This window comes from Artibeus jamaicensis, unplaced genomic scaffold, assembly GCF_021234435.1.
Source record: "Artibeus jamaicensis isolate MK-2021 breed Jamaican fruit bat unplaced genomic scaffold, CSHL_Jam_final contig_475, whole genome shotgun sequence".
NCBI lineage: Eukaryota > Metazoa > Chordata > Mammalia > Chiroptera > Phyllostomidae > Artibeus > Artibeus jamaicensis.
Window position 1 is genome coordinate 1,666,960 of NW_026521852.1, and position 65,938 is coordinate 1,732,897.

A 65,938-nucleotide genomic window follows, 5' to 3' on the forward strand; every position below is an offset into this window, starting at 1 on the left:
TGAAGGCCAGAGGGCAGAGGATTACTGGGGAATAACTGTATGGTTTAGGTACCCCTTCTCTTGGTGGCTGGATCAACCCAGGGTCCTGAAGCATCACACTAATGATGCCAACCTGAAGGGTTGGACCTGTGTAGGCCTGTGTGCTTGGTCCTCTCCAACCTTCCCAAGATCAATCAAAGGTACAAACAGGAGTTCTTTGCTGCCGATGGACACAATTCAAAAGATTTATCTAGTACCTGGGTGGTGTAGCTCAGTGGATTGAGCACGGGCCTGTGAACCAGAGTATCGTGGTTCGATTCCCAGTCAGGGCACATGCCTGGGTTGCAGGCCAGTTCCCAGCAGGGGACACATGAGTGGCAACCATACATTGATATTTCTCTCCCTATCTCCTTCCCTTCCCCTCTAAAGATAAATAAATAAAATCTTTAAAAAAACAGATTTATCTGGGGAATGGTTATAAGAAGTGCCCAATGCACTTCTTGGTTCCTGACCTATCTATACCATTACCTCACTGTGCAAACTTGGGCAAGTCATTCTACTTCTTTGCCCTCGGTTCTTCATTGATCAGTGGGGAGTAACTCCATGTTCAGAAAGCCTGTGCTCTTCCACTTATCTAAGCTGAATCATAAGCACCTAGTAGGTACCAGCCAATACACATGTTATACTTAACCTTTATAAGCTATCTCTGGGTAAGTATAAGTATCCCATTTTATAAATTAGAAGACTGAGGCCCAGAGATATTAAATAACTTATTAAGAGTCCTCTGGCTAGCAGGTGGCAGGGCTTGGATGTGAACCCAGGCCGTGCTGGGTCTGGAGATTGTGAGCTTTCCACAAGGCTATGCTGCCTCTCCACACCGGCTGCCACTGGGCTGGTGTTCTCCTTGGCAGTAGTGGTGATGCCAAGGTGACGACTCTTCAGTTAGACCGCATGCCTCTCCTGCATGTCTTGGATCTGCCTGGACCTTAAATTGGTCATGCACATGGTAGATACCATGGTAGGCTGAAAAATGCCACTCCCCCAAAACATATCCACCTCATGATACCTGGAATCTGCAAATGTGACTCTATTTGGGAAAAGGGTCTTCGCAGATATGATTCAGTTCAGGATCTTGAGATGAGATGGTATCAGATTATCCAGATGGATCCTAAACACCATCATAAGTGTCCTTATGAAAGAGAGGCAGAAACACATTTTAGACATACAGAGGAAGCAATATGAGAGCAAGGGCAGAGATTTAAATGATACAGCTACAAGCCAAAGAACGTGAAAGAATGCCAGGCAAACCAGAAGCTAGGAGAGGCCTGAACAGATTCTCCTCCCTAGAGCCTCCGGAGGGAGCATGGCCCTGTCCAAACCTTGATTTCTAACTTTGGGCCTCCAGAACTGAGAGAACACATTTTTGCTGTTTTGAGCCAACACAGTTACAGCAGTTTGTTATAGCAGCCACAGGAAACTAATGCAGTGCTCAGTCAAAACAGCGTCCTAGAACTGGAAAAGCCTTGGGATCCATTTGGCCCAGTCCTCCCATTTAACAGATGAAGTGGCTATAACCCTAAAGCAGGAAGCGGTTGTCAAATTAGAGGCAGAGGCAGAACCAAGACACAGGAGCTTTGACCCCAGGCAAGTGCTTGGCATACCCCCACACTGACTCTTGTCAAGTCCCAGAGCCGTGAAAGTACAATGAGGAGTTGTTCTTATTATTATGTTTCTCATATTATTAATTTAAAAGTGGGGAAGTGTTTAAACATATGAAGTAAGTTTAGGAAGGTAAAATGACTGCTCTTATCCTCGTTATTATAATAGTTAGGCAGTTGGACCCTCTTGGCCAGTCCCTCCTCCCCAAGGACTGGGATGCAGGGGTTATGTTTTGGGTCCACTGAGTCCCAGATGGGGAAACCACTGTGACAGAGGGGAAGCTGGGGGACTCCAATCATACCGCTAGAATGTGGCTGAGCTCCAAATAAGGCACAGGGTTTTGACTTCCTTGTTCTTACCTGGGCTCTACTTCTCATTTTCCCCTTTCCCAGAGTTGAGTGGTAGGCCAGCTGGGCTTCAGAGATGTGTGTGTGTGTGTGTGTGTGTGTGTGTGTGTGTGTGTGTGTGTGTGTGTGTGACACAGTCTGCTAAGATAATTTGGGGGACTCCTGGGAACATAGGACCTGGGAACATAGGAACCAGGACACAAGGAAACTTCCCACCATCATAGAATAAGAGAACACGGGTGGGGGTAGATCTGGGGCCCCTGAGGCAGCATGAGAAGCAATAGTTTGATGGGTGTGCTTCTTCCCTCCCTACATTCATCTAGCTTCTGTCCTAGGATTCAGTGGGCCCACTTACCCCAGACTTAACATAAACTCCAGAAGAGAGAAGGAGATGAAAAGGAAAGAAAATCCAGAACGAGACTGAGTTTCAAATCGGGAATGATGTGGCTGAGATACCACTGAATTGTAACTAGTTTGCCTGGAAGTGACTAGGTCATTTCTTACATTAGTCAGATGGCACGTTTAAGGTCTGGAATTAAGCTCTGTAATAGAAAACATGGTTTCTTTACTTGCCATCCAAACTCGTGGTTATGGATAGATACCAACCAGGGAGTGAGTGGTAAGCTAAAATAATACGAGGGCTCTAACTGCCTTGTGCTTTCTGAGACTCTATTTCTTCTTTTCTCCTTCCCCTTCTGGGTTTTGGCCTGTAGGATGCTTCAGGGAGAGCCTGGGTCAGCTCTGCACAGTTAGGAAAGGTCAAGATTCTGTGTGGAGTAGGGTAAGCTGTGGGGAAACGTGTGTGTGTTTGTGTTGGGGAGTGGGCTTCACTCTGTGACCCTGGGTTGCTAAGATCATTTGGGGATCACCTGAGCATTATAACCAGGTCATGAGCAGAAGACCACCAGGGATGAACTGAGTGAGGTAGGGAAGGAGGTTTCTACCCCAGCTCAGCAGATCCACACCTTCTTTGATGTGGCTCAGAGCCCAGGTCATGACAAGACATGGAAGTTCGCCATTTTCAAGGCAGCAGGTATCTTTCATTCCTCTAGGGAGTGAAAACAGCCATAGTCCCCCAAGTTCCTGGAAATACTGGACCTGGTCAGGGGGCACTGAAGGAGATGTGTAGAGTGGGCTCAGTCCAGGCCAAGTATCCTAGAGATTGGGTGGCAGTGTTCCCAAGTGAATAGGACCAATTCTTACCACCTGTGCCCCATCCAATGCATATAAATTTCATACCATGCCCTGGACCAGATGTTTCGCTGCTAGTATTGAGTTATATCTTCAGCCTACAGGTTTAGTGTTAGTATTCCTGTTTTCCAGGTGAATAGAAACACCTAGTTGCAGCTAGAAAGTGGCAGAAACGGCTCTTCATGTTTGGGTACCCTGTCTCAAACTTTGTAGCTGCACTGATGGAGGGTCCCCAATGAACAGTCTCCCCAAGGTCAGGGGGAAGCAAATGGAGGCAGTCAGGAAAGTACAAAGGGAAGGAAAGCAAGGGATCTGTGAGAGTCACGTGCACCTGGCTGGCCGCCATGCCTGTGGGAGAGTGTCCCTTTAAGAACCCAGGTGTGGGTCAAGCACTGTACATAGTTTCAGTTTGGCAGCAGCATCCAGTGTCCTGCTGGCAGCTTCTAGGAAGGCAGGGGCTGTGGACTGACCAGCAGGCTGTTCCTCTGAGACTGAATCAACGGGAGAGAAGGAAGCATCTCAAAGTAAGTGTGGCTACTCTAGGATCCCCAGATGGGATGCCCTCTGGAAGGGCCTGGGATGGTGGCTTAGGCAATCACCTACATTCAAGACTCTTGGGCTTCCAGAGTGGGGTGAGGACAAGGGCTGCAGCCTGTGTGAATGATCATGTGCTTGGGGAGCAGAGGTGCATATCCCAGAGAGATGGGTAAGGGTGAACGTGTGAGGAAGCCCTCAACCCCTTTCTGCAAAGTATTAGCAGGTGGGAAGAAGGAATGTCTGTGGTGAGCATGTGTAGTTACTCTCTGAGTTTGGTTGCTGAATTGCCTACTAATTCCTCCATGGGTTAACTGTGTGACCTTAGGCAAGTCACCTAACTCTTCTCTGAGCCTTAGTCTTAAACCTGTAAAATGTGGATAAAAACAGCACCTATCATCATAGGGTTGATTCGAGGTTTAAATGTGAGGTTCAAACATGTGTGAAATTGCTTTGAAAACTCTACAGCATAAAAACAATTGCTTGGTATTTTTCAATTTAGTTTACTTATTCAAGGACTTGTTGAGCACCAGATCTGGAAAATATAATGCACAGAAAGTGCCAGGCTACTCTCCCTGCCTGACTCTTTCCCCTTCCCCAGCTTTCTGGTGAGGATTCATGCAGCAACTTTCCCTGGGCTTCGAGGGGGCTCAAAGAGCCTTTCCAATTCACCCCAGCTTTGCTCCATAATGTATATCGCTGTATCCTCCTGCCCTTGCTAAGGTGGGGGAAAATAAGGTCCTCCCAGTGTAAGCAAGTAGTCAGTACCCCCTCCCAGGCACAGGCAGCTTTCTGGAGTCCTCATGCTCCCCCCCAGCTCTGCAGCCAGGAGGCCACAGTCATAGGCCTTTCCTCCTTCTATGCCCTCCCATTGCCCATCCTGATGGTGTCCCCAAGCCAGCCACAGACTCTCCAGCACAAGCACGGCTGTACAAGCTCCATGCCCCACTGCCCCAGTTCCCTCTTTGCCACTGCCATGGCCACCCAAGCTGCTAGCACTGTTTTGGACACTGCTTTCACCATCACTCTCCCCTTCACTAGGGGAATCACAGCTTTCTTAACATCTGGAAAGGAGATGTGCCAATTCATGGATTAGGGTAGAAGTCCTCCATCTGGTCTGCCCACCGCCAGCTCTGGAACTCTCCATCCAGCCTTGTACTGGCCTAGATGTGGTGCTGTAGCACAAAAGGCCATGAACCAGAAGTCAGGAAAGCATTTAGCTCTGCAATCATTGCCTGTCCTTGAGGCCCTCCAGATCAGCAGTCCCCAATCTTTTTGGCACCAGGGACTGATTTGCTCACTCGCCTGCTTGCTGTGTAGCCCAGTTCCTAACAGGCCACGGACTGGTGCTGGTCCATGGCCTGGAGGTTGAGGACCCCTACTCTAGATCTCAGTGAGTGTTTAATAAAGACAGTGACAGCATCAGCTTCCACATGGTAAATCTACCTACCCTGGCTTCCATCTCATTCCCACCCAAAACAAGCCTCGGAGACAGGCAAGGTAGGTATCACAACCCCATTTTACAGCCAGGAAACTAAGACTCCTTGAGTTAATATGGATGGTGTAAGGTCACCCACAATACAAATGACAACATTTCAGCACAGTCATTTTGATTTGGTCATTGGGATATTTTGATACCACCTGAAAACAGAATAACCAACATTTTTAAAGGTAGTATTATCCACACATGTGCTCAGCAGAGACTCCCTGCATCCATGTGTTGGCCTATCTCTGAGGCCTGAGGCCAGGGTCCCCAAGTCCCTGGCTTTGATACAGTATGACATAGCAGAAAGAAGCTCTGGAGGCAGTGTGTCTGGTCACAGGACACAAATGTAATGTGCCCTACACATTGTAAGTGCCGAATAAATAGCAACTATTATTATTTTTCCGGAAGAAACTTCTTCTTGGCATGTACCTCTGGGTTCAGGTGTCCCATTGCAGAAAACACGTTTTCTGTGAAAAGTGGAGAGCAGAGAACTGAACTAACTTCTTTAAGATTGGATTTCCTTCTCTGTCCTCTTCCACCTGTTTCCCTAAAACTCCAAGACCCTCTGCAGTACAGCATAGTGACAATGAGCTTAAACTCTTCATCCAGAGTACTGCATTTGAATCCCATCACAGTCATTTATCAACTGTGTAAATGTGGGCACATTTTCCACTCTCAGTGCCTCAGTTGTCTCCTCTGTGAAATGGGTTGGCCCATTTCATTCTACTTTTTAGGGTATCTGCAAATATTAAATGAGTTAACACATGTAAAGCTCTTGGAAGTTATTCAGTATGTGCTAGCTATCATTTCCGTCCACCATTTCTAACCTACTACATAACACATGTCTCCTCTTTCAGGCCATGCTGGTCCAATCTCGGCAGCTCACTCCCACTGCCATCCACCTTCAAAGGATGCCCAATAAATACAATTCTATTCACTTCTCACTCTAAGGTGAGAAAAAGAGAAGACTGTTGATTTTAGAGAGGAGATGTATAAGAAACTAACATCTTTTAAATCCTGACACCACATTAAAGTTGTTTCATTTAATCCTCATGTCAACTCTCCATACTAGGTACAATTATCTTCACTTTATAGATGAAGACTTGAGGTTCAAAGAGTTTAAAGCTCCTGTCACCCAAATTACATGGCCCCACAGTGAAAGAGATAAGGACCAAGCTGATGAATCCATGCTTTGTTGGCCACTCTCCAATTGCACAGTAACCATGAAAGTCAAGTCCATGGATCCCAGTCCTCTGCGTTTAAGAAATTGCAACCTCTTATAGTTGAAGAGTACTTTATACTATTCTAAGTGTCTCCATATACATTTTCCCATTATCCCCCTCCATATTTTCCCATCCCACAGTAGCCCTTCAATACAGAATAGTCAGGGACTGCAAAGCCTATTTTATAAGTAAGAAAGTTGAGCCAAAGTGGTAGAGGTCTTCTGTAGCCTGTGACAGAGCAGGACTCTGGACCCTGGGTTGTTCTCCATCCTGCAGACTCTTCTTCATTTTACTGTCCCTATAGTGTCCCAAACCAAGAAGGCTCTTGGCAAAGCAAGAGAAATCAATTCTGACTTGCCCTGCTCAGAAAGGAGATGTAAGAATGCAACCATGCCCTGCCCCATCAGTCTTTGCTATGCAGTAGGTCCTTGCCAGGCATTCTCTTGCAAGGCCCTCTGGGAATAAAGAGATTGATCCAGTTGGCCTCTGCCTTCAAGGAGCCTGTTGTCTTGTAGAATGGATAAATACCTACACATCAAGGTAAAGTGGGATGGAGTCAAAAATGGGGCTTCTAAGTATTTGTTAAAAGGTGGAGAGGGGGAGGCTGGGATGGGAAAAATAGACAAAAAACTGTACTTGAAAAATAACTAAATAAAATTTTAAAAAAAGATTTAGTATTAGGGTTATAAAATAAATAATCCTAACTCATAAAAAAAAAAAAAGGTGGAAATCCACAAGGCTTGTTCCCAGAGCTTCATGGAGCTGATATTTAAAATGCTTAATTTCCACTTTAGTCTTGCCTTGATAGCAGGTCACTTAGACAGGGATAGGACTAGAACATCTTGAATCTTTGTAGCTCATGCATTCTTCAACCCCTTGGCTATTCTTTCTTCAGGTACCGGCTCTTGAGGATTCCAATTCCTTTCTCTCAACATTGCCTTTACTTGGAGACTCTCCCACACTCCAGGGCTTACATAAACTATGAATTCTGAGCTCCTGCCCATCATCACTAGCCTAAGCCCTTCCAAACTACACAGACTGCTCTCCCTCCTTAGTGATGCTGTAGATTCTGGGCTCACTCTAGTCTGAGCTTGGCCCCCGCAACCACAGGAGGTGACAGTATATTCCCCAAAGGACTCAGGAGTGAGTAGAGGAAATAGGGAAAAGAGTTGTTTAGTACAGGCCAAGAAAAGCCCCCTCTCCAGCCAGGCCAGTACTCTTTACTCCTCTGAGCTCCAAGCTTCCTGCTCCTCCAAATTCACATTCACCAGATGTCAGAAACTGTGAACTTGGCTTCAAGTGCACACAGCGTATGCTCTCTGTCCCCTCTGAAGCCCCTGGGGCTGTCAGGGCCCTACTGACCTTCTGCTGTGTACCAAACAGACATAGAGCCCAGAGTTGCTGAAGGCCATATGGTTTATGGATCTGGAAGGCCATAGGGCCAGGATGTGGTCCAGGAGATCCGTCTCCCTCTGAAAAAGCAGGAAACCTAACATTAGATGGACAAAGTTTGGACTCAAGCTATGAGAACTGAAGATCAGTCATTTTAACTGAAGGGGGGCCAGCTAGATTAATTTAACAAGGAGACAAACACTATTCTCCAGCATGGCCTATATCCCTTCCCCATGCCACAGTTGCGTAGCCATGTTATAAATAGATCAGGGCAGGGACTCCGTAAAAGAGAATGATCTAGAACATCCCAACCTCACCAGTGGAAATACAACTTATATTTTAAGGACCAGAGAGGTGCCTTCGTGCACGATATACTAGCCTTTGTATATCACAAAAGAATAGGCCCCTCCACTCATCTAAGCAGTGATAACAGGGTAGTGATCCGATTCTGCTTTGGGTCTTGGGGCCAAGACTCTCTCTAAGCCTTAGATTTCCCATCTGCAACATGAAGATAATCAATCTATTTCCTGGGTTGTCGTGAAGACAGACGAGTCATATAAGAAGCTAGAAATGTACCAAGTACATAGTAGATGCCCAATACATGTTGTGCTCTTTCCTTAAATAAATCCTTAAATCTAACTCCACCACAGCACTGGGACCTTTGTGCGACCTGAATCTCTCAGGTTTGGACGAAAGTCTGGTTTTGAGAGGAAGAGATCCCTAATAATCCTCTAAGCTCAAGGTTCTCACACCTGTTAACAGAGAAATCATGCTTCTAGTTTAGCTCTGGGCAAAGATTTTCTGTTCCTGAGAGTGTGGGTGCCCTCGCCCTCCTGCCCTCTCCCCTGGGACTACACTATGTGTTTCCTCACCAAGACTGCCCTATGCCAGCTTTGACCTTCCAGCTGTGCATGCCTGATGCTTTCATCCCTGGCCCGCGGCTGTGCAAAGAGTGAGGGGTACATGAGTGTATCCTCCCCACACATGGACACCAACAGCCATCCAAACATATCATGCATGAGAGGAAGCCTGGGCTGGAAGTAGGGACCCTCATTGGAAAACCTGGCATCTGACTCTCTGTAACCCAGGGCAAATCATTTTTATTAATCCAGAGGAGGGCTGCATCCCCCAGCTCAGTCCATGGGAAGACCCATTCCTGTCTCAAAGAAATATTAGGAAGGTTGCTTATCTAAAGGCAAGAACAGGAAACAGAACCAAGGAGAGACATCGTTGGTTTAGGCTCTTAAAACAGCATGAGGTGGTCTGTCCTCCCATCTGCCAGTGAACCCAAAGCCATCGCAAATGGCAGGTGGTGGATTCCCTAGGACTCAGGACTCAGCAGCCAGCCATCTCATGTATTATAGAGGAGACAGACTTCTCAGCCTTCTGATACCTGCTCCCACGTGGGAACTTCCCTTATGGTGACTCAAGTTGCTCAATCAGGTTGTCCCCCAGCCAGCATCCCCTGTGCACATCCAGCTTGGGACTGATGTTGGCATTTGGCTAAGGCCTCACTCCAGAGGTTAATCATTGGCCTGGTGTGAAAGGTCGCAAGCAATTAACCAGATTTAAGAGAGCTTCCAGTTGCCACTTGACACGCTTATCTGTCCTCACTTTCCCTAACCTGCTCCCTTTCCTCATCCAAAGAACTAGAGAAACAGAATACCTTTATCTCCACAAGGAAATAAAAAGGTTCCTAGCTGGGAAATTCCCTCACAGAAAAGAAGTAACCAAGATAAACAGCTCTATTGCCTTTGGCTCCAGCTACCAACAACGGGAGTTGCTGGGAGAGAAGCAGGGGCTGAGGCAGTAAGGGGAACCTGGGAGACCTGTCCTGAACCTCCTACTGCTTTGAGCTTTTTTATCTTTATGGGGGCTCATTACTGCCCAGACTTGTTTTCTCCTTTAACACTCTTGCTTTCAAGTTCGTCCCAAAGTGTAAAGCCTGTCAAAGTCTGTGGGAAAGTGGGGATTCCCCTTCTCCTCCTGTGGGCTGCAGCTCGTGTCCTAAAAATAGCTGTGGTCAGGCTGGGCCCTGGGACCCTCAGCTCTCCCCAGTCCAAGGCTGTGTTTGCAGATGGGACAAGGTCCTCATGCGCTGCACCCTCTGAGTTGCTTCGTCTTGGATTCTCCATCTTTGTCTGCCTGCCCTACCCACACAAGATAAAAAAGGCTATAACACCTGGCCCCAGAACCAAGTCTCTAAAAAATTGTGGCACATCATTCAGAATCTCAAGATCTTGATTTTCTTATCCATAAAATGGTTATCATTATATCTGTTCTGTCTTATTTCAAAGGAAATGATAAAGCTCCAATGAAATAGTGTAAAGGACAATGCTTTGGTAAGCAATGGAGGCTCTAAGATAACAGGAATAAGCACATGGGATAAGCATGCTGCTCTATTTGAGGTGGAATACAGTGCAGTGGGAGAGGTTAAGAGCTTGGATTTTGGAGTTCAACAAAGCTGGGTTCAAATCTCACCCACCTTCCACTCTCCCACCCCACCCACCCTTGAGAAAAGCACTTACCCTTTAACCTTTCATTTTTTGCTATATAAAATGTGGATAGGAAGACCTATCCTATAGGGGCTGAAGTTTAAATGAGATAATACACCTACAGTATTTCACACAGTGCCTGAAACATAAGAAAACAATTGACAGTGGTCATGACCAGGACTGTTACATTCGTAACTTACTAGGATTCCTCTGTGAGTCTTGGCTTACTCATATGAACACACCATGAAATATGCCCCCCTCCACCTCCTAGGGATAGCAGCTGAGACAGAGAGACAGAGCCATGTGTTGGTGGTAACCAACCACCCAGCCATCGTCCTGAGCTCTTCTAGCTTATACCCAGGACCATGCATCCCAGGTGGGAATACAAAAGAAATGGCACTTGCATCCCTCTCCCATAGGAACATAAAGATGATTTGAGAAGGTAAAAATCTACTTTCTAACTTCTGAGGAACAAAAAGCACTGTGGGATGATAAGGCTTTGAGCTCTAACGAGAAAGGTGGAGCCATTCATTCTTTCAATAGGATTTATATCCTTTGCTGGAGATACAAAACCAAACAAGTGTGCCCAAAGCTCTAAGGTCAGGTAGACTTGGAAGACTTAGGAGCTTCATCACTTCATGCTATTGTCTTTCAGCATCCAAGCAAGAAATTGGACTGGGCAACACAGCCTGGAGGGAGCCACCAGCAATGACGCTCTTCTTCCTTGCCTGCCTGCTGGCTGTCCTCCCAGGTGCGTCTGCCAGGTCACAGCCCACTCCCTGCAGGTTCCAGTTCCCTGGGGACACTGAGATCTGGCCCATCCCCAGGAGTGTCCTTCTCAAAAGGTGCACTCCCTCAAGAAGGTATCACACTGATGATTCGGAAAGGCCATGTCTGAAAATGGCTTGAGGATCAGAAACAAGAATGGCAGTTTCTCATTTCAAGGCCAGGGTCTGGTCTTCACTTAGAATTATAAAATACCTTGACCTTGAACTATGAGCTGCTATGAGATTTGGGGAAAATGACTTATCCTTCCTGGCTATCAATATTTTTACCTGGGAAAAAAGGAAATGATCTACAAAGTGTTTTTATAAATATAAGGAAATAACAGACAGCAAATGTAAAAGTGTAGCAACCTACAAAAGTGGTTTTTAAATTTTTATTTATTTACTTTTAAATTTTTATTTTTAGAGCGAGGGGAAGGGAGGGAGAAAAAAAGGGAGAGAAACACCAGTGTGAGAGAGAAATATGGATTGGTTGCATCTCACAGATGCCCTGATCAGGATCCGAACCCACAACCTAGGCATGTGCCCTGACTGGAAATCAAACCAGCAGTCCTTCTGTTTGCAGGACAATGCCCAGCCAACTGAGCCACACTGCTCAGGGCCAAAAGTGTTTTTTGTTTTTTTTTAAATAAACAAGGGATACCATTAAATAATTTTGCATTCCACTGTCCTTTAAATGGTTCTCAGTAAGACATTATAGTTAGAATTCAATACTAATTAATCAGTTTTTTTATCCAACAGCAGCAATTGTCTAGCTGTAGGACATGTAAATAATCCACAGAAGGCCCGTGTTTAAGGTGTAAATTTTATCTCCTTGAGGTGGGCTCTTGGGATCCCTTTAGCAGGCTTTACCTCCCATGGCCTTTAGAAAGCCTCTGTTCTCTGTCTCCACAGTGGTCTCCATGAAGAGTCCCATCTTTGGTCCCCAGGAGGTGAGCAGAGTGGAAGGCAGCTCAGCGTCCATCAAATGCTACTATCCAGACACCTCTGTCAACCGGCATTCCCGGAAGTACTGGTGCCGGCAGGGAGCCAAGGGCCGCTGCACAACCCTCATCTCAGACAGCTACATCTCCAAGGAGTATGAGGGCAGAGCCAACATCACCAACTTCCCAGAAAGCAACATGTTTGTGGTAGACGTTGGCCATCTCACCGAGAAGGACTCTGGGCACTACAAGTGTGGTTTGGGCATTATTAACCAAGGCCTATTCTTTGAAGTGAAACTGGAGGTCAGCCCAGGTGAGGATCCTTGGGCTTCTGTGGGAAAGTGAGAGGGAATCATCTCAGGGGCAATAGGAGGGCTTAAGGAAGAAGGGCCTAAGAGAGGCGATGTCCTAGCAGGAGATGGGGGAAGCTGTGGGTCCTCCTCCCTCCAGAAGCAAGGACCTTTCACAGAACATGAGAATGAAACAGCTGGCACCTACCTGGGGGGGGGGGGGAAGTGGGCCTTTCTAGGTCTTCACATCCTATACATTTTAGGGTTTTATTGAGGCCCTAGCTTAGAAGGGCGTCAGGAGGACAATTTCTCTCATTGTGTTTGGTGCAGGTGGGACAGGTCTATGAACTAAGAAATAGAAACAGCAGGGAGAGATTTAGAGGGATCTTTAAATTCTTGCCACTAGTGTACCCTTTAGATCAAGACCTCAGGTCACCAGAAAGCTTCTCTAAAAATGCATTTTTTACGTGGGATCTATTACTCCATCAACACTCTCAGCATAAACTAAATAGCCAGTGCTTGACCAAAAACCAGAGCTTCAAAAAGGTGGGCCCCTGAACAAGGCTGTTGTAATTGAGAGAAGAAAAAAAATAAAGATTTTGTGATAAGGTTTCAATGACAAAAGCATTTTAGGTAATCAAGGGAAATTAAAAGAGAAAAACCTAAGGGAAGAATTTTGAAGGGATTCCCAAAGACACGTTTTACCCTTTGTGCTTAGTGTTATCTGTGGACCGAATAAAGAGTTCATTTAGGTGGTCATGGAGATTCATAAAATCAAAAATTCTTAAGCTTGGAGTTGACCCTGTGCAGGACATTCAGAAAAACATTGGAGACAATGGGTATGCACTTACGATCAAGCACTGTATTTATATTTGGCAGAAATTCATTACTTCACAAAGAAGCGCATTCCATGTTTAGACTGTTGTAAATTTTAGAAACTCTCACACAATACACTGAAATCCATCCCCTTGTACTTAACATTTATTCTGTTCATTTCAGCACATTATTTTTGACACCTACTGTGTACAGGCATCATATTAGGTGCTGCATGGGAGTTGAACACATATAAAGCATTTGTGCCCTCAAAGGACTTCCAATCTGTGCAAAACAAAATTACCTATAACCAGACTGATGTATATGGTACAGATGAAAGAACAGAGAACACAGAAGAGATAAAGATTAGTGCCAGCCTGGGGAGGGCTTCGTGGAGGAAACAGCAATAAAGCTGGGCTTTGGAAGACATTCTGACACTGTCCCTTTGGGGAGGACATTCCAGGTGACAGATACACCCAGACCCTCACTGGAAACACTGAGTTGTCCGATGTCTTAAGAAAGTGAAATCACAACTTGCCTCCCACCCCTCATCCTGCAGGTCCTGGGCTCCGAAATGACACTGAAGTCTATACAGCAGAGCTGGGAAGAACAGTGACCATCAACTGCCCTTTCAAGCCTGAGAATGCTAATAAGAAGAAGTCTGTGTGCAAGAAGACAGGCGAAACCTGTGTCCTAGTCATTGACTCCAATGGGTATGTGAATCCCAACTATGACAACAGAGCTCACATCAGTGTTCAGGGCACCAGCCAAGCAACCTTCAGCTTTGTCATCAACCGACTCCAGCTCAGTGATGCTGGTGCGTATGTTTGCAAGGCTGGGGACGATTCTAATGGTGACAAAAGCAATGTTGACCTGGATGTGCTGAAGCCGGACACTGAGCTACTTTATGGAGACCTGAGGGGTTCTGTGATTTTTGAATGTGATGTGGGCTCTGAGGTGGCACATCTTCCCAAATTTCTATGCCGGGAGATTAAAGGGAAACCCTGTGAAATGGTCATTAACAACCTTGGGAAGATTGCTCAAGCCTTTGATGGAAGGATCCTGATTACTCCCAAAGAAAGCGGCTTCTTCAGTGTACATATTACAGGCCTGAGGAAAGAAGATGCAGGGAGCTACCAGTGTGGAGCCCACTCTGATGGTGAGCCTGAAGAAGGCTGGCCCACCCAGGCTTGGCAACTCTTCGTCAACGAAGGTAAGACTTGAGAGAAAGAAAGGGAAGAGGTGGGGTGACTGGCAGGTGAGTGCCTACTTCGCTCCTTATGAATCTATTCAATGTTCATCAGTCAGTCAGCAATACCTGCTTGCAGACAAGCCCTGAACTGGATGCTATCTGAGTAGCTGTTCAGGACAGCTAGAAAACACAGCCTCAGCCTTGTGTTATCTTTTCATTATTCTCTGTCATCATTTTGATGGCTTTCCCTGGTTAATAGAAATGAAGAGAGTCAAGCTTCTGATTGAAGCAAGGCACATGGACTGTCTGGGTTTCAGAGACTCACAGTGAGGACTCAGAATCCCAGTGCCATGGCCAGGCTTGCACTCTCTCACCCATAGCAGAATGGCACCTCATACCTTACACTCAGACAGCAGAAAGAGGGGCTTGTCTCACTCTCAAAGCTTTCCCAGGAAGGCAATGCCCTTCCTCTAAATTTTTCTCTTTAACATCTCTTAGGGTTAATTGTCATTCAGCAAGATCTGGCTTACTTAGCCCTACTTCAGCGAACGGTGGGTGTGATGGAAATCCCTACTCCTCACTCTGGACCACTCTGCATAGAGTTATCCTCACAAGAACCACCAACCAATAATTACAGTTCAATGTCACTGCCCTTGTGACTTTTAAGGGGCTCACATTCTTTGGGCATCATTTCTCTGTCTGACTTGGGGTCTCGATCCCATTCCTCAGCAACTTCAGTCACCCAGGGTTCTCACTGAACCTCAGCATGAACTACTCAGAGAAGGGCTGTCCTTCTCTTTAAAGGGGCCCTCAGGGTCCTCAGAAATTAAACTTATCTGTACTACATAGTTCACATTTTAAATCATACTGTTCTAAATGTATTTTCCTAATTTGGGAAAAATCCATCAGGCTATTTTTGTGAGACAAACTAGTAAACAGGCAAAAACTTACAGAAAGGAGGATTTTGTAGGGAGTCCAAAGAGAGGAGCTGATAGTCTCCTTAACTTCTTCCAGTTTCTGCTCAGAATGGGGCAGGGAGGGAATGAGATGTCTTGACTGGTGGTGAGGTTTACAGGGCCTGGTCAGCTGGTTCCAGTTACAGGCTCTATGACTTTACAAAAGTCTCATTTTCTGAGGAGGGTGAGGTGATTAGTCTGAACTTCACTTCCCGCCTGGCTGAGACCAGGGGGAAGAGCCTGCTTCTGACCATGTTGGGGTTCTTCCATCCCATCTGTCTATCCTTCTAGAGACAACGATGCCTCATAGTCCCTCTGTGGTAAAAGGTGTGGTAGGAGGCTCTGTAGCCATGCTCTGCCCCTACAACCTTAAGGACAGAGACAGTCTGAAGTACTGGTGTCGCTGGAATGGGCAAAGTGGCTGCCCACAGGTGATGAAGAGCATGGGGCTGGTGAATAAGGAGGAGTACAAACAGTACAGGGGCCGGCTTGTCCTGCACGAAGAGCCAGGCAATGGCACTTACACGGTCATACTCAACCAGCTCACCAACCAGGATGCCGGGTTCTACTGGTGTCTGACCAGCGGCAGCACTCACTGGTGGTTCACAGTGGAGCTCAAGATTGTCGAAGGTAAGAGCTGAACTGGGGCAAGAGGGAAGGGAGGCAGCTTAGGACCACCCCACCCCACCCCAGTCAGCAGCAGCAGCACTCCCAACCATTCTCCCTTCCGCTTCACCCACCTCCGTGCTGATGAGACAGATAGCAGATGAAAGCCTATCTATGGAGAGGCCATGTTTTCACACCTACAATAAGCACCCTTCCCTGCACTCAGCATTCACTCTTCAAGCTACCACACATAGCATGACCTACCTGAAGTAGAGCACACCTCTTTTGTATTGAGTCCAAAGAAGAAGAGTAAGAAAAGCAAGCTGGAGCCAGTTGACAAGATTCTATGTTCTCTGATAGACTGATTGATTTGTGGTGGTCACTCTTAATAATTATTACTTAGGTGCATAATTACATTTCCTATGCAGTCAGGATAATGTTGTTTCTATTGCTGTTTGAAAAGGAAATGGGCTGTGGACGAAGGTCCCCCCCACAGACATTTCCCTGCAGCATCATCAGCACTGCCAATTTCTGTGCCTATTCTTCCCTCCCTCCCTGCTTCAGGAGAGCCAAACCTCGAGGTACCCAAGAATGCCATTGCACGGCAGGGAGAGACTCTCGAGCTGCGCTGCCACTCACCGTGCAAATTTTTCTCATACGAGAAATATTGGTGCAAGTGGAGCTACAAAGGTTGCAAGGTCCTGCCCAGCCAAGACAAGGGCACCAAGCAGCCCTCTGTGAGCTGTGACCCAAATAACCAGCTCACCACCCTGATCCTGAATCCAGTCACAAAGGAGGACGAGGGCTCGTACTGGTGTGGGGTGAAGGAGGGCCTCCGATTTGGAGAGACCACAGCTGTGTACGTGGAAGTCAAGGAGAAGGTGAAGGGTGAGTCTCCAAGGCCAAGGCCTACTCCTCCCTGGACCCCAGAGAAAGGCTCCTGTCTGACGGCTTCTCCATCAGGGTTGGGGTGAGGGGGCAGGTTTGGCTCTAAGAGGCTGGGGAAGGGGAGATTTTGCCCCCACATAGTCTTAGCCCTCCAAAAGGGCAACCCAAATAAACACACAAACTTAGAAAAAAGAGCGAGTTTTACATTTAATCTCGGCCTCAAGACAAGTCCCATAGTTGCCCCTTCAGGCCATTTGAAAGCCTTTTTTTTTTTTTTGAAAGCCTTTTTAAATGTAGAGGTCTTCCTTTTTATATAGCAATTTCCAAGTCACTGTCATATGCAATACACTCTGCCAAAGCCTGCTCTACAAGACAGCCAGAGGCCTTCTACAAGGTCTGATGAAGAAATTTAAGGCAGCCTCTCCTAGTAAGTTTGCATTTCACACCTTTTTTTAGAATGTCACACGAGCTATTTTATCACTAATGGGGGTACTTTTAGTACCTCTAGAAATGCAACTAATGTGTCTGGGTCCTGCTAGTCAGCCTCACTAAGAGACCCAGTGTCAAGCTACCAGCAGGGCGAGCACTGTCACCCAGCCCTACAGTCAAGGAGGCCTTGGGTAGGGTTTTTAAAGCTGTGAAAAACCTCCCTGTCCCACACACTGTTGAATCTGTCAACCATTATGCATGGTTGGATCTATGATGCAGAGCCTTGTAGATGAGAACGAATTTGGTGTTAATGGGACAGAGATCATCTGTGGCAAACTAGAGAAGACCATCACTCTATTTCTAGCATTATCTGGGACCCTCCCCTAACAGCTTTGAATGCTCATTCTGACCCATAATAAAGTCTAATTCCACAGACCTCAAGGAGTGAAAACAGAGAAAGAGCCATAATTCAGCCACACTCTGCTCTCTCCAAGGGTCCCAAGATGTCAGCCAAGTGAACACAGCTCCTGGTGAGGAAGTGATAGAACAAGGTGTCAGACAGATTGAGAACAAAGTCGCTCAGGATCCCAGAGTTTTTGCAGAGGAAGTAGTAGTAGTGAAGGATACTGGAGACCCAGATGGTGGGAGCAGAGCATCCGCAGACTCCAGCAGGTAAGGAAGGATTTGGGGCTCCCCACTCAGAGAATATCTCAGAGGAGGAAGACCTGAGGCTGGGCCACAAGACCTGAGCAGGGGAGCCTATCAGCTTACCGATATGGTTGGGGCAGCTCTCATGGCCTCTGCTTATGCTCAGGAGCATCATGGGTTGCTCTCTGCCCTACTTTGCTGGCTGGGGCAGTCATTACGATACAGTTTAATTTCCCAGGCCTAGGATGCAGAGAAGGCCCAGCCCTTGCCTTTCCCAAGTTTAGGAAGGTTTCTTAGAAAAATGGAGTTGGAGGGCTACATCAGGAGGAGGGACTGGATTAACCTGGGAGGAAGAAGTAGCCAGAGCCAACCTGCCAGCATATCATGGGACACCCAGGTTTCTTTTTCAGTGACTGACTAACTGAATCTTTCTCCCAGCTCCAGCTCTGCAAGACAAGGAGTGAACTCCACAGTACTGGTCTCCACCCTGGTGCCCCTGGCCCTGATTCTGGCATTAGGAGCCATGGCGGTGGGAGTGGTGAGAGCCCGGCACAGGAGGAATGTTGGTAAGCCCCGGGGTGCTCCCTGCCCCTCATCTTCAGCCCCTTGGTGGGTGCTGCCATGGTCCCTACTTTTTTATAAGCTCAAGAAAAACTTTGGGAAAGCAAGATGGGGAAAGCTAAACCCATAGGTACCCAAAATTTAAATTAAGTGCTACTGTCCAAATGCTATCTCTAGAAGGCCATTCCCAATTGCTCAGGTCTAAGTTCAGAGGCAGGGCTGCCAGGAAAAGGAGAAGAGGATGCTGGGGGACCTGTACTTCCAGCCTAGTTTGGGAACTAATTGGATGTGTGACTTTGGTGTCCCCATTGATCTGTGGGCTCAAGACAGTGATTGTAATACCACCTCAAAGGGCTGATGTGAGGACAAAATGAGGTGCTGTGCATTGAAAGGTCACAGAGTGACATACAGGTAAAGAATGACTGGGTCTTGGTTCTTCATGAAAAGGGACTGGGGAGGAGACTCAGAATGTTTCCAATCTGCTTTGGGTCATAGTCAGAGATGAACAACCATAGACCCTGCCCCCCTACCACAGCTGTCCTGTGGGGCTCCCTCTGAGAGAAGCAGCATGTCCTCTTTTCCTATGTCCCCAGCCCCATCCCTGTACCAACTCCTCTTTCTCCTGGACAGACCGGGTTTCAATTAGAAGCTACAGGACAGACATTAGCATGTCAGACTTTGAGAACTCCAGGGATTTTGGAGCCAATGACAACATAGGAGCCTCTCCGGTCACTCAAGAGACATCTCTCGAAGGAAAAGATGGTACGTCCCTCACTTGAGAGGATGGGTGCCTGGCCCCCTGGAAGAGCAAGAATTAAAGCTGATTCCGTGCTAAGTGGGAATATGAGGCTAATGAGGGTTAATTCATCCCCTTTTCTTCACACAGAGTTCATGGCCACCACTGAGGACACCGTGGAGACTAAAGATCCCAAGAAGGCAAAGAGGGTAAGGGTGAGGAGGGAGAAGCAGACCTCCCTCTCCCTCAGGTGACAGAGATATGGCATGAAGGATAGCAGTTAAACTACTACATCAGAATAAACTACCTCAAAGTGGGGGCTGATGTCTAAGCAGCATTCAGGAAAAACATTTGAGGGTGAGATGTATTTTACTGGTTGTGGCACTGATATGGCTAGGGTAGAGGAAGGAAGTGAACTGGAGGGAGGAAGACTGGGGGAGAAGGAAGGCAAGTGCAGGAAAGACTCGGCCACAGGGTGGGAAGGTCAAAAATCAAAGGCTGATGATTAGGTGGGTGCTCCTCCTGGGCTGTGGCACCCATGGACTCTATGTCCCCACCCTCCCTTGAAAGCTTGCTCAAGACCAGCCTTCTGCCAGGGCCTGGGAGACATTTGCTAGTGGTGGACAATTTGATAGTCATTAGATTATGAATTCAGAGTATTTAGTATATCCTCTCCTTCCAACCCCCACCTGCTGAGCCGCTGCTCCAAACACTGACTACTCTTCGGTTGCCCCTCAGTCCTCCAAGGAGGAAGCTCACATGGCCTCCCCACCCCAACCAAGTGCAACTTCACTTGAAATCCTGTGAGACCACTCCCACCTTTAGGTCCTATATTAGCCTCTCCTCTGCCTCCCTAATCCTAAGGTAATAATGTTGACCATATCTACTCTCCCTCAGAGAAGTAGAGACCCCAGCATTGGGAAGAATTAGGACAAGTTAGCTCTGGAGACAGCCTTCCCCTCAAGACTTGGGTTGTGTCTCTGGGCTGGTGGATAAAGAAAAGCCTGAACCCCTGTGTCTGACACCAGCCTAGGCCCCCTTGACCTCACTGAACTGTGTGGGCAGAGCTTCCGGGGACAGGCCCAGGCAGCAGAGGGTTCCACTCCATGTGTCGGAAGGAGGTAGTGAGACAGAGGGAGATATTTTTAGAAGCTGCAACTTTCCATTTCTAAAAATTAGTCCCTGTTGATAAGCATGGGGTCATCACAGTTAAGCTTGGGTCACTGGGCCATAATTATGAATGCAAGATATTTAGTGTAATCTTTACCCCCAGCCCCCACCCGCTAAGCCACTCCAAACACTGACTGCTCTCCTTTTGCCCCCTCAGTCCTCCAAGGAAGAAGCTGAAATGGCTTACACTGCCTTCCTGATCCAAGCCAACAACATGGTGACTGATGTCCAGGATGGCCCCAGTGAAACCTAGGCAGAGTACTGGCCACCATCTCCTTCTATGCTTGACAATCACCTTCAGAATCAATCACACTGATCCTTAGGGCCTTCAGCTCCAGGGCCTTCACTGACTGCACTCACACCCCACCTAGGCTTTTCCTACCTGTCCTCAAAGAGTGTGCTGGTCCCTCCTAGTGACATCCCAGCCTAGCCTCATTCCTATTGAAGATGGGGAGTTCCCACCTTAGGGAACTTATTACTCATGAGACAACTAAGGTGTGGAAGAAGAACAGAAGTTTTAGAGAGGCCTTGTCAAACAGAGATGTGTAGGGAGATAATTTTAGAAAGGAGGACCTTTTGGTGCTTCTCTGCACCCTGATTATGGGATGTCAATAAGATTCTCCTTTTCACTGAATCCCTCCATCCCCCATTCCCTTCCTCCCATTCATCCTCTCTTCTTCTTTCCTTCACTGAAAATACATCATATATGAATTCTTACCAGCCTCCAGGAACTCTGTTAGATGCATCCACAGATAATATACCAAGTCTGCAGCCTTTCTGTGAACATCACTGAGTCCTTGGAAGCCACAGCTCCTCTCAGCGTGTATGTACTCACTATGCCCTGAAATCCTCAACAAGAGTACTCACTCTCTGCCCATATTGAGATAAATCGTACAGTGTCTGGAGCCCTCAGGCCTGAGGGATACATACAATTAATCATAAACACACATTCTTAACATTTCACAGGTGAGAAAATTGAGGTCCTGAGAGTTGAAGAGGATTGCTCAGGCCCACTAATGAGATACACTAGTGTCAAAACTAGATTTGCTGTCTCCTATTTTCTTGACCAGAGATCTCTCTGTAAGGGCCCCTGCTTGCCTGGTGAAAAGAGAATTCTAGAATGAAGAAAAGTAAGAGGAGGAAGAGAAGGAGAAGGAAGAGGAGGAAGAGAAAACTGTACATGGAGGATGGCCTTTCAGAGGCCCCATCTCAGGGAAGATAGCCATTTCTCTTTCTGTCACTCACAGGGACCTAAGAGGATAAGAGAATGGTCAAATACTCATAACCCCTGTATTGGAAGAGTTCTGAGTAGAAGGGAAGAAAAAAGGATATTTGATGATGCAAAGGAGGGGCTGATTTCCAAAGAGCTAAAATTTGCCCTAACTGGTGTGGCTTAGTTGATTGGGTATCATCCTGCAAGGCAAAGAGTTGCAGATTCGATTCCTGGTCAGGACACATGACTGGATTGCTGGTTCAGTCCCGGGTTGGGTAGTGTACTAGAGGCTACCAACTGATGTTTCTCACATCAATATTTCTCTCTCTTTCTTTTTTCCTCCCTTCCCTCTCTCTATGAATAAATAAGTAAAATCTAAAAAAAAAAATAAAACAAAACAAAAGAAAACAAAAGCTAAGGTTTAAGGTCATTTTCCATCAGAGTTCTGTACCTCAATCAGCTAGCACTTGCTAACAAATCAAAAATGTGACTTAATTAATAATTAAAGACCATGATTGCCACCAAGAAGGCTCAGACTGCATTTGTCCCTCATATCTTCTGTTCCCCCATACTTTCTGTTCTCCCATACCTTCTACTGAACCCTTTCAGAGCAGCTCACTTGGCTCCCACTTCCAGGCACCCCATGACATGCATCTAAACCAGAGTCTCTTCCACCTCCAGCACCAGGCTGATGAGGGCTATGAAGCTGCCTCTAAGTGGGGCAGAGGTTATCTGCAATAAACAAATAGGGGGGGTCTACACTAATAGTCAAGACCTCAACGCGCTGTGTTGCAGAACATAATTAAGACTATTTGTTATCAGCTAAGCAAAATAAGTCTGTCAGAAAAAGCTAAGATCCATATGATTTCACTCCTATGTGGGATATGATACTGAAGCTCATAGACAGCGATGGACAACAGAACGGTGCTTTCCAGAGGGAAGAGGGGGAGGGGGAGTAAAGAGTAAAGGGGGCCAAATATTTGGTGATGGAAGATTATTTGACTTTGGGTGGAGGGCACACAGGTCATGAATCATAGAAATGTACACTTGAAACCTATTTGACTCTTTTAACCAATGTCACCCCAATACATTTAATAGAATAGAAAAAGGCTGTTTGTAATGGAATAAGCAGGTATAACCAGTGTTCCTCTTGTCATTAAAAAATTATTGGTGAAACATGCATAGAATACTTGACCTTGAATTTCATACTTTCTTGGCATATCCTCCAAGATTAAGTTGCTATTAATCAAAACTCAAGTAATCTAATGAACAAACTCCCTCCATAGGAATATCACCTAGAAGCTACTTAAAGGGTAACTTAGGTTATAGAGCAGTTGATCCAAAGTATCTTGGGGGACAGTGGTCAGATAAAGGACCCCATTGTCCTCTAAGGACATTCCTAGATTCCGGCACAGAAACTTGTCATCTTATAAGCCCCTACCCCACTCCAGATTCTTCCTCATGGCCTCTGTGTGTGGAGAGTTCTCTCTGGGGGAGAGTTCTTCCCAGATTTCTATCCTGTATGAGGTGAGGCAGAACCTTTTTTTCTACCATGGCCTCGAACATAATGTTCTCGATGTCACATGCTTCCTAAGCCTGCCCTTGACGGGACTCAGACATCAGGCCTCCTCAGTCTCCCCTGCAGCCCCACCAACTGCAGTGCCCAGTCCTGACTGAGCCTTGGGTTCTTGCTGGCCAGGAGAGGTGGTGGTCTGGAATAGAGCTATGGTCTCTTTAATAGGGATACATATCTGGCTTCTCCTGGAATGAGAACAAATTCCAGGAGCACCAAAACTACAAGGTGTGTCAAAACCTATCACAGTTTTACCCCTGGGAAGCTAGGTTGTGCCTGAGGCAGAGGATTAAGAGGCATATTAATGTCAATAACCTGCGATCCTGAACTCAGGCAGCCTGTTATGGTGCCTAGAATCAAAGGCAAATAAATGTACTAAAGCTGCAAACAATTTTGTATTATTCTTGACTGATGATGCCAATAGGTAATAGCAAGTATGAAATGTACTGCCCAAAGTCCACCTGCTTCTTATGCAGCACGTTGGACAGAGAAACTCTTCTATGAAGAAGGAAGCTGGTCTAGAGCCAACATGAGATACTGATAAGTTAAAAGGTCACCAACTGGGAGCAGTGCCTTAATTTCCTAGGACTGCTGTAACAAAGTACCACAAATTGTGTGGCTTAAAACAAGTAATTTATTCTCTCACTGTTCCAGAGGCTAGAAATCTGAAATAGAGGCATCTGTAGTGTTGGCTCTTTCTGGAAGAGTTGAGAGAGCATCTGTTCATGACTCTGTCCTAGTTTTTGGTGGTTGCCAGTAATCCTTGGCGTGTTTTGGCTTATAGATGCATCACTCCTATCTCTGCTTCCATCACCACATGGCCTTCCCCTGCGCGTCTCTCTGTGGTTTCACACTTTCTTATAAGGACATCAGTCAGTGAATTTAAGGCCCACCCTCATCTAGTTTGGCCTCACCTGAAAAGTTCCTGTTTCTAAATAAGGTCGTATCCTGAGGTTCTAGGTAAACATGAATTTTGGAGGAACACTATTTGGCCCAGGACAAGGGAGAAACAACTCAGCTGTGGTCTTGATGATGATGAACCAGTTAGCGATTGGTGTCCAACAACCATTCAGAGATCTACTTAAGTATTTCTGATGACAAGACAATCTTCCTCAAGTTCTTCAATTATCTTGGGTTTTTTTATTTTAAAAATCCATTATGTAATAATGACTGTGCATTACTGAGGCATAACGGTGGCTAAGAATCTGTTTATGGTAATAGTTGATTTTTGGGATATGGTCTGGGAAGCTGATCCCCAAGGCAGAGAAACAAAGTGGGGTTCCCTGACCCTGCCACCCCAAACTTCTTCTGAGATAATGAACTGTACCTGGGAGTCCGCACAGTAAAAATCACGAGTGTTCGTCTCAGAAGGACTGCACGTCTAAGTGGGTGAGGGCACGACGAGAGAAGACGGAAGGTTGAAGAGCTGGGAGGGAGAGAAGATGGTTGGGCTGTGCAGCTCCAGCTCTGGAGGAGTGGGAAGCCTGTCCTGGGCCCACAAAGAGATGTGTGGCCAGTCCACCCTCACGGGCGCCCACAGTCTTCCTAGGAATGTGTGACGGTGAGCATTCTAAAATCCAGGTTTTTGCTGAAAAGTCACATTAAAAATTTACCCAAAGTTCTCATATATTTTGGTTCTAACCTTAGAATGCCAACAAGAATATGACCATATTCAGGAGAGAAATATTAGCAAAATTCTACCACTTCTTATAGCAAAAAGTCATGAGGAAGCTTGCTGTGAAGGTTCACCATTCCAAAGCTCTATTCCTGTGGAGGGGCTTGCCCTGGGACAGGCAGGTCTACAATCCAAGTTCTTGAAAACAGGGAACTGTAGGATGCTGAGCCAGGTGCCTCTGCTTGGGCGGGCTCCCTGGTGAGTCCAGTAGGCAAGGGGATTCTCACAGACTGGCTTTGAGGAGAGAGTGCTAGCATGGAGAGGGCCACTTGAGGATCTCGAACTTCAGTCTGGGAAAGCCCAGGATATAGCCCCTGGGCGCCAGGCCACATGGGAGATCAAAGTAGGGTGATGCAGTAACCAAGCAGAACCAGTAACGACAAACTCCACCCTAATGACCTGGGCTAATCCCCACTGCTCCGAGACTATATTCCATGCACTGTGCTAAGCCCTGTGCAATGCTGACCTCGTGCAATTCTCACAACAACCTCATGAGGAATATTCTCCTTTTTCATCTGTAACACAGGGAGAGTAATAAAACCTAAGTGACTATAGAGATTAAATTTACCTAGAGGACTTAGAGCACTGCCCAGTGTATTCAGTCTCATTTATTGCCTCCACCTACTTGTGATCGGGCTCTGAATTTTTCCATCAGGCTCATCCCTTTTGATCAAGCATCATTCATAGAAGGTGTTTGGCCCCTGAGCCCCTTCCATCAGCACACTTTAGCTCCTTAGGTTTTCTCCAGGGAGTAGATGTACCAGGGCAATGCAGCAGCCCTTGGGTCAGGAAGGAGAAATGAAATTTAGAAGGGGGACAAATAAGAGAGGGAGAAGACAATAAGGACAGGAAACTTTTCCCACTTTGCAGTTGAGCCTGGGGTGGGTCTTCCCCTGGGGCCCTAACCCTGAGACATCGGAGCAGCATCTGGACACAGAAACTAGACAAGCCACAGTCTGGAACTTTTGATCCCTCAGACTCCAAACATTCACTTCCCACCTGGAAAACTTCAGACCCTGAATTCTTGCTCTTAGCAACCTATGTAATGTTTCTGAGGGTTCTATTTGGGCCACATGTGATGTGAAAAATCTCTCCTCCCCAAGCATCTTGCACATCCCCGGCACCTCCCGGAAGGTCCAGCCATGGCAAACCCCTCATCTTCACACACCATATGTCCACACATCATACACTCACTGCCACACAACACAGATTCACAAGTTACACAATACACACTCACATGTCACTTAGTCACACATTACACACCACACACATCATACATTCACACACTAGCATGTCACACATAACACATTCCCACTCTACCCATCACACTGTCACACACAACACATATTTTGCACACTGACATATCGCAGTTGTGTACCACTCATCTCTCACACAGCACAGGCTACATTTCACACTCACACTCAGGCCCACAGTCACACTCACAACACATTCATTTGTTCTCTGTCTCCAAAGCAAGCCCAAGCCTGGAACCCGGCAAATGCCAGAGCCTAGCTGTGTGACAGCCGTAGGGCATTAAGCAGAGCCCTCTAAGTCAGGAAGGGTGGAGGCTGAGGGGTCCCAAGACTTCCTGCAGTCACTCACTCTAGCCAGAGGCCTGAGGCTGCCCACCAACACCTCTGCCCAGGGAAGCTGGAGGGAGTCAAGAGTACAGCTGCTCTGGGGAGGCAGAGGCACAGATAGGAGTGGGCAGGGCAGACTGCCGCCCCCACACACGCTTCCTCTGCACCTGCACTGAGCCTCACACTTGAATTCCACTGAGGGTGTTGTCCTTCAGTGTTTTGGAGGGCATGTGACAAGTCCGGTGTGCAGGGGCCTGGGGGAGCAGTGTGCAGTGAAGGGCCTGGAGGTACTGTTAGCCACATCATCCCAGAAGGGTGTGGGGAGGAGCCTGAGTTCTCCATGGGCACGAGAGGCAGCAGGGACTGGAGGTGTGGCCCTGGGAACCCACCTAGGATGTAACCTCCAGAAATACGGCACTGGGAATTCTCCCATAAGTGATAACCCCACGCATATCCATAGTAAAGGGCTCTTAAAGAGCTTCCACTAGTGTGCTTTCTGCTGGGCCTCATGAAAGCCATGTGAGGAAGGCAGGGCAGGGACCATCCCTGTTTTATCAATGAGAATGCTGAGGCTCAAAGCCTAGAACCCAGGACTCCTGACTGGAGCTCAAAGATCTTTCCGTGATACCCCTTGGCTGATTCCCTCAGTGTCTCTTCTCCATCAGTTATTGGGTTGTGACCTTCGACCCTTGAGGTCCTGAAGGGATAGCTGCACCTGGCAGCTGCATCTTTAAGCAGAGTTCTGTGTGACCTGTCATGCCCTGCAGTCACTGGACAGGGGCCCCTGCCAAAAGGTAGCACCTTAAGAAGATAGTTAGGGGAGATGAAGGGTGGCTGATTTGAGGTTAAGCCCCAGGAATAATATTGTGTAGGAGGGAATGCTAGGGATCATCTACTCCCACCTTTATTTCCAGATAAAGAAACTGAGGTTCAAAATATAGCTAGTATTCCCACACAGTATGTGCTCAAACATTTGTCAGATGAGTACAAAGACTATAACCGGCACCTCCGACTCAGGTCAAAGCTTCTGTCCACACAGCCTTCCTCAGATGGAGAAAGCTGTGAAGAGGCCCTTTTATCCTGAGGACAAGAAAAAAAAGTCAAGGGACTCTGGGTAAGACATCAATGAATATACATAACACATGGGAGGCTCCTCCGAGAAAAAGTGCCCAAGACAAAGAAATATGATGCTTGGTAGTTTCTAAAATCTACCTAGAAACACTTTGAACCCTGGTAACCCATTCTTATTCAACACAACATGTTTTCTTAACTCCTGACTTCCTCTGTGGTTTGCTGGTATTTTCTTTTTTAGTCTTAAAGCTAGTACGCAAACAAGAGGGGCTGTTATTTCCTCATTTTCAAGGCTTGATTCTCTCACATGGGCCAGAAATATCTTTCAAGTTCCAGATTGTGACAGGTTCCTGGGTGAGCAGTAGGTCTCTGTCACTCTGTCCTGGGGCTTTTGGATGGGACCTTGCTCTGGAAGAAGCCATGGACCTCTGGCTTTGGTTACTTTACTTCCTACCAGGTAAGTGCCATGGGGGAAGAGCTTGCACATCTTTTTTTTTTTTTTAAGATTTTATTTATTTATCTTTAGAGGGGAAGGGAAGGAGAGAGGGAGAGAAACATCAATGTATGGTTGCCTCTCATGCATCCCCTGCTGGGAACCGGCCTGCAACCCAGGTATGTGCCCTGACTGGGAATCGAACCGCGATTGTCTGGTTCGCAGGCCCGTGCTCAATCCACTGAGCTACACCAGCCAGGGAGCTTGCACATCTTAAGAGGTTTAAATTGGCCACAGGCAGAGGAGTAACTCGTGTCTTCAGCTCTGATGTTCCTGGACAGATTTAATTACAAATGAGTACCTAGGTCAGGACAGAGATGGAGGCCGCAGGAGGCTTTGGAAATCCTCCACACTCCTGCTAGTGGCCCTTTCTCCACTCCAGACACATCTGTTTGGCTCACGTATTGACCCATAAGGGCTGAAGGTGCCATCTCTCCCAGACATATAGCCTAGTAATATGGAATTTTAAAGTAAGTGGCACCAAAGTTCTTTCTTCTTACCTCTACCTTCACTTTCTTTGAATCTCTTTCATTCTGGTTTTCAACTTTCAACTCTAAATGAAGACTCCCTAATGCATTCGGTAGTTCTAGTCCATTTCCAGAGCTCCCTATTTCAGTTCACAACCATCTCCCGGGCACCCCCACTTCAATATCCCACCCAGATCTGAATGGAATGCAACATGCCTAACAGCTTATTTCAAATTCCTCATTGGTCACCATCCAAACAAGCCAATCTATCTAAACTACCTCTGATATTAGCCATAAAATGTTACAATGGCTTTTTTTAATCACCTCTTCCCATTTGTTCCTACCTATATTTTGATCCAATCAATGGCCAACCCATTGTACTTTCTAGATTTTTATTTACCAGGATGAGAAGCAATGGCAGCCTCTACTAGAGAGGGAATGGATTAAAAAAAAAAAAGAACAAGTGGTCACCTCTTACCTAGATAGTGACAGGTGGTCACTTCCTCCAATTTGACCTGCCTATAGTTCCATCTGATTTCATCAAATGCTGCCAAGAAGGAGATTAAAGCAAAGACAAAGGAGTGGCCATTAAACATGGCAATAAGAAAAAATTGGGTGACCTTGATTAGAGCAGTTTCAGTGGAATGTTAGAGACAAAATTCTGACAGGTGTAGGTAGAAGAGGAATTGGTAGGTATGCAAGTGGATTCAGTGATTTTGCTGGCTCATTTGAGAAAGAGAACAGACAGAGGCAGCAGCCAAAGGGGAGGCAAAAGTCAGACAAGGCATTTTCAACATGGGCCCTGTGGAGCAAGTATGTAAGCCATGGTGATGCAGGAAGAGAAGAAAGCGATGAGGCAGGCAGAGAAAAGAATAATCATAGAAGAGAAGTTCTAAAGAAGGTGAGCAGGATGGACTCAGGATACAGGTGAAGGCACAGGCTTCCAAAAGGAGGAACAAAAGGAGTGAATTCCATTCACCGGAACAAAGGGCAGACTGCATGTCTGGACAGACATGGGTTCGTGCATGAGGAAGCAGAAAGTTAGGTTGGATAGTTCTCATCCTTTAAAAAAATCCATGCTCCAGCTGAAAAATATAAAAGTCTCAGGCCAGCTTCCTTCTTCCAGATATTCTGCCATGACTTGATTTATAAGCTCCTCATCACCACTCACCCCTTAGAGAAGCATGGCTACATAGAAACCAGAGTCTACCTCCAGAGCACTGTCACCAGCCAAGACCATGTGGTTCTTTACCTTATTGCATTATGAAAATTATATTTCCCATGTTCTGAATGTCTATTTATATCTAATTACATAATTAGTGACTTTTGGAATCACAAATATACCTTCCTCCCCTATAGCTAGCATCACTTTAAATCAAGTCACCCAATTATGGGTGATTAATGTCACTTAGTAACTTCTCTAAAATACCATTAAATATCTTGTTTCCTTTATATAGCTTCTTCCACCCCTCCCTTTCTTCCCAGAATCATTTGGAAATGTGCTGTAGTTATAGCCCAGAATTACAAAACTTTAAGGACACCTGGGATGTTTATTTACACTGCAAATGTCTAGGTCCCAGTGTGGACCAATGTAATCATCATGCTTAAGAGTATAACAAAGTATCTGAATCCCAGCAAGTTCCCCCCACATGAATCTTAGCACATTGTGTGTGAGTTCTAAACCAGGAAGGTATATCTCTTTCCTCTGTTAGGGAAATCTGCTTTCTGAGACTTGGACAAAAGCTACAAGCTACTGTGAACTCTAAGGAGAGCTGGAATCTGGTCATTTTCATCTTGTCACCTAGTTCTTCCTTGGGACCAGAGCTCAGTGTACCCAGCAGCTTTGCTTGGGCTTCATCTGTCTAGTGTTTGCACAGTAAGGACATCTTAGCTCAGGCTGCTGTAACAAAGTAACATAGAATGCGTAGTTTAAACAACAGGTGTTTATTTCTCACAGTTCAGGAAACAATGTTCAAGACCAAAGTGCCAACAGGTGTTCTATTCCTGACTTGCAGATGGCAACCACCTCCCTGTGCTTATCAGACCTTTTCTTGTATGCATGAAGAAAATATGGACACTGATCCCACTATGAGGGCTGCAGCCTCCTGACCTCACCTAATCCTAATCACCTCTCAGAGGCCCCACCTTCTGACACCATCACATTGGGGTGAGGGTTTCAACACCTGGATTTTGGAGGGTTACAAACGTGCAGGCCACAACAGCGGATGGTGCGAGGCCACTGGAAGTGTCTGCCTAGGTGATAACTCCTCCTTGCTCTGTCACACACCTGACCATTTTATAGCATCTTGTGAAGCATGCACTGGTCTGCAATGCCCACAGTGTTATGGTTGGAGAATCAAGACAAATTCACATGGACTACTGAGTCCTGTGGAGGAAAAGGGACAGCACAGCTACTCCCTCAAGGGGGGAGTGCCTCAGAACAGCCTGGCCACCCTCTCAAGGGGAGAGTGTGCTGACCATTGCCTAGACAGGCTTTTATTGTTTTTTGTTTTTTGCATGGGAGTTCAGGTACAACTTATTAATCATTGTCAGGCAATAAACAGTAGATAGCATACAAAGAACTATTAGGGCTTCTTCTAAGTCAGGGTCTATCAGCTAAAAGGCTACAGAACTTTGGGAAAATAAACTCATTTTCTGCTTGGGCCTTTATCATTTAACTAAGAGCATTCTTAGCAAAGCAGGTTGCACAGGATTTCACATATCCTTTCTCAGGCCTGATCACCTGGGGAGCCCGCCATTCCCAGCACAGGGCTGCACCACTCTCAGTCATTGTTTTCAGGCATTAAGTCAGGCAGAGGAGGAAGATAGCCAGGGAATTCTTGGAGACTTCTCACAGACAGACTGAGGACTCAGGCTTCATCAAAGCCAGGGGCGAGGGTCCATCACCCCCTCTTTGCTGCAGCCCCCCAAGTCCTTCCTTGAGGGCATCCCAAGTGATCATGTCTGGCTTAGTTTGCCCCCCCCCGAGGGGTAGTACCCGTCATTGACTAACCAACCAAGCGTTGGGGGCCAGAAATGGATGAAGCAGAAGCAGCACTCCTGCCAAGGAAATAAGCTTTGTCTCCTTAGTGGTTTAAGGTCCGAAGGTCCCTCACTAAGCCTTATCCATGGGGGGCAGATACAACTCCTGAAACCAGGCAGGGTGGTTCCCAACAATCTTGCTCTTGGGGAAGTAGCATTCACTCCCACTTTTGGCTGAGCTGGTCCAGACTCATTCATGTGTTCACTGTCAGGTGTTGGGATTGACAATAACTGCAGGTGGGCATCATCTGGACACACAGGGGAATTTCCCCACCCCCTTGACTGGGCCTGTGCCATTTGCACAGGTTCTCTTCCATTGCCATATTCCAGTCATGAGACTACCAGGGGATTTAAAGCAGTGTTGGGTTGTTTGTGTAAGGGTTTCCATGTCAGATCTTATGTATCTGTCTGGCCCCTCTGCTTCCCCTACTACGTTACAACAGCTGCACTGCCAGATAGCAACACACTCCTGAAAATGTTCCCTTCCAGCCCCTCTCCAGCCTCTTTGCCCACACTTCACATTCCCAAGACTTTTTCTACCACTTTACATGTCTCCATGTTCTTCCCTCTTCTTAAACATCCTCCTCAGGTCTCTGTTCACCCAGAAGCTCCAAGCTCCACTTCTTTCCTTGACTCTCCTCATTTTGCCAAACTCCCAGGAGTTTTTCTTAATGTGTGGTCTCTGGATGAATTTCAGAAAGTTTCTGAACTTCTTTCCAGCCCATGAACAGACCAGGCTCTCTCTCATATCCCGGCCTTGACGGCAGCTGTTTACATTGCTGGAAAGCATCTCTTCTCCACCATCTAAGTCCCCCAGTACCACCCCAACACACACATGTCACCCCAGGAACCCGCTTCCCTGAAATATTCACACGCTTATTGGACCCTCTTAGTTGACAAGCATACCCAGTCATACCTCTCCAGCTGGTTCAGCTGCATTAGACCTGCCTTCTTTAGCCACAGCGCAGCTTTTGATGTCAGAGACTCATGAACCACATCTTTTGTCCCTCCATGCTCCACACCCTCCCTGGAGCACACACAACATACACACCTGTCCACACATGCACAAGCACTCATGCACACCTTTGCTTTCCCTGTATATTCCCTTCTGCAGTGAAGACAATCATTATCACTCAGTCTCCCTCTACACCCAGTCCTTCAGGTCCCAACTAAGGTATCACTCCCTCCAGATAGCCTTCCTTGAACTACACCATCTCTCTGCAACAGCCTGGATGAGGTGCTCTGCCGGGGTCCAGCCTCGGCAGGTCTCAGGGTCCCCAAAGGATGGATGGCACATGCAATGAATGAAGAGTCAGTCAGACACCCAATTGGATGCTGGAGAACAGCCAGCCTCTGTGGGTCTGACCAAACTCTTGGAGTTTGATTTAAGCTTTATTTTTATAGAGATTGTTATATAACATTAAAGGAACAAGCGTATGGTATGATCCGTTAAGCAGAAAGAATCAATACAGAGGTAACTAGGAAAAGTACAGGAAATTCCATCGATTCAGTTATGCTAAACAAAGGTTATTTTGACCAGGAGAGCCATCAATCAGAAAATTAGAAATAGCTGCATGTACAGAGTTTTAAATGTCTTATTGATGAATAGATGTTTATTAAAGTTCTTAGAATTTGGCAGGGGTCAAGAGGATATGCCAGACCCAACAGTGGTTACAGGAAATTTATTACAAGGCCTTTGTGGTGTCTAACTTAGCTATCTATCTTCTTGTCTAGAATCTTACTTTATGTACTTTGGATTCTAACTCCTCAGCAATTGCTTCTAAGTGCTTGGTGTGTAATAGTTAACCAGCTTCTCCTGCTTCTTTACATGTCTAATTCCATTAATATATATTACTGTCCAAGGTAGAGGAGGGGCTGTTACTCTATCAACATTTAGATGTTCAGGGGCTACCCCATTAGGGGGGACTTTTGTTCTTTGGCCAAGAAATCATTTTGTACAACCTCACTGGAATTCTGTGGATCATTGGGCCTGAAATACAGGTGTCTAAAAATCCCATCACCTATTAATCACAAAGACAGACATGCAAGGAAAGATAGATAGGGAATCCAGCCACAGTTGCCTCTGCTGTGCAGATGCATCTAATCCATCTTGACTGTGTCAAGGGACGGGTGTCGGTCGGCTCCTGACAGTGCTCCCACTTGATGCTTCCAAGAAACCCTGCACGTCTCGGTGTCTTTTCACAGGATCCGTGACACTGTGCTGTAGTGGCTGTCCATTTGTATCACCCACTAAATGATTCCTTCTGTGAGGGGAGGAATGCCAACTATCTTACCGTTCCACGAAAGGCATTTAATACACGCTTACTAGATGACTTAATAAACAGAACTGGGTGTGAATGGCTGTTTTGGCTGAATGGATCTGAACAAAACAAAACTGGACAGAGAGACCCATTGCAGAAAAACTGTACCAAGCATTGTAACACCACACTTAAGCTGAGGGTTGTGTGCTCTTTGGGGTTATCATGGAATATCCTCTCTCCTTGAAGCAGTTTTGACTATATTCTTGAGGGGTTGGTGTCTGGGTCTTTATGAGTATGGGTTTGGTGATGAAGCTGAGGGTTATGTTCAGGCTCGGGCTAGGGAGAAGCGTGGCTGAGACACAAGTTTGGGCACAGAGATGAACATAGAGATGGGCCGAGGATGTAAACAGGAGGGGGCATGGGAGGAAGCTGGGGATGAGGCTAGGGCTAGAGATCAGGGTAGGACTGAGGTTGAGAGCTGGCTGAGGCTGCAGCTGATAATGAGAATGGGGCTGTTCTAGAGATGAGCATGAGGCTGGACTGGGGCCCGGGCTGGAAACCGGGCTGGAGTTGGGGGTGTGGCTGAGGATGAGGCTTCCTACACATTACCTCCTTCTCCCTGCAGTATCTGGAGCTCTGAGGAAGCTCCCAGAAGTCAAGCTGGAGGGGATGCTGGGGAGATCTATTACCATTGACTGTCCACTTCCTAAAGTGTCTGTGAGGGTATATCTGTGCCGGGAGGTGGCCAAGTCTGAAGCATGTATCACCGTGGTGTCCAGAACATTTGTCAAGGAGGAGTACAAACACCGAACCACCATGAATCTGTTTCAAGACCAGAAGCTGTTCAGAGTGGAGATTTCAGAGCTGACCAAGAATGACAGCGGAGTCTATGCCTGTGGGGCAGGCGTGCACACAGACCGAGGCAAGACCAAGAAAGTAATCCTGGATGTCCACAATGGTAGGTGCCTGACCTGACTGAGACCCAGCCCACCCTGAAAACATTTCCACTTGGGAAGGCTGGGACAGCCATCGAACTCTAGGGTCCTCCAGACTCATGTTCTTGCCATATTAGTCAATCAGACGATAAGTGGTACTTACGTAGTTGAAATCTCAGAGAGTCAATTAAATTCATGGTCCACAGAATTTCCTATCAAACCAGACTGATGCTCCTCTTATATTGTATTTTATCATCCTACCCAGAACATAAGGGAGGTGGGGCTTGAGACTGAGAAGGTTATTGGAAGCAAAAGGACATAATTGTCCCATTGGAAATATCAGGGATTAATATAAAGAAAAGACAGTCGTTTCTCGGGCCTCATTTGTAGGTCAAACTTGCTGCTTTATGATCTGATCCTTTCCATATTTCTGCTGAGTCCTGCCTTTCTCCTTGTTTCCATCAACTCTGTCACACATGTGCAGCACTAATTCAACAGTCTAAAACCCAGGGGCCTCTGACAGCTTTACAGGGACTGTTGGCTGGGTAAGGCTGAAACTTTTCTCTTTCAGGGAAGCCCCTAGCCCCCTTATTTTCCTGCTCCTCTTGTTGGACCCTGCCCTCATCCCCTCACCACCATCCATCCTGGATGAGTCTGCTTCAGCTCCTACCATGTCCCTTCCCCAGGCCCCCTCTCCTCCCAGAGGCCACCAGTGTATTCTTCTTGCCTCCACTAGACTATGAGCCATTCTGGGAAGAGGAGCTGATGCCTGAGATTCCACCATGGTTTCAGGAACTTCAACAGGTGTCGGTGCCCCCTTGGCTCCGGAATCCTGCCCATGCCAGTCTTTTCGAATTCATCACACCCAAAGGTCAGTTTCCCAAAGCTAGGGTAGGAGATGTAGGGAAGGTGCTATGGCATTGTGAAAATGGAAGGGGGTTGTGTTCAGTTCATAGAGTGATTAGCAGAGCAGAGCTGAGTCTCAGATGAATATTTTCCTGCCCCAGGAGAGGGTTCCTAACTGAAATCAGCTTCTAAATCCTTCCGGCCCAGCCTACAGCTTGAGTTCTGGAATTTACATCACCACTAGGTGGCACCACAAGTAACTAAGTTTGTGCTCCATTCACAAAATCTAGCTCTTTCACAATGATCAGGAAACCAAAATGAGGCAGACGTTTCCCAGCTGGAGTTCATTATGATTCCTGATGCCCTCAGGGCAGTTGTCCAGTTGCTGGCATACAGTGATTTTTTTAACAACTCTATTTTACAGTGAAAAAAAATAATGATTAAAGTAATGATACTGTTACATTTCCATATCCTTTTCTTGTTTTAAATGCAATTTGACATGCAATATTTTCCTCATATCCACACATCTACCCTGTAAGGTAGATACACTAATTGAACATTGTGTCACTAAAGGGATAGTGTAACTGTACCCCAGCTTGTGACTGACGGGTGTAGGACAGTGGAGAAGAGACAAGCACATGGCAGAGAGGAACTGAACTACAAACAAGGTTTTCCATTATCTGAGGAAGGCAACTGTTCTGCCTGGGAAGTCAGGGAAGGCTTCCTGGAGAAAATGGTTTTTGGAGTAAATATGGATAAAAGTTATCATGTGTAGGTGGCATGTTAAGAAGGCATTTCGGGCCATGAGGAATGCCAGAACAAAGGTAGTCTAGGTGAAAGTGAAGGGCATATTCGGGAAAGAGATGGTGACCCCACCCTGCTGGAGACCAGAATGCATGTATAGATGGTCACTCTTTCCTGCTATCTCCTGCAGCAAGCATATCAGCTCCACGGACAGAGGCCCCTCCAGCAAGCCACTCCTCCCCCACCACCCCAGTCATTCACCACCCTCGAGTTTCCAGATCATCTTCAGTGGCTGCTGCCCAGACCACAACCCTCCTGCCATCCACCACGGACTCAAAGACCTCAGCACTGGAAGGGCTGCTCAGGCACCAGACAGCCAGCTACGATCATCACACCAGGCTTTACAGGCAGAGGTAAGAGGCCTCCGGCCTCCAGGATGGGCTAGAAATCAGGCAAAATAATCTAGAGTTAGGAGATCCACTGAAATCTTCCTGAAATATCTACCAACCCAGACCCTTCTTGTCTTTGTCTCTAGAAGGCCCCTGTGAAATAGACTACTTATGGATATTGCACATCAACTCACCAGTGCTCTTAACGTGAGTGGGCCAGTAGTCAATGGCCCACAGGTGATCCTGCGGGAGCCAGACCCAAAGTTTTCAGTCACTCAGCATTCATTCCGATCTGTTTTGATAGAGAAAAGCTAAATGAGAATAAAATGTGTTACTACTAAAATTAAGTATTATAATTTCTTTCACGTGTTTCCTTTTACTTTTGCAATGTGGCAATTGGGAAATTTAAAATTACTGACTCACTTTATACTTCTATTGGATAGCACTAGTTGAAAGGCAAGATGCACTCCGGAAAAGTGCTGCAATTGGACCACAAGGTGGCAGCATTAGAGCAGCCGCCACAGAAAAGCTACAATAATTGGGATTCTTTTCGCCTAGGCAAAGATAAGCATGTTAGTGAGAAAAGGGACCTTCAGCATCATTTGAAGAAACTGAGACCATGAGATCTAAGTGGTTTCAAACGGAACCAGGATTCCTGATTATTAGTTCAAAAAATTACAACAGCCTACTAATAGAGAATTCAAGTCAGTTCAATCAACATTTTCTTACTGAGTGCTAGGCATGGTGCTATGTCAAGATGTAGAACAGTGAAGACATGAAATATGTAGGTCTTGCCTTACTAATGAAAGTCTGACTCTGACAAGCATGACTGCTATGAACACAAGAACTGGGACCGAAAGAAAAGAACTGATCCTGATTTACCACGATCAGGGAAGAAAAGATGACCTATGTGTTGGTCCTTTGTGGAGAAAATGGAGGGAAGGCCTTCTAGGCAGAGGGTGCGCCATGAGAAAAACATCCTCTCTTCCACAGTTAAAAGAAACTAAGTCATTTGATATTTGCAATAATCTTGTGAGGAAACTGAGGTGCAGGAAGCTAGAGGGCGATCTGACATTTGATGACTGCTGCTTAGACCAGGTGCGTGAAGTTCTTTTTATCCACTATTCTGTGCATCCTTAAATGGTTCTCTGAAGGAGGTTTTACTAGACTCATTTATAGGTAAATGAGGCTCAGAGAAGTTAGGAGACTGGTTCGAGATCACAGAGCCAAGAAAAAGCTGAATCGAAGTTTGAACCCAGGTTTCCTGACTCCAGAAACAAGGCTCTTTGTTGTGAGGGGCAAAACTTCGATGTTAACAAAGGACAAACTAAGCCATCTCCAAAAAGTCACCGCTGGAGAGGCTTCCTGGAACCTCCCCCCCCTTACTCGACTCTTCCTCCTCTCTCCCTCTCCTTCCCTCCCCAGAGCCTTCAACCGTGGCCCAGGGTCTCGACTGGAAGGCCAAGGATTTCACATTCTGATCCCCACCGCCCTGGGCCTCATCCTGCTGACACTTCTGGGGCTGGTGGTGAAAAAGGTCATCCAAAGGAAGAAAGGTGAGAGGTTGGGGGCTCGGCTAGGGAGAGCTAAGCGGCCCAAAAAGCCCGGAGCATTCAGACCCCCGCGGATCCCCAGGAAAACTCCCGAGCTTTGGATCAACGGCCTGGAGTCTGGGGAGCGAGGGATGGGGGAGAATGGTCCGGAAATGGGGACGACGAGGAGCACCGACGGGGCCCTCCAGTCTTCGGTGGAGGAGTGGAGGCCAAGACTGCCGGGCACTTTCTGAGCCGTTCTCCTGTTCTCCTGGGGCTTTTGGCCGAAAAGCTCTCTCCAGGCGGGTCCGCCGACTGGCCGTGAGGATGAGAGCCCTGGAGGCCCCTCGGCGGCCCCTGTCGCAGCGGCCCCCGGTGTCACAGTGGCCACGCTCCCAAAACAACGTCTACAGCGCCTGTCCTCGGCGCGATCCCGGGGCCCACGGGGCGGGTAAGCAGGGGTGGCGAGTGAGCCGGCTGGCGAGCAGGGGGAGGTACGGGCGAAGGGGGTGGGGATGACGGGGAAGTTAGTTGGGTAGCAGAAGGTGGGTTCGGAGGAGCGGGGAGTGGGGGCGGGACCAGTCCGGCAGCCCCGCGAGCTGGAGCGGCGGACGCAGCGCTCCGCGCCGGGAGGAAAGCCCGGAGCCGCCGGGGGGACCCCTCCTACGCCGATGCCGGACGCTCGGCCACGCCCTCATCCCGGCCTCCTCGGTTCCTCTAGGTGAGCGGGTTGCACCGGTCCCCGAACCCGGAGGGTCTGCGCTTCCCGCCCCGCAGCAGGTAAGCTCCGCCCCTACCTAGACCAGCGGCAGAGGCGGGACCCCGGGGCCCTAGAGCTGGGCTAGGACCCAGAGCAGTTACTGCAGCCGCGCGTCGCTCCTGGGCGCCGGCTTTCCGCGCAGTTCCTAGGCTGAGTCCGGGGACCAGTCGTTACTGTTTCCTCCTTCGAGGGCGTCAGTAGACTGGACCACCTAACGATGTGGTAGACTTAGTTACCTGGCTTTTAGCCAAGCATTTTATCTGAGTGCTTAGTAGAGGCTGATAGATGGTAGTCGTACAGTGCATGACGGACTTTCCATGTGGAAGAGATTCAATTTCTAGCTCTTAAGGAGGTAGAAGCTACGCACTTTCACGCTAAGATGAGGAAGAACTTTCTGTTACTCCCGAAGATGAGAGGAGGTGGTTTACCCATTTCTGGAGGCGCTTAAGCCAGGCCCAGAGGATGACCTGCCCAATGCCAAGATACAGAGGATTCAACACCTCGGGTGAGGAGGTTCCTCTTGAAATCGAGGAATGGGCATAGGGAACTCAGGTTTCTATCAGTGGCCATGGGCCGGTGGGTAAAAAGCCTTTAGACTGTCCACTCATCTTTGTTTTCCTAAATTAAAACAGAAAAAACAAGATTTTATTTCCTAAAGTAGCCCACGGCAGCTAAAACACTATTTCCTTAGGAACCAAAAAAACTAAGTGTGGCCAATGTCCCTTTCAAAATTACGGTGTTGACTAAACTAAGCAACAGACCCTAAACCAGAGGGCTCACAAGATGGAAGCTTTTTGCTCCCAAGTAAAGGAGAGGGGACAGAAGGAAGTGGCCTGAGCCAGGAGGTCATCCAGGGACTAAAATACCTTCTGTCTTATTATTGCTCCACCATCCTCTGGAGTCTTGTCTGGTCCATGGTCAATGCTCAGTAGTCACATCCAGCCCGCAGAGGGAGAAAAAGAAAGCAGGTTCTTTAAGACTGGATCCTGAAGCCTTAGGAATGGCTTCTTCTCGCATCCCATTGGCAGAGAATTGTAGACCCTGGCTGGGCAATCGTGTGCCGCGCTAAAATGGGGAGCCCAGCAACAAGTGACTGCTCTTGCCACAGTCCTCTCCAGTTTCTTGAGTTCACTGTCCCTCACCTCTGCTAAAGAGGGTTCACAGTAGCACAGGTAGGTCCAGCAGTGCCCATCCACTCTACCCACGCTACCCTCACACATGCCCTTTGCCCTGGACTGCCCTGTGGCCACACGTGCCCTCACCTGGGACTATAGCGTGCTCAAGTTTTACCCTTCCTCTTTACTTGCAATTCTTATTCCCACTACTGGGGACAAAAATCTCAATGGAACAAGTTCACAACAAAGTGCATATGATTAATGACTGAATATTTTAACCTTCACAAGGAATATTTTAATTTTTTAAGTCAAATAAATTAATCTCAACTGGCAAAGTGTAACAGGTAATGGGAGATAAGTACAAAAACTAACAGGTCTTTTCAATGAGCACTTACTGAATACCTACTGTGTTCGGGGGCTGAGCTTCCGGTTCTCAGCCCCTGTGTTTAAACATGTGAGCCATCACCACCGCAGCCTTCTTGGGTGGATGTTACCATAACTGCACCATGTTGGGATCACAGCTCAGCCCTGTACCGAGAACTGACCCATTCTGAAGGCAAACGATGCTGAAGTTTCTGCCTGGGGAAAAAGAGCACCACTGTGCCCACATGTCCTGCTGCCTGACTTCCCTTCACCACCCAGCCCCTTTCTGGAATACACTGTCACACGCAAGTCACTGCCTCTCCGAGCCCTTGCAGAGGTGCTGAGGTGACTCACCCCACTTCCAAGTAACTCCCTAAGAAGATGTGTATTTATTCCACAAATCACGTCATCCAATCCCAGAGAGGAAACTCCTCTGGCAGCTGGGTTTCCTTCAGACTGGTGCTTAGCCATGTGACTTTAGTCTGAACCCCATTTAAGGCATTTCCTGCCCACACTTGAAGTGAGTGTTTTCCAGTTATCTCGGGTGAGATGCCATCCTGAAAATCCCCAGGGCAGAGACACCTGATGGAGCTCAGCCACCTCTGTCTTTGCCCTCTGGAAGTCAGCAGCCATAAACATGCCTGCCATTGCCTGCTGTGGGAACCCGCCTGGAGAAATACTAAAATCTCCCTACTCAGATCCAGTGATGCCTCTTTGGTTGTTCCCAGGTGTCCGAAGCCCCCTGGCCCCATGTGCTATCTCTGAAGACTAGCTGTGAATATATGAGCATCTGCTACCAACCTGCTGCCAAGGTGGAGGACACTGATTCAGATGACTACATCAATATCTCCTGCCTGACTCACCCCTCCAGCTGTCCTCCCGAGCCCAAACCTTGATGCCAATGAGTCTTGTCTGTCTGCTGGTTTCCAACACCAGCTCCATCTGTTTTCGGAGTCCTCATTACCTCCCACATCCCACCTTGAGTCTCTCCCTGTCTGATCGCCCTAAGCAAAGCTTAGTCCCCACAGCTATTCTTGCACATTTTTGCAAAACCCTCATAGCTTTCAGGTGGGCTCTGGCCAGTCAGAGCATTTGTTCTGATGTCACCTTATTCCCCTTCAAGTAATGTAACAGGCTATGGGATTTGCAGACTATCTTTGATCACAAGGTTTTTGCTGCCTTGGTTCTAGGGCATGTGGCATTAGGCTGAAGCATAGGCACAGTCGTTGCTTCTGGAACCTTTCCCAGGCCTGGGCCTCATACCAACAGAAGGCCCCTAGACTGCACCGTGAGCGTATGCCTCAGCCCTTGAGCTAGGAAGGGACCTGGTGTGAAAGAAACGCCCCTGGCAACATCTTTGCCCTGATCTCAAGGATGGCACTTACTAGCGAGCTTTACTCATCTTGTGTCCTATGGTAAGGGCAATTTACTTTGATGTGATGTGATATATATGATTCTAAATTTTCAGAACCATATATATCTTTCTATATCTATAAATCCTCTTTAAGCCCCCCCTTCCTTGATACTCATAAGGAGACTGATTCTGGCATTGCCCCTCTTTTAGAAATAGTTGTTGTCTCCTCTTTATCCTTCCATTCCCCAGCACTGCTATTTGTGCTCATACCTTAACCATCTTAGCAATGACCATTACATCTCTCTGCTTTCAGAAATGCACCTTATCCCTTTGGGGAAGGAAAGTGGCCTGGGATCCCTGGAGGTCCAGGTGCTCTGAAATAGCACTGTATTGCGGAGAAAGAGGCATCCTATCTCATCCATATGCTCTTGCACTTAAATTCTCTAAGCAAGGGCATAGGCAGACATTGTATCTTTAGACTGAAGTCAACTACAAAACTCAGCCAGAGCCCGAGACTAGAGAATGCCCAGTCTTGTGGTTAGGAAGAAGGTCTCTCCCAGACACAACACTTACCCTCACTAGCCAGAAATAGAAAGGAAAGACTGCCAGACTTGAGATTCCTGCCTTTTATTAGCAGGGCGTGCCATCACAGATTAGAGAGTCCGTCCACGTGCAATGACACCATCAGCAATGTCAGCTTGACCCTGGCACCCCCTTGAGTGGCAGATAAGGGAAGAATAAGTAAGATTAGAGGGGAGGCACCCAAGGGGAAGGGATGGTGGAGAGGGTGGACAAGAACTGTTAAGGTTTAGTGAGCTGCTTTGTGTTGGGCACTTAACACATATCTTTTATCCTTTACATTTCAAACTGGTGCCCTCACCCCCACCCCACTGCTCTGTTCTTGGAGATGTCATGACAATGTGATGTCCATGCCCGAACATTCAACTTTGTATTCCAGCATCCCTCATTGTTCCTCAACAATTCAAAGATGGCAAAAAAATCCAGTTTATTAAGCATTTACTGAGCTCCACATGGGTCCAGGGATCATGGAGGATAAAATAGAAGCATGGGGCATTGTCTCTGGTCTCTTCACAATACTTAGTCTCACAAATAAATGTAACATCAGTTAAAACACTCACAGGAATTAAATAGACTTGTAATAAATACAGAAATCTTCATAGATTATTTGCAGCATCCAAGGAAACCTTCCATGACTGTTGTTGGGGCCACTTAAAGAATGAAATCTCTGAGGATAAGCCTGGACCAAGAAGGGGACCTGTGGTCAAGGGTGTGGAGTGCCCAGAAAACATCACAGGAAGGGACACTCTTTTGAAATGACATGGAGAACAAGGAGGGTATTCTGTCTAGGCATTTAGAGCTGGTAGAACTTTTGCATCCAGGTCAGAAGAATGTCCACTTCTCCAAAGGCTTTGGTCTGAGCCGCTTCTGTGTCCAACTAAGGGAAGAGTTGAAAATCTGCCATGTTAGCTACAACAATAAGTTTTCTCCCAACCCACCACTCCTAGAACTGGCTGGCTCCACATCACAGGATGGCATCACAGCTTCAGCCACACATCACTTGTCCCCCACTATGTGTGTTGCCTGCATTGGGGTTGAGGACAGTGGGCCAGTGGGGTAGCAGCAGGTCAGAAACAAGGGAAAAGCATTCAGAGACCTGACAACAAGATTCATAGAAAGCAGTGCGGGTGGATGTGGTCCACCTCCTGCGTCCATGTGCAGATGAGGATACTGAAGCCGGGGTGGTCCCTCTCCTTTGTGTGTTACTACCCCTTATTTATTTTTAGGCCCACATATCTGTTTCTTTAAAAAGTGATCAAAATCATATGTTTTAAGAGCTGGGATGAAATTTGGACTTTCTCCGTTGTCTTAGTTTGTGAAAAGGTCATATATTTCCTCATGATATTTTTTTCTTACGAACTAGACCGTTTGAGCACTGTGGAAAATACCATGCATGGGGATGTGTATTGGAAATTACAGGGAGGGGAGGTTACAGGGGTAGTCTCCCTTCTTTCTCCCCTACATCTGACTCCAATTGCCTAGCTGAAATACCCATAAACTCTCTCACAGGAAGAGAAATCACAGGTTGTGAAATCAAATTGGAGGGAAATATAATAGGATTTTAATTTGAAAACTGGCAGGAAAACATAGTAGGTAATTTGTGGTGCTTAAGCAAAGTAAATACTAATTCATGTAAATATACCTGTGCTCCTGCTAAGGCAGGTGGCTTTGGGGCAAGCCTGGTGGAGTCAACTGCACTGAATTCTGCATTTGGTCTCTGAGGTACCATTCTGTGACAGTTCAAGCAAGCCCTGGACTCTTGGCCTTGATTACCTGTTTAAATGCTCCCTGGAACAGCAGGAACCGCCTGCGTGCACTCTCACTAGTGAAAAACATCATCTTTTCCTGCTGGATAACAGAAAAAAAATGTGCCAAGTGTTTGGTAGGAGCAAAGGTAAGCTCCCACTCCTTCCCAGTGATGGTGGAGGGGTCCTCAAGGCCAAGGAGGACAGCACCAAATCCACATCCTCAAGGAGCCAATGCAGAACACCTGCCATGTGGCCGGGCCCCCTCTAATTCCCACAGCAGTCTGGCCAGGTAACAGTGATCATTCCATTCTATAGGTAAGAAAACTGAAGGCCAGAAAGGTTTGAGCACCTTGCAAAGAGTTAACCAGCTGGTTAGAAGCAGAGCTAGACTTCAACCAAAGACTATTGGTGTTCAAAGCCTATGCCCTTTCCCCGATTGTGGAATAAAAGCCAGAACCAGATACAGAGAGAGGAGTCCTCTCCAAACACCATTTTCCATGGGCCCCCATCCTAACTTTGTTCTACTCACACTGGGTTGCAGTTTTGACAGGATGACAATAAAATTGTTGGCCAGAGTAGAGAATGACTTCTGGATCCTGAATTCAGCTGCCTTCTTATAGTAGTTTTTGAAAACAGTATTCAAGTAGAAGTTCAGCAAGGCATGGATAAGGTAACAGCTCTCATCGTCCTGGAGAGGGTCTAGGTCATGGTGGAGCCAAAGACCTCTGCCCACCCCAGCCCTGGATAAACAACCCACGTGTTACCAAGGCAAGATAAGCACAAAAGAGGCAGGGATCTTCTAGGAGATACTGATAACATTAGATCTGAAAGGGCCTTTCGGGGGCACAGAGAGTGGTGCCTTTGGTTTCCAGGAGAAACCACAGACCCAGAGAGAAGGATTTGCCCAATCACACAGTTAGTCAGTGGCAGACACGGGCCTAGTTCCCAGGCCTTCTGACTCCCCATCTGCTTAAAACTTTTTTCTCTACCCTATGACCTCCCTAACAGTCCTGTGAAGTGATAGACCCATGTGGTGATAGACCCTGAAAAGCACCTGGAACTTGGTGGTTGTGAGTTGGCAGGAAAAGGAACTGGAAGGAGAAGAAAGGGGGAGAAAAAGAAAACACACCAGCATCCGTGAATGCAGGGATTGCTCTCCAGCCCCCTCAAGCACACAGAGTAAAGACTACAGGGATCAGGGAAGTATGAGTGTGCTCACTGGATGACCAGATAGGTGATAAGAAGACAGAAATGGGTGAGGAAAAAAGGCTGGAAACAAAAAGACCCAAGCAGATACAGAAGAGAAAGATTGATGGCAACTCTTTAATATCAATCGTGTAGACAGATGTGTAGGAGCCTTGACCTCCACCCACTCCCCATGCCACCACACACGTGCCCGCATAACCCAGGTCCTGGGTGATGACCTCATGCATTAACTTCTGGGCCTACTGCCCAGCCTTGTCCTGTGTAGGCCCAGTGTGAGGCAGAAATGAAGTCTTCTGTCAGCCTCTCTAGACAACCCCTGACCCCCACCTCCAGAAGACCAGCCATAGTCTTTCCCCAAGGAAATTTGATTACCGAGATGTTCTGCAGAACCTCCCTCCGCAGCAGCCGCACACTCTTGATCTTATCCTGAGATTGCTTTGGGAACAGAAGGAAGAGATGTCTCCAAGTTAGGGGTTGGGAGCAGCATAGAAACCAACCTTGGAAATACATGCTGCTTCCCCAGACCCCTAAATCTCTGTATATGAGATCTCAGAGCCCCAGGAAAGGCTGGACTGAGCTGGCCTCTCAGGTGAAGGAATGGGTTTCAGCCACAGAAAATCACCAAACTTGTCCCCCAGGGGCAGATGGAATCCCAGGAGTCCTTAGAACCTTCATCAGGGACCTGTTTGATTCCTTTGGTCATTTGACACAGGAGGAGGAAATAACACTATTTGGTTTAAGTGCCTCCATGGAGCAGGCTTTACCTCTTTATTCCATGAGAGTGGGGGTGTGCTTCTGTCTGTAGGGGAAGCTTCTCTGGAGCTTCCCCTGTAGCCCAGTAACTCATTCAGTTTTTGAATTCGAGTCCAAGAATCATTGAGAGGAAGGAGCTTTCGAGATCCTTTGTCCTATCTACCTCCTCGTTGTGCTAATAAGGAAACTGATGGGGCTGGAGTGTTGTATGGGTTGGTTTCAAGGTCAAGATTATACATAAGTTTTCTGTCCCCAGTGCAGCACTTTCCCCTCCCCAGGCTGCCCCATCGAGCTCCCACTTTCTGCCTTGCTTCTGGATTATTCTTTAAGGAGTTTAGTGATTTTGTGAGGGTGCATATTAGAGCACTTGCAGTCACAGGAGAAATCCACAGTCAAATCACACAAGCTGCCCAATCCCATCTCAGCATTAACCATTCTTTCTACCTTTAGCCAAGGCATAAGCACATAACAGATGGCGGGATCCTGGCTAAAGAGTAGGTGAAAATTCTAGTAGGCGGGACTCAAAGGACTTCTCATGACTTCCCATTGACGAAGTCTCATGTCTCCCTGGGATGCAGATGAAGCCTGGATGAATAGGCTCCATTCTTTATTCCTCCTGGGCTGTCCTTATTTTTCTATAGATCGACTACCTCTTTCTGAGTCTCAGTTTCCTCATGTACAAGAGAAAATATGGCTTGTGATACCTCTGACTTTATAAAGTTATTCTGTAGGAAAATAATTAGCATGCTAGAAAGAGCTCCATAATCAAAATATTATCCTCCCCAACACAGTAACCCTCACAGCTGGGTCCAGAGTGACACTTCACTCACCACAATGTCCTTCATGGCCCGAAAGGCTTCCCACAGTTCCTGGAAAACTACTCCCTCCACTTGGCAGGGCCCAAGTTGGAATTCTTGTCCTTGGACTCCTAGACCCTGGCTCCAGATAAACAGGATGAGACTCAGGCAGGGAAGGGCAGCTTTCTGCACTGGGGAGCCCATCCACAGCAAAGGAAGGACCAAGAGGATCCTGCTGAAAGAAAGGGAGGCAGCCCACTGAGGCAAGTCCTCTGGCCCAGGAGTGGTATGCCCAGAAATAATGCTGCTTGATCTGCCTCAGCCAGCCTTGGACCCACAGACAGGAAATGTGAGACAACTGTGGTTTCTCAGGGTTAGAATATTGCAAACATGTGGTGCACTGGGGTGGGAGGGCAAGGACTTTCTGCCCTCATCTCCTACCTGCTGGTCTCGCTGTCTCACTATGTTCCCACTCCAAAATGCCAACCACATCACACACGCTCCGCACCTCCTTCTTTACCCCTACAGTTCTCTCTAGCTGACAACGTGCTGGTCAGAATTTGATTAAGAAGAATGAAGAAATGCGTAGGAGAGGCGGGTATTACAATGTGCTGAAGAACATGCATTGGGAGCCCAAACTCAGGAGGATAGAGCTTAACTAAGTGTTTGCTTGTCTGAGTTCTGCCCTTCAGGCACCAGGCATACCTGGGCAGGTCTTCGTCTCATCCCAGGCCATCTCTGACTCCTCATCACGAGGGATCTGAGGGATTAATCCTCACTCTATCACCTCAACTGACGACTCACTTTTGACCCTAAGAATTAACTTTTCAGGTAACTGAACAAGAGGGAAGAATCTCATTTCTGGATGAATCGCCTTAAAACCTTCCACTCTATTTCCAGTTGGGAATGACTATGTGAAGAGGCCCCAAGCTAGAGGAAGATGACCCATTATCTATTATCATAACTGTATGCAGAGCATTCCTCCTCCCTGCCTTCTTTGTTTTTTGCTTTTCTTCTTCCTTCCCTCCCTTCCATTCTTTTTCCTCTCTCTCTTTTTTACTTCCTTCTACAACCATTGAAGAATCTTTCATATTCCAGGCACTGGTTTCACACCTGAAGACACTCAGCCTTTCACCCAACAATGGACAGGCAGATGAAAGAGGACCTGTCTCCAGTATGACTGCCAACATACAATCATCTCTCACTGGGGTCCAAGACCAGTATCCTCTGTCATGCAAGTCTGAGCTTAAGCAACTCCCTCAAGGTCTTCCCATTCTGTTCTTTCAAACTCCACAGGCTTTAAGGCCTCTCTTGAAAATTCTTGTCTGGCCTCATAATTCTCTAGCTCTTCCTCCCATCCAGCCTAAATTCTTCTTAGTGTTGAATCAGGGAGAGTGGCTCCTCATCCACAGTTATAACTTATCCTTACATACACACTAAAAAGTTGACTTCTGCCATTCCCAATGAAGTGGAAGTCTGCTGCTTCAAAGCAAAGTACTCAGGAGTTGCGGTATCACTCACCTCAGGGTCTGGAAGCAATGCTTGACATCTGCTGTTTGGAGGAGGCTGGCTCCTGCTACAGAGGGGAAGTTGGGCAGGCACCCTCCCTGCTCACCAATCAGGAGTGTAACTGTGGGTGGAAAGTTCTTATCCCAGTTGTCCAAGTTGTTTCAAAAGTAAAGGTGTACAGGCCAGCATGGCTTTCTGGAGATTCATATATTATGGGGTGTGGGGGAGGGGCAAAGAAGAGGGTGGTGGAGAAAGGGAAATTGGTCATGCTTTCCTAAAGAATTACTTCATTGCCGACTCACCCTTCACTTTAAGACAATGGGGCCATGGAGAAAGCCACCCCTGAGGTGAGATGAGACCTGGGTCTGAGTTCTGGCTCTGCCACTGTCTGTGTGACCAGGGGCAAGTCTCCTAGGTACCTTGAACCTCAGTTTCTGTATCTATAAAATTAAAGCTGGAAAGAAAGAAAGAAAGAAAGAAAGAAAGAAAGAAAGAAAGAAAGAGAGAGAGAGAGAGAGAGAGAGAGAGAGAGAGAGAGAGAGAAAGAAAGAAAGAAAGAAAGAAAGAAAGAAAGAAAGAAAGAAAGAAAGAAAGAAAGAAAGAAAGGAGGAAGGGAGGAAGGGAGGAAGGGAGGAAGGGAGGAAGGGGAAGGGAAGGAAAAGAAAAGGAAAGGGAAGAAAAGAAACAAAAGAAACTGTCCTACTTCACCCAGAGGCTGGTGTAAGCAACAAATGACACAGAGATGCTTTGTCAATTCTAGATACATGTTCATACATTATTGCCGTGCAGAGTACACCAATCTCCTTACTGCCCAAACCATTCGATAATTATGCCTATAATGATGAGACAGTAACTCAAAGGCTAAGGATAGCCCATAAGCACTTCTTCAGTCAGTCAGAGACAGGAATTTTAGGAGTGTTTTCTGATGTGCAGCCACCCAGGGTTCTAAACACTCAACCAAAATATGCCCCTTCCTAGGCACATGCATTTGCATAGCCAGGTCTGAAGCTGGGGGAGCTGGTGTCCTGTGGGATAGCCTCAGACTGCACGGTGCTGCCTGGTCTCACCCAAAGGGCTCAGCAGTGTGGCGTTTCGGGAGAATCAGTGCAGTTGTGAGACCTGACTGAGACCTGGCTGGATACCCAGCTAGCAAGGCACTCAGGCTTCAACTGCCCACATGTAAAATGAGGGGTGGCCAGCAGAACCTAGTCCTGAGGAATGCTCAACTATAAGACACTCCACGAGACAAGAGACTCATTGTCAGTGCATTAGAGAAGCCTGGCCTGTGCCAGCCCTGCTGGGAACCGTATACTTGCCCTGCTAACGAGAATACTAACGACTCCAACAAGTCCCGTGAGGGAGAGGCAGGACCTGTGTGTAGCTTTGTTTAACCCAGCACTTCCCATGAGTATTTTATCACATCCCATGGAAACATTAGGGGAAACGCTAGACTCAAATCAGGGGTTGGCAAATCCAGGCCAAGAATAAGCTAAGAGTGGCTTAGCCCTATGACCTAAGAATGTTTTTTACATTTTTTAATAATTTTTTAAAAATCAAAGGAACAATATTGTTTTTTCCTAATCCTTATCAAAGGGTATGTTTATTGATTTTAAAGAGAGAAGAAGGCAGAAATAAAGAAACATGGATGGGAGGCCCCTCCTGTACAGGCCCCAACCTTGTGTGATCAAACCCATAGCCCAGGTATGTGCCCTGATCGGAAATCAGGCACAGTGCTCCAACCAACTGAGCAACTCAGCCAGGACAAGAATGGTGTTCTGTAAAACATGAAAACTTTGTGAAATTCACATTTCACTGTCCATAAATAAAGTTTATTGGGACACAGACATGCCCATCTGTTCACATATTGTCTATGCTGCTTTTGTGCTTCAATGGCAAAGATGAATAGTTGTGGCTGAGACCATGTGACCCACAAAGCCTAAAATATCTACTCTCAGGCCCTTCACAGGGAGAGGTTGCTGAGCGCTGCTCTAAATTACCTTCCTGAACAAACATTCTAAGAGTCTCCTAAAGTCTGGGTCTAGGAGTAGGATGTGCTATGAAGAAAACTTTCTCCAGTTCAGTGCAGACGGCAGACACTGGGAGGAACATCCCTTCCCAGTCTCTCCAGTTGGTACCAGTACCCCTTCCCTCCATCACACACACACACACAGTGTTGTTTGTTTCCTTAAGCAGATTGTCTGCAACCCTGTGCTTCCTGCTGCTGCCGCTGCCACTGCCTCTGCAAGGACCAAGCTTGAGTTTTTAGCTCCAGGAGGATCTGAGTTTTGCCCTCTAGTCATAGGCAAGACCCCACATCACACAATTTTTTCCCTTCAGCATTGAAGGCATTACTAAAAATCTCTAACTTCCATGGGACGGAGATGCCAAGAGGCACAGGTAAGGCAGAAATGAAGACTAAGTCAGACTCCTGGGGCAACAGATGAAGGAGAGGCAGGAGAGGGCTGGAAAGACTAGACAGTGAAGGCAGGAAGCAAAGAGAGAATTCAAGCCCCCAGGGCAAATGCAATCCTAAATGAATGCCTACTGATAGGCAGGAGGGATGAGCTGTTCGAAGGGCAGGCTAGAACAGAGCCGCGAGGTCCTGGAGAGGCTCCAGGTGATCCACCTGGGGTCATGAGTACCTCATTCTGTCTAAGGAAAGATGAATAAAATAAGGACATCCGAGACAAACACGTGCCTGAGTTTCAGGCTCCACTGAGCTTGTTGTAGCACCATTACCTGGGAAAGGAGGCTAAGGAGAGACCTCAGTGACCATAGCCCAATATCAACTGTGACTGCTGGTTATGAGTACGAGCCTCACATGCTGGCAGACCCGAATTCAAAATGTTATTGAGCTACTTACGAGCTCTCTGAGCCTCAGCTTCATCATCTGTAAAATCAAGTCCTCACCATGCCACAAGGGCACAAAGGCATAGAGCCCTGCTACGAAAAGAGTGGTCCAAGGACCAGCAGCAACAGCAATGCCTGGAAGCTTGTGAAGAACACAGAGTCTCAAACCTTTCCCCGAAGGTACTAAACTGGAATGTGTGCTTTAAGAAACTCCCCAGGGATAAATACTAACAAAAAGTACAATTTAAAAAATCTATTTTTAAATGGAAAAGAGAAAAGAAACTCCCCAGCTTATTCCTATGTGTACTAAAATTTGAGAAGCATCTACATAAAACAAATGAAGGATTTAACCCAGTGTCTTCTACTTGATAAGTGCTTAACAAATGAGACCTTCAAGTAAAAGGTGAAGGAGGTAGAGCAGTGATCCTCAATGAGGAATTCCCAGGGGAATTTTGACAATGCCTAGAGATGTATTTGGCTGTAGTAATATATTGTGAAAGGGGATTGGGGTGGGAGTGGGGTGAAGGTGCTCCTGACTTGTAGTATAATGGGCCAAGAATGCTGCTAAACAGTGCACGGGACGGCTCCTCACCACCAAGAATTATGTGACCCCAAATGTCAATGGTGCTGATGCTAAGAAACCCTGGACTAGAGGAAAGTAGTGGCTTCGGGGAAAGAGCTGAAATAGGAACAGAAAAGGATAAGGAAGGAGCAGTGGACTGCTGAGATGGTGAGGGGAAAACAAGATGGTAACTTGAAAGGCAGAGCCCAAATTCTGCTGGGCGGGAGTGGATGGGCGAGCCTGGCCTCTGGCTCACCCCCAGGCAAGCTCCAAGTCCAGGCTTTGAGAGGCTGGAGAAAGTGAGATCAGTCCTTTTGTCCAGATCTATATATTTGTACAAAAACTTCATCCTGGACTAGACTAAAACCTGAGGCTCTTCTAATCTCTCTAATCTTTGTGGTTTCTGGAACTTGGGAAATTTTCTTTACAAAAATATTGGATGAGAGAAAGTTGCTCTCAGGGTAAATTTTTCTGTACAAGGCCACTTTCTTTTCCAAAATGCACCTTATTAGATTTAGGGCTTTTATTCTGATAACCTCATGCCACCTCTGTTGTGTATATCTATCTGCAGGGCTGGATCTTGCCATTTAAGAAGGAAATCTACTCCCACCCCGCATCCTCTACAGACTCCCCTAAGCCTGTAGAGAAAAGGGAACCTAATACAGGTGGAGAAGGCTCCCTCTCCACTTCCAGGGGGTGTTCACTCTTGCATCTGATTGATGGGAATGCCATGCAGATGGGAAGTGATGAGCTTATTAATTAGGATTTCCTGAGAGTCAAGAGATAAAAGAAGATTACATCATCAATTTCTCTGATTGAGTTGACTCTGATTTTCACTCTAAAAAGATTTTTATCTTTGTGTTGGCTAAGAAAGTCATGCAGTAACAGGTGTGGTGTACCTGGGCATTTGATCAACCCTTTTCCCCATATGAGCTGCCACTATGCCAGGAGCAGAGGTTAGCAGTGATGTCCATTGGTTGGCCCCTTAGACTCACATGCTGCCATTCCTCTTTCTCCTCCGTCATTGGCACATTAAATGATTTACTACAGGTATTTCAAAGGATGAAAGTAAAATCAAACACAAGTTATTCTTACATCTCTACAGCATGCTCAAGTATACAAAACACTTCTCAGTGAATTTTCTCACTTAATATTCACCATAATCCTTTCAGATATTATTTCTTTGTCTATTAGAAAGCTGAGAGTCAGAAAAGTCTGATAATTTTCCCTAGGTCACATAAATAAATGATAGAATCAGAATCAGAGTACAGGTCTTTTGGTTTTTAGTATAGTATTCTTTCCCCTGTGCAACTTTTCAATCTTGCATCCATTTATTTATTTACTGAGCAAATATTTGCTAAGTACATACTGAGTGTCAGAAGAGGCTATGAAGAAAATGAATTAATATGAAAGTGTGTATGTAAAAGGTCCAAAAAATACAAATCTATAGAAACATAAAATAGAGTAGTGATTGCCTAGAGCTTGGAGTTAGGTACGGGCTGGGTAGATGGCTGAAATGAGAGTGACTGCTCATGAGTCCAAAGTTTCTTTTGGGGGTGAAGAAAATGCTTTTTTTAAACTGCTGAAAATGTTAGAAACTATTTTAATGAAGGTGATCCTGAAACATGCTGTGGCTTGTTTGATCAATTCTGACACCAGACCACGACTTCAGAAGTATTAATGTTGGAAATGTGGAAATAAGTAAAAATTTATTTATCTGTCATCTTAATGAAGCTGCAGCTCCAACAGTCATGTCACCTGAAGTTTCTTCAACTGCTGCATCTGTAGTTGAAATGCCATACATGACATTTTCATGATGAGGATTACAAGTGGCAGAAGGAGACCCACCACACAACATAGGTGTGCAGTCGGTTCTGACCAGCTGTGCATTTTGGCAAACAACATTTTCACTCATAGAGTGTTTTTTGTTTTAGGCTAGTCAAGACCAGCCTAAAAATAAATAGACACATAGGGTGTGTTTGTTTGTTTGTTTGTTTGTTTGTTTGTTTGTTTGTTGTAGGGTGCCAACTGCATAGATTCCTTCATTTTGAGAGGTTGGAGGAGGTCTTTCTAAATTCAAAATATCTAGTAGTGGCCTTTCACTTACATAAGATATGAAGCAGTGTTTTTAGAGGCAGAAGTTTAGAGGAAGTTGATTGAATGAGGCCAAGATCTGCTGGTCTTGAAGATGGAACATCTTCATTATTTCCTGCTAAAACAGTCCTTTCTGGAGTCTGCATAATCATACTAGCATTTGGGATTCCTTCTTGGAATTCTTCTTCCAGGTCAGTATTTGATGGGGCTACCTTTAATCTGCTAATACCTTTGGTGTATTCCATTTTATACAGAACTTGACTACTGTCTGCCATCTCAGCTGTGATGGGAGAAGGAAATGCTGTCCCACTTACTAAATATTACCAGCTATTACTTGCCATTTGGCACTAGCTGCTCCTGTGCTTCATATTAAATCCCTCAACTTGCTTCAATGTGCACATACTGAATTTATAGCTATATTTGTCTCCCTGACGAGGCCATTGGCGGAGAGCTTGGGAGGAACCCGGGCAGAACACCAAGAAAATGTTCTAAAATTAGACTATGGGGATGCAGTCTGTGAATATACTAAACACCACTGACTGTACACTTTAAGCAGGTGAACTCTGTGGTGTGTACATTATCTTTCAATAAAGCTGTTAAAAATGAACTAAGACAATGCTTAGGCTCTAATGAGTCAGTACAAGCAGTACTGAAGTAATGAGTCTTGCAAGCAGACATGTTGCCACATTGTCTGAGAGCCATTAACAGAAGGATGGAGCCTACAAAAACATCAAGGTGAGACGGAGTTGCCCACAGTCTTGGAACAGTGCTAGAAGGGGTGGAGAGGAGTTCCAGTGGAGGTGACTTTTGATCTGAGGTGGGAAGCCTGAGCAGGAGTTTATGAGCAAAAATAAAGGGAGGATACTGGTGGCAACCTCTGTGACCTCCACAAATTCTATGGCCATACAACTACTGGTCCCCTTGGATGGGACCAAGAAGAGGTTCTGGAACCTGCTGGAAGAGGGACAACCACTGATTGTTTTTCACTTAATTATTGTTTTTGATCTGTTTTTGCTTACTTAAAGATGCTTTTCTTAAAGGAAGGAAGAAAGAAAGGAAGGAAAAAATCTTGTAGACTCTCTCCAGACTGATCATTTTTTAAAACAGAAGAAACTTCCTAATGCCAACGCTGAACGTGTTACTCCTCAACCCCCAAATCATCTTTGGTTTCTCATAAGGAAAGTCCTCCCTCTTCCCCCTCATCCACTGCTCTTCTTTTGCCTTTCTGGCCTCCCTGCAGCACCTAGTGCAGAGCCAAAAACCTATCTGCTGTCCAGCAAACATGGTTGCTCTCAAATCAGTTCTTAATTTCAAAACCAAGTAAATGGATTGCATTTAAAAGGGTGGATAAGTTAAATTCATTTTACTTTTGTGTGATTCTTAGGTGGTTATTTCTATGGGTAGAAGTTCATGTAATGTAATGCTTGCTATTCAGCCACTAAAAATAATTTATATTTACATTCTTAAAAAAGCTCTTATAACATTTTACAGTTAAAAACCAGATAACAGAATGACATGTGAAATATGATCTCATCTTAATAAAAAGATAAAATGGGCATATGTATTGAAAGTAATCTAGAAATATAAATACCTTTGAATTGTGAGGTGATGGATATTTTCCTTCTCTAATAGCTGATTTATATTTTCCAAGATTAAAAAAGTTTAAGTACAAGTGCAAATGTTTTAAAATTTTATTTTCGATTTAAACAAACCATTAGTTTTATCATTGCCCATTGAAAATTACTGAAATTCTCTGACCTGGAAGTGCACATTTTCTGAGACCTCCCCAGCGTTATCTCCCACCAAACCTCTACACATTGTGCTCCCAGCCAAACGGAGCTGCTCATCTCCACCTTGTGCCTCCTCTCTTCTGTTCACAGAATCTGGGATGACTTCACCACCAGTTATTGCCTTGACATAGAGAGATGGTCACGATACATCGTTGACTGTCAAAAGCATATTGCAAGTATATATGTGTGCACGTGCATGTGCACACACATGTGTGTGGATGTGTGTACATGTCTTTGATTATATGTGTACATATATACACACATATATAAAATTGTGTATGTACACACACATAGAGCCTGTTGAGGATACTTATTCTAAAAGGGTAAGATTATAGATTGGGTAGAATTTTCTTTTAATCTTTAAATTATTTTGTATGATTGGCATTAAAAAATTCAGTAAATACCTACAGAGAGAGAGAGAGAGATTTGTATTAAAATTTTTACTGTTTTTCCCATGGACGTGAACAATAGTGGGGGAATTTCCTGAGGGGGTTGGAGATACTGGGTGGAGACAGCAAAGGGGGAAAAATCAGGACAACTGTAATAGTATAATCAGTCAAATATAATTTTAAAACTTTACTATTCTTTAATGTCTTTTTCTTGTTGTTTCCAAAAGTTGAAAAGAATTTCTATCATCCCTGAACACCCTAGCAATATGACCTTCTTTTGTTGCTCTGAATCTTATCATCTCATTTCTTCCCTTTCCTCCTTTCCCCACCTCACTCCACCCCACCTCTCCACTTTCCTCCTCCCCCTGTTATTCCTTCTCCTTCTCCTTCTTCTTCTCTCTCTCCTACAGTAAAGTCATGGGAGGGCAAAGGAATAGATCTTATGTACTTCTGTTTTCTTAACACTGCTCAGCCCAGCAGAGTAGGTTGATGAATAAATGAACAATAAGATACACAATTTAAACAGTATTCATAATGATTTGAAATCTGCATTTTGGGTTATTATCACCACATGAAGAAATAATTTTCAACTTCTGAAAGCATTGTATTGTAGGTTAGATTTCTCCTTAAAGGTATGGTAAACATCCCAGCTGCTCCTCACATTCATAGTTTCCTTCTTCATGGAACACAGAAAAAATGCACTTCCTTGACCCATTGAAGTGAGGCATGGCCACATTACTATTTTGACAAGTGCAATATAAGTGGAAGAAACTTGTGTCATTGAAGGTGGAAGAATTTAAAGCCATCTTCTCAATACTGTTGGTGTTGAGATGACAGGATTATAAATTGGAAACATTTCCATCAGCCTGGGTTTCTGAGTATCCAGGATGAACAGAGCCCCCATGCTAACATGTATGGGAGAGATAACTTCTATTGTAATAAACCACTGAGAGAGATCAAGGTATTGTTATTCTGCTGCAGCATAACTTAGCCTAATCAACTAATACATAAGGAATGTGAGTGGGCAGAGGGATTTAAATCCCTTTAAAATTCCTTTTAAACCTCAGAAAATGAATTCAGACTCTGCTATAAGCAAAACTGTGATTCTATATGCTATTTAGACAACTCATTCTAATCACAAAGATTCTGAAAATCCATCTTTGATGGAAAGCACTGCTTTCTCCTTGAGCACAATGAGAACAATGCATTCAGCAGGATGGGGTCAGGTTATGGCAAGAGGCCAACCACCTTGGGATGCAGCAACTGGCAGCATAGTCACCCAGGAGTCGCATAATGGGACAACAGCTCCAGAATGAAGAATGGGTGGGAGGATGATACCCTATCTTCTGGAAAGATTCTTGTGTTCTTGGCAGGATGGATGGAAAGGATCCTCCTATTAGCAGATGGCAGTAAACCTTTTGAACAAGTGAACAGCCACACACACCCACACATATGCACTCCACCACACATACTAACTTAGTATCGATATTCAAATTGGCATCAAAGAAAAGCAGGATAGGACCTGGCAGTTCTGACTTTGCCTCAGAATATGAGGACTGGAGATTTTGTTCCTAATAAAGCTTACACATGATGCTTGAAATGCAAAATGACTTGAGTTGTTCAACCAAAATGTATGTTTGTTTGTTTGTTTGTTTGTTTGTTTTGGCTCCTTATCTCCAGGCTTTACCCACAGGTGAATGATCAAATCCAGGGAATCTTCAAAAGTCAAAAGAGTGATGAAAAGTAGGAATTGCTTGCAGTAACAATTGGCAGGGCAGTGCTCTCTCCATTTAGACTCTGCCTTCGACTTCTGGAAAATATTGTCTTTGCTCATGAAAGAGAGGGTGTTTTCCCACTGTGGAATATTTTCTCCCTGGAAAAGTCACCACCCCTCTTCCAAGCTAAAGAAATGGCCGCATAAGAAAGTCGATCCAACGCTCAATCCTGTTGAGTAAATTCTGCTTTCCCATAATAAAATAATAATAATAAACTGGAATTGTATAACATGAATGTCCAGTTTTCAGTAGCCTGTGACTATAAATTAAAAATTAAAAATCTCAAAATTCTGTGGCCCCATCTGCTCACATAAACAGATTAGGCTCTTGAGGAGTTCCCTCCCTCTAGTGTTTTTGAGAATCCCCAAAGGAGTGTTTCTATTGGCAAGCCCACAAACTGACCTCTGCCGCCAGGACTGGCAAGCATGCCGTTGCAAGCTCCAACTGCTGCTCCAGTGGTGATGAGAATGGGAATCTCCTCACCAGGTTCTTGGTGCCAACTTTCTGCAACCAAAAGATGTTAAAAGGCCACATTTACCCCTTATAAGATGTTTGAGCCCAAAGGATTACAATGTTCAGTGAAACAGCTTTCCTAGTTTATTCTCAGAGCACTTCTTGGACCTAGGATACCCACATACCTTGAAAGTGGTTGTTGTTTTGGTACTTTGTGGTAGCATGGGACTGGAACTTATCATTTCATGGGGGTTGAGCACTTAGGGGTGGATCTCAGCTCTAGTCCAAGAGCCAAATTGTAGTATATAGTACTTTAAAAAGTACCTCCACAATTTGATACCAGAAAAACTGTGATATAGATAGTGCAGGTTGCATATATCCATTTTATGGATCAGAAAACCAGGGTAAAGAGAAGTTTAGCAATTTTCCTGAACTCATAGAACTATCTAGACTTGACCTCAGGTCTCCGACTCCCAAGCTGGGTGTGTAGGAGCAGCACAGGGTGCTGGAAATGTGCAGTCATGGAGTACCGGCTCTGCAACTTTGATCTTGGGTAAGTCGCTGGGTTCCTCTAGGCTTCAGTTTTCTGTAAAATGAGAAGAACAATAATAGCCACCTCGTAAGTATTTGTGAGCATTAAATGAGAAAATATATGCAAATCACAAGAAGAGACCTTGACACATTAGTCAGCATGAGAGTTAGCTATTATTAAAATATTACTAATATCTTACATATTACCGTGACATACCTTAATACCTTTTACTAATTCAAAGAACTTGAGATGGCTATACACAACTTTTTGTGCTTTAATTACATGATCTTCCTTTTAGGAAAATACCTGATTATTTTCTCCATGTAGAAAGAATTTACTGTGGCCAATCCCAGTTTTTATCAGTCTGTTTAGGGAGCCTGTGAAGTTGCTTTAAAATGATAATACTCAGGTATTAGAAAAGAAATCACATGAGAATATGATTGAAAACTTCAGGATCAGAACTCATTGAGAGAACTCTTGATTAACAATAACAATGAAAGTTAATGAGAACAAAATCATTTTCTAACAAGCCAAATCATTTAGTCCTAAAATCATTATGTCTTAAATAACCACTTCCACTTTCCCCTAAAATTTGTTGAGCTGAAAAAATTTTATTTCACCTTCATTTCTAAAATAATAGCTTTATCAAGGTATAATTCACATGCCATAAAATTTACCTTTTTAAAGTGGACAATTGGGTGATTTCTGGTATATTCACAGAGTTTTTTAACTAGTACCATTTTCTAACTTTGGAACATTTTCATCACCCCCAAAAACCTCATACTTACTAGCAGTCATTCCTCAATTCTTCTGTGTCCTTAATCCCTGGAAACTACTAGTTTACTTTCTGTCTTCATGCAATTGTCTATTCCAAAAATTTCTAGACATTATATCTGAAAAATTATAAAGACAATTTCAAACTTAAAATATTATCTTCTTCTGGGGTAGAGTTATATTTACTTCCGAAAGGAGAGTAGGGGATTGATAATGTCAGGTGACTTTAGTCCAATCATAGACAGAGACAATTCAAAGCTGGTTTTCTGTCCCTGTTCTGGCTGGTCTATTTAAGGATGACCGTGACTGCCAGGGTGTGTGTAGCACTTTTGGGATTTCAGCCTGAAACTTGTCAGGGAGGTTACTAGGGACCCTCTTCAGCAGGCTCTGAACACTGATTGTTGTTGCTCTGATCCTGTAAGTCTGTGGGAAGTTCTGTACATCTTCTCAGTCTCCCAACCTTTTATCAACTTTTCTGAATTTGGATAACTTTCCTCAGGGAAAAGTTGTCCCCAAAGCTGGGTTCACTTCTCTAGATTCCAGCTCCCAGACCTCAGCCCTGTAATTATGTCTGTCTTGTCATTTTTCTAATGCCTTCAAACAGTTTTTTTCATATTTTCTGATTTTTCCAACTTTTCTTGAATTCTTCTCAGTGAGAAGTTAAAAGCCAGCAGCTGTTTCCTTCTTCAGGCAGCCGAGATGAAGAGGAAGAGCCTTCTTCATATTCACCTGCTCTCCAACAGCTGCAGAACACTCACTGCGCTCTGCCACTGGTCAGAGAGGCACACCTACTGTGTGGGGTCTGTGAGGGCTGAGTGAAGTAGTCTGAACAAAGTGCTGAGTGAGTTTTGTAGAAATCACATTCCCCTCTTTGTTCCAGACTCTAAAGCTCTGAGACAAATTTTGATCCAACTGACAACTTTCAATTCAAAACCTCATGATCTGTCCTTTGTGGAACAATCTTAGTTCAACCTCAGGGTATTGTCTTTGTTCCAAGGGTTTCATCTATTGTCTTTAAATCTTGTTGTATTGCATGTATCTTTATAAGCCACTCTACATCACTTTGATAGGAGGTAGGACATAAAAAAGTAAAAGAGGTAGGTTAAATAAAGAAAGCTGTTTGGAACTGCTATATGCTATTCATGTGAAAGGGAATACTGATGTTTACACAAGATTGAATCACATCCCTAGAGTAGCAAGACTTCAAGGTCCTTCTCATGTCACCTGCTGCCGTCCTTACTCATCCTACAGTGACTTCACTGTACTAGTCAGTGGGGGTGGTAGATGCCATTGAGTGAGCATGTGTACTGGGTGGCCATCACATTCAAAATTACTGAGCAAGTAGAGCAACAAATCTGTATCAAATTTTGCATTAAGCTTGAACATTCCTCCAGAGAAACTATTTTGATGATTCAGAAGGCCACAGCTATGGGCAACTGGTGATTGGTGGCCTCATCATGACAATGTTCCTACTCATGTATCACGTCTTGTGCAGCTTTTTAGTGAAACATCATATCGCCAACGTGATTCAGCACACCTACAACCTAGATTTGGCACCCTGTGACTTCTAGCTTTTCCCCAAACTAAAATCACCTTTGAAAGGGAAGAGATTTTAGGCCATTGAGGAGATTCAGGAGAATATGACAGGGCAGCTGATGGTGATTGGGAGAACAGTGTGAGGTCCCAAGGTGCCCTCCTTGAGGAGACTGAGGCGTCATTGTTTCTTGTATGTTCAATAGATGTCTCTATGTTTCACATTACATGGCTGGATACCTTCTGGACAGTCATGGTATTGGCGGGTAGTGACTTCCCCTATCAACTGCATCCTCTTTATATATGTCTGGAACCTCCACGATGCCTAGGAATAAAATTTGCCTGGAATTGAACTCTTCTTTTAACAGCTTTACTGATACAAAATTGTCATGCAATGAACTGCATGTACATAAAATGTATAATTTGGTAAGTTTTGGTGTATATATACCTTTGTAAAACTGTCACCACCATCAAGATAATGAACACATCCACCACAGTTTTTTTTTTAAACCATCTATTGGTGGACATTTAGGTTGTTTCAAATTGCCTTCTATTTAAAAAAGTGAAGCTTCCATGGGCATTCATGGACAAGTTTTGTATTGATGCATGCTTTTTTTTCTCTTAGATAAACCTAGGAGTGGAATGGCTGGGTCATACAATAGATGTTTGCCTAATTTTTAAAGAAACTGCCAAACTGTTTTTAAAGGGTTATATCATTTTACATCCCTAACAATGGAAACTACAGTTTCAATTCCTCCATACCCTCCCCATATCAGTTGTTGACCTGACCAACAATTGATATGGTCAATCTTTTTAATTATAGACATTCTAATAGTTATGTTGTGCTATCTCATTGTGGTTTTAATTTGCATTTACATAATGACAAATGATGTTGAGCATCTTTTTGTGTGCTTTTTTTCTTTTTTGCCATCTGTCTTCTTTGGTGTTTGTTCAAACCTTTGCTCATTTTTTTTAATTGGGTCATTTTCTTATAATTGAGTTTTTAGTATTCTTTTTTATTTATTTTTATCCTCACTTGAGGACATTTTTTTCCCATTGCTTTTAGGGAGAGAGGAAGGGAGATAGAGAAGCACTGATTAGTTGCCTTTACATATAAGCCTGGACCCAGGATCGTACAAGTCTGGACCAGGAGTCACGAGGACCCAGGCCCAGACTGGGGTTTAAACCAGAAATCTAGGCATGTGCCCTGACCAAGAATTGAGCCCACAACATTTTGGTTATGGGGCGACACTCCGACCAACAGAGCCACACCGGCCAGTGTGAATTGTGAGTATTCATTATATTTTCTGGACTCTAGTTCCTTATCATATACAGAAAGGATATACAAATATTTACTCCTAGACTATGGTTTATCTTTTCAAGAGCAAGAGTTTTTTGAAGAGCAGTTTTTAACTTTAATGAAATCCAAATGATCAATTCACTTCTTTTATGGACTCTGCACTTGATGTCATATCTAAGAATTATTTTGCTAACTCAAAGTCACAAATATTTTTGCTCAGGTTATCTTTGAGAAAATGTGTAGTGGTAGATTGTGCATTTAAAACCACTGATACATTTTGAGTTAATTTTTACATATGGAATAAGGGACAGATTCAAGTTCATTTGTTTTCATATGATATCTAATTATTTTAACATTATTTCTTGAAAAGATTACTCTGTCTTAGCTGAATTACATTTGCACCTTTATCAAAAATCAATTGCCAATATATGTGGGAAATTTTTTCTGGACATTTTATGTTCCACTGATTTATTTGTCTATTTTTACACCCATATCACACTGTCTTTATTGCCATGGTTTTATGTAAATCTTGAAATCATATAATATTAATCCTCCAATGTGATTCTTTTTCAAAGTTATTTTGACTATTTTAGGTCTGTTGCATTTTTAAATGAATTTTAAAGTTAATTTGTCAATTTCTATCTTTAATAAGGTTGCTCTGCTACAATTTTTATTATGATTGCATTGAATTTATACATCAATTTTGAGATAACTGACATTTTAATAACACTGAGACTTTTGACCCAAGAATGTGGTCATTATTCAGATCATCTTTCATTTATCCCAGCAATGGTTTGCAGTTTCTAATGCGGAGAGACCTTTTATACCTTTATTTATGCCCAAGTCTATAAAAAATTTGATGCTATTGGAAATAGTAATTTTTTAAAATTTTCAATTGTGTTTAGCTGGTACGTGGAAATACAATTGATCTTTGTATATCAATCTTATATTCTGCTACCAAACAGATCTTTCTTATTAGTTCTAGTAGCTTTTTACAAATTTCATCACATATTCTACCTAACCAAACATGTCATTTATGAATAATGGCAGTTTTACTTCATTTCCAATTTGGAAAATTTTTGTTTCCTCTTGACTTGAATTTGTGTTTAAAGATCCTAGAAGTACAGGAATCTGAGAGTTTTTAAATTATATTTTATTGTTTATACTATTATAGTTGTTTCAATTTTTCCTCCCTTGTCCCCCTCTACCCAGACCATCCCCACTCCCTCAGGTAATCCCCACACTGTTGTCTATATCCATGGGTCATGCAATTATATTCTTTGACTACTGTATTCCCTATGCTGTCCTTTACATCCCAATGACTATTCTTTAAAAACTGATTTGCATTTCTTTTTTATCTTTCTTTATTCTTTGTAAAATATACTTTATTGATCATGCTATTACAGTTGTCCCATTTTTTCTCCCTTTTATTCCCCTCAACCCTGTGCCCCTTTCCCACCATTCATTCATGTCCATGGGTCACACATATATGTTCTTTGGCTTCTACATTTCCAATACTATTTTTAACCTTCCCCTATCTATTTTGTACCTATATGTATGTTTCATATTCCCTGTACCTTTTCCCCCAATCTCTCCCCTTCCTCTCCCCACTGATAACCCTCCATGTGATCTCCATTTCTGTGAATCTGTCCCTGTTCTAGTTGTTTGCTTAGTTTGTTTTTGTTTTTGTTTTTTTAGGTTCAGTTGTTGATAGTTGTGAGATTGTTGTCATTCTACTGTTCATGTTTTTTATCTTCTTTTTCTAAGTTCCTTTAACATTTTCACATAATAAGGGCTGGGTGATGATGAACTTCTTTAACTTAACCTTATGTGGGAAGCACTTTATCTGCCCTTCCATTCTAAATGAAAGCTTTGCTGGATAAAGTAATCTTGGACATAGGTCCTTGCCTTTCATGACTTGGAATACTTTTTTCCAGCCCCTTCTTGCCTGCAAGGTTTCTTTTGAGAAATCAGCTGATAGTTTTATGGGAACTCCTTGCAGGTAACTCTCTCCTTTTCTCTTGCTGCTTTTAAGATTCTCTCTTTGTCTTTAATCTTGGCTAATGTAATTATGATGTGCCTTGGTGTGTGCTTTCTTGGGTCCAAGTTCTTTGGGACTCTCTGTGCTTCCTGGACTTCCTGGAAGTCTATTCACTTTGCCAGATTGGGGAAGTTCTCATTTATTATTTTAAATTTCTTGCTCTTCTTCTTCTCCTTCTAGCACTCCTATGATTTGGATGTTGGGATGTTTAAACTTGTACCAGTGGTGCCTAAGCCTCTCCTCATTTTCTCAAATTCTTGTTTCTTCATTGTGTTCTGGATTAATATTTATTTCTTCCTTCTGCTCCAAACAATTGATTTGAGTCCCGGTTTCCTTCCCTTCTCTGTTGGTTCCCTGTACATTTGCCTTTATTTCACTTTGTATAGCCTTCACTTTTTCTTCTATTTTGCAACCATACTCAGTCATTTCTTTGGACATCCTGATTTCCAGTATTTTGACCTCTGCATCTGATAGGTTGGCTATCTCTTCATCACTTAGTTGTGTGTTTCTGAAGCTTTGATCTGTTCTTTCATTCGGGCCATATTTTCTTGTGGCACACCTGTTATGTAGTAAGGGGTGGAGACTTATGTATTCACCAGGGTGGGGCAACCCATGTTGCTGCATTCTGGTGCTGTATGTGGGGAGGGGTCCAAGAGGGAACAATGTTGCTTGCTCAGCTCTCAGTCAGCATTCAGCCACTTCCTCCACTACCCATAAGCAAATTGGGCCCTTCTGGTACTGATTCTCAGGTGGATGGTTTTGTGTATGTTCTAGGACCCCATGGGTCTCTCCAACAAACTCTCCTGTGAGGCTAGAAGTTTCTCCTGCTACATCAGCCCGCACAGATTTTTTTCAGTTAGAGATTTGAAGGCTTTTTTCCTCACACTGGAACCCTGGATTGTGTGGTCTGTCTCACTCCCTAGTTGTTCCTCCCAGTTTATCCACATGCAAATGTGGAACTGTCCACTCTACTAGCCGCCTCCTTGCCCACCTGGTCCTCCAGCTGCCACCTTGACACAAGTCCTCTACACCCAGGCTGCCCATCTCCACCCCTCCTACCAGTCTGGATGAATGTTTCTTCAACTCCTTGGTTGTCGGACTTCCATACAGCTTGATTTTCTGGCAGTTCTAGTTACTTTTTGTTTTCAAATTTGTTGTTGTCCTTCTTTTGGTTTTGCAAGAAGGCAAACAGTATCTACATCCATCTTGGCCAGAAGTCCCTGATTTGTACTCCTAATCCCTTCACCTTTTCACCCATACCCCAGTCTCCCTCTCATCTGGCAACCATCAATATGATCTCTGTATCTATAATTCTGTTTCTGTGTGGCTTATTTATTTTATTTTTTTAGATTTAATTATTGATAGATATGTATTTATTACCATTTTATTGTTCATAGTTTTTATCTTCTCCCTAAAGAACACCCTTTAACATTTCATATAATACTGCTTTGGTAATGATGAACTCCTTTAGCTTTTTCTTATCTGAGAAGCCCTTTATCTGTCCTTCAATTCTAAATGATATCCTTGCTGGGAGCAA

At 45.2% G+C, this 65,938-nt stretch overlaps 3 protein-coding genes and 1 pseudogene across 5 annotated transcripts; 2 read left to right on the forward strand and 2 right to left on the reverse strand.

Moving 5' to 3' along the window:
- Nucleotides 1-3,583: 3,583 nt before the first annotated feature.
- On the forward strand, nucleotides 3,584-22,404 carry PIGR (polymeric immunoglobulin receptor). Its single transcript, XM_037155421.2, has 11 exons — nucleotides 3,584-3,700; nucleotides 10,962-11,057; nucleotides 11,986-12,327; nucleotides 13,677-14,330; nucleotides 15,557-15,895; nucleotides 16,436-16,759; nucleotides 17,683-17,860; nucleotides 18,275-18,402; nucleotides 19,028-19,159; nucleotides 19,284-19,342; nucleotides 20,461-22,404. The coding sequence occupies exons 2-11, from the start codon at nucleotides 11,015-11,017 to the stop codon at nucleotides 20,554-20,556; spliced, it is 2,295 nt and encodes a 764-aa protein (XP_037011316.2). The 5' UTR covers nucleotides 3,584-3,700; nucleotides 10,962-11,014; the 3' UTR covers nucleotides 20,557-22,404.
- A 5,287-nt stretch (nucleotides 22,405-27,691) lies between these two features.
- FCMR (Fc mu receptor) lies at nucleotides 27,692-42,898 on the forward strand. 3 transcript variants are annotated; one of them, XM_037155373.2, is made up of 8 exons: nucleotides 27,692-27,872; nucleotides 34,458-34,636; nucleotides 35,350-35,484; nucleotides 36,394-36,616; nucleotides 38,018-38,148; nucleotides 38,417-38,575; nucleotides 38,846-38,904; nucleotides 41,091-42,898. In XM_037155373.2, the coding sequence occupies exons 1-8, from the start codon at nucleotides 27,811-27,813 to the stop codon at nucleotides 41,256-41,258; spliced, it is 1,116 nt and encodes a 371-aa protein (XP_037011268.2). In that variant the 5' UTR covers nucleotides 27,692-27,810; the 3' UTR covers nucleotides 41,259-42,898. The 3 variants fall into 3 exon arrangements, with proteins under 3 accessions (XP_037011268.2, XP_037011265.2, XP_037011264.2); XM_037155370.2 differs by lacking the exon at nucleotides 41,091-42,898 and adding an exon at nucleotides 39,913-41,067 and having other exon boundaries at nucleotides 27,693-27,872; nucleotides 34,304-34,636; XM_037155369.2 differs by having other exon boundaries at nucleotides 27,695-27,872; nucleotides 34,304-34,636.
- An 82-nt stretch (nucleotides 42,899-42,980) lies between these two features.
- On the reverse strand, nucleotides 42,981-47,023 carry IL24 (interleukin 24). The gene is made up of 5 exons (XM_053668014.1): nucleotides 46,833-47,023; nucleotides 45,622-45,684; nucleotides 44,573-44,731; nucleotides 44,069-44,143; nucleotides 42,981-43,172 (listed from the first exon to the last, which is right to left on the reverse strand). The coding sequence occupies exons 1-5, from the start codon at nucleotides 47,001-47,003 to the stop codon at nucleotides 43,089-43,091; spliced, it is 552 nt and encodes a 183-aa protein (XP_053523989.1). The 5' UTR covers nucleotides 47,004-47,023; the 3' UTR covers nucleotides 42,981-43,088.
- Nucleotides 47,024-53,323: 6,300 nt separating this feature from the next.
- On the reverse strand, nucleotides 53,324-54,089 carry LOC119056801 (mitochondrial fission factor-like; annotated as a pseudogene).
- Nucleotides 54,090-65,938: the final 11,849 nt, after the last annotated feature.

Coding starts and splice junctions, on each gene's coding strand:
- IL24 (XM_053668014.1), bottom strand. CDS start 47,003: ATGGGCTCCCCAGTGCAGAAAGCTGCCCTTCCCTGCCTGAGTCTCATC. Junction 45,685..46,832: donor GGGCCATGAAGGACATTGTG/GTGAGTGAAGTG, acceptor CTGTTCCCAAAG/CAATCTCAGGATAAGATCAA. Junction 44,732..45,621: donor AGGTTCTGCAGAACATCTCG/GTAATCAAATTT, acceptor GACCCTCTCCAG/GACGATGAGAGCTGTTACCT.
- FCMR (XM_037155369.2), top strand. CDS start 27,836: ATGGACCTCTGGCTTTGGTTACTTTACTTCCTACCAG. Junction 27,873..34,303: donor GTTACTTTACTTCCTACCAG/GTAAGTGCCATG, acceptor TTCTCCCTGCAG/TATCTGGAGCTCTGAGGAAG. Junction 36,617..38,017: donor ACCAGGCTTTACAGGCAGAG/GTAAGAGGCCTC, acceptor TTCCCTCCCCAG/AGCCTTCAACCGTGGCCCAG.
- PIGR (XM_037155421.2), top strand. CDS start 11,015: ATGACGCTCTTCTTCCTTGCCTGCCTGCTGGCTGTCCTCCCAG. Junction 14,331..15,556: donor GCAACTCTTCGTCAACGAAG/GTAAGACTTGAG, acceptor CTATCCTTCTAG/AGACAACGATGCCTCATAGT. Junction 17,861..18,274: donor GCATCCGCAGACTCCAGCAG/GTAAGGAAGGAT, acceptor TCTTTCTCCCAG/CTCCAGCTCTGCAAGACAAG.